Source organism: Aphelocoma coerulescens, chromosome 2 (genome assembly GCF_041296385.1).
Source record: "Aphelocoma coerulescens isolate FSJ_1873_10779 chromosome 2, UR_Acoe_1.0, whole genome shotgun sequence".
In the NCBI taxonomy this organism is placed as follows: domain Eukaryota; kingdom Metazoa; phylum Chordata; class Aves; order Passeriformes; family Corvidae; genus Aphelocoma; species Aphelocoma coerulescens.
This window is the reverse complement of record NC_091015.1, coordinates 24,807,536-24,876,584: the sequence shown is the minus strand read 5'-3', so window position 1 is coordinate 24,876,584 and position 69,049 is coordinate 24,807,536.

Sequence of the window (69,049 nt, the reverse complement as noted above, 5' to 3'; positions counted from 1 at the left end):
AACGAGAAAAAGCGTGCAACGAACGAGTGCAGGGGAAAAGCGGGAAGAAGGGAACGAGAAAAAGCGTGCAACGAACGAGTGCAAAATAAAAGCAGGAAGAAGGGAACGAGAAAAAGTGTGCAACGAACGAGTGCAAAATAAAAGCGGGAAGAAGGGAACGAGAAAAAGCGTGCAACGAACGAGTGCAGGGGAAAAAGCGGGAAGAAGGGAACGAGAAAAAGCGTGCAACGAACTAGTACAGGGGAAAAACGGGAAGAAGGGAACGAGAAAAAGCGTGCAACGAACTAGTGCAGGGGAAAAACGGGAAGAAGGGAACGAGAAAAAGCGTGCAACGAAAGAGTGCAGGGGAAAAACTAGAAGAAGGGAACGAGAAAAAGCGTGCAACGAACGAGTGCAGGGGAAAAGCAGGAAGAAGGGAACGAGAAAAAGCGTGCAACGAACGAGTGCATGGGAAAAACGGGAAGAAGGGAACGAGAAAAAGCGTGCAACGAAAGAGTGCAGGGGAAAAATGGGAAGAAGGGAACGAGAAAAAGCGTGCAACGAACTAGTGCAAAATAAAAGCGGGAAGAAGGGAACGAGAAAAAGCGTTCAACGAACGAGTGCAGGGAAAAAGCGGAAAGAAGGGAACGAGAAAAAGCGTGCAACGAACGAGTGCAGGGGAAAAGCGGGAAGAAGGGAACGAGAAAAAGCGTGCAACGAACGAGTGCAGGGAAAAAGCGGGAAGAAGGGAACGAGAAAAAGCGTGCGCCGAACGAGTGCAGGGGAATATTGAGAAAAAGGGAACGAGAAAAAGCATGCAACGAACGAGTGCAGGGAAAAAGCGGGAAGAAGGGAACGAGAAAAAGCGTGTAACGAACGAGTGCAGGGGAAAAGCAGGAAGAAGGGAACGAGAAAAAGCGTGCAACGAACGAGTGCAGGGGAAAAGCGGGAAGAAGGGAACGAGAAAAAGCGTGCAACGAACGAGTGCAAAATAAAAGTGGGAAGAAGGGAACGAGAAAAAGTGTGCAACGAACGAGTGCAAAATAATAGCGGGAAGAAGGGAACGAGAAAAAGCGTGCAACGAACGAGTGCAGTGAGAAAGCGGGAAGAAGGGAACGAGAAAAAGCGTGCAACGAACGAGTGCAGTGAGAAAGCGGGAAGAAGGGAACGAGAAAAAGCGTGCAACGAACGAGTGCAGGGGAAAAGCGTGAATAAGGGAACGAGAAAAAGCGTGCAACGAACGAGTGCAGGGAAAAAGCGGGAAGAAGGGAACGAGAAAAAGCGTGCAACGAACGAGTGCAAAATAAAAGCGGGAAGAAGGGAACGAGAAAAAGCGTGCAACGAACGAGTGCAGGGGAAAAGCGGGAAGAAGGGAACGAGAAAAAGCGTGCAACGAACGAGTGCAGGGGAAAAGCGGGAAGAAGGGAACGAGAAAAAGCGTGCAACGAACGAGTGCAGGGGAAAAGCTGGAAGATGGGAACGAGAAAAAGCGTGAAACGAACGAGTGCAAAATAAAAGTGGGAAGAAGGGAACGAGAAAAAGTGTGCAACGAACGAGTGCAAAATAATAGCGGGAAGAAGGGAACGAGAAAAAGCGTGCAACGAACAAGTGCAGGGAAAAAGCGGGAAGAAGGGAACGAGAAAAAGCGTGCGACGAACGAGTGCAGGGGAAAATTGAGAAAAAGGGAACGAGAAAAAGCGTGCAACGAACGAGTGCAGGGGAAAAGCGGGAAGAAGGGAACGAGAAAAAGCGTGCAACGAACGAGTGCAGGGAAAAAGCGGGAAGAAGGGAACGAGAAAAAGCGTGCAACGAACGAGTGCAGGGGAAAAGCGGGAAGAAGGGAACGAGAAAAAGCATGCAACGAACGAGTGCAGGGGAAAAGCGGGAAGAAGGGAACAAGAAAAAGCGTGCAACGAACGAGTGCAGGGAAAAAGCGGGAAGAAGGGAACGAGAAAAAGCGTGCAACGAACGAGTGCAGGGGAAAAGCGGGAAGAAGGGAACGAGAAAAAGCGTGCAACGAACTAGTGCAAAATAAAAGCGGGAAGAAGGGAACGAGAAAAAGCGTGCAACGAACTAGTGCAAAATAAAAGCGGGAAGAAGGGAACGAGAAAAAGTGTGCAACAAATGAGTGCAGGGAAAAAGCGGGAAGAAGGGAACGAGAAAAAGCGTGCAACGAACGAGTGCAGGGGAAAAGCGGGAAGAAGGGAAGGAGAAAAAGCGTGCAACGAACGACTGCAGGGAAAAAGCGGGAAGAAGGGAACGAGAAAAAGCGTGCAACGAACGAGTGCAGGGGAAAAGCGGGAAGAAGGGAACGAGAAAAAGCGTGCAACAAACGAGTGCAGTAAAAAAGCGGGAAGAAGGGAATGAGAAAAATTGTGCAACGAACGAGTGCAGGGAAAAAGCGGGAAGAAGGGAACGAGAAAAAGCGTGCAACGAACGAGTGCAGGGGAAAAGTGGGCGGAAGGGAACGAGAAAAAGCGTGCGCCGAACGAGTGCAGGGGAATATTGAGAAAAAGGGAACGAGAAAAAGCATGCAACGAACGAGTGCAGGGAAAAAGCGGGAAGAAGGGAACAAGAAAATGCGTGCAACGAACGAGTGCAAAATAAAAGCGGGAAGAAGGGAACGAGAAAAAGCGTGCAACGAACGAGTGCAAAATAAAAGCGGGAAGAAGGGAACGAGAAAAAGCGTGCAACGAACGAGTGCAGGGGAAAAACGGGAAGAAGGGAACGAGAAAAAGCGTGCAACGAACTAGTGCAGGGGAAAAACGGGAAGAAGGGAACGAGAAAAAGCGTGCAACGAACTAGTGCAGGGAAAAAACGGGAAGAAGGGAACGAGAAAAAGCGTGCAACGAAAGAGTGCAGGGGAAAAACGGGAAGAAGGGAACGAGAAAAAGCGTGCAACGAACGAGTGCAAAATAAAAGCGGGAAGAAGGGAACGAGAAAAAGCGTGCAACGAACGAGTGCAGGGGAAAAGCGGGAAGAAGGGAACGAGAAAAAGCGTGCAACGAACGAGTGCAGGGGAAAAGCGGGAAGAAGGGAACGAGAAAAAGCGTGCAACGAACGAGTGCAGGGAAAAAGCGGGAAGAAGGGAACGAGAAAAAGCGTGCAACGAACGAGTGCAGTGAGAAAGCGGGAAGAAGGGAACGAGAAAAAGCGTGCAACGAACGAGTGCAGTGAGAAAGCGGGAAGAAGGGAACGAGAAAAAGCGTGCAACGAACGAGTGCAGGGGAAAAGCGTGAATAAGGGAACGAGAAAAAGCGTGCAACGAACGAGTGCAGGGAAAAAGCGGGAAGAAGGGAACGAGAAAAAGCGTGCAACGAACGAGTGCAAAATAAAAGCGGGAAGAAGGGAACGAGAAAAAGCGTGCAACGAACGAGTGCAGGGGAAAAGCGGGAAGAAGGGAACGAGAAAAAGCGTGCAACGAACGAGTGCAGGGGAAAAGCGGGAAGAAGGGAACGAGAAAAAGCGTGCAACGAACGAGTGCAGGGAAAAAGCGGGAAGAAGGGAACGAGAAAAAGCGTGCAACGAACGAGTGCAGTGAGAAAGCGGGAAGAAGGGAACGAGAAAAAGCGTGCAACGAACGAGTGCAGTGAGAAAGCGGGAAGAAGGGAACGAGAAAAAGCGTGCAACGAACGAGTGCAGGGGAAAAGCGTGAATAAGGGAACGAGAAAAAGCGTGCAACGAACGAGTGCAAAATAAAAGCGGGAAGAAGGGAACGAGAAAAAGCGTGCAACAAATGAGTGCAGGGAAAAAGCGGGAAGAAGGGAACGAGAAAAAGCGTGCAACGAACGAGTGCAGGGGAAAAGCGGGAAGAAGGGAAGGAGAAAAAGCGTGCAACGAACGACTGCAGGGAAAAAGCGGGAAGAAGGGAACGAGAAAAAGCGTGCAACGAACGAGTGCAGGGGAAAAGCGGGAAGAAGGGAACGAGAAAAAGCGTGCAACAAATGAGTGCAGGAAAAAAGCGGGAAGAAGGGAATGAGAAAAAGCGTGCAACGAACGAGTGCAGGGGAAAAACTAGAAGAAGGGAACGAGAAAAAGCGTGCAACGAACGAGTGCAGGGGAAAAGCAGGAAGAAGGGAACGAGAAAAAGCGTGCAACGAACGAGTGCATGGGAAAAACGGGAAGAAGGGAACGAGAAAAAGCGTGCAACGAAAGAGTGCAGGGGAAAAACGGGAAGAAGGGAACGAGAAAAAGCGTGCAACGAACGAGTGCAGGGAAAAAGCGGGAAGAAGGGAACGAGAAAAAGCGTGCAACGAACGAGTGCAGGGAAAAGCGGGAAGAAGGGAACGAGAAAAAGCGTGCAACAAACGAGTGCAGGGGAATAGCGGGAAGAAGGGAACGAGAAAAAGCGTGCAACGAACGAGTGCAGGGAAAAAGCGGGAAGAAGGGAACGAGAAAAAGCGTGCAACGAACGAGTGCAGTGAGAAAGCGGGAAGAAGGGAACGAGAAAAAGCGTGCAACGAACGAGTGCAGGGGAAAAGCGGGAAGAAGGGAACGAGAAAAAGCGTGCAACGAACGAGTGCAGGGAAAAAGCGGAAAGAAGGGAACGAGAAAAAGCGTGCAACGAACGAGTGCAGGGGAAAAGCGGGAAGAAGGGAACGAGAAAAAGCGTGCAACGAACGAGTGCAGGGGAAAAGCGGGAAGAAGGGAACGAGAAAAAGCGTGCAACGAACGAGTGCAAAATAAAAGCAGGAAGAAGGGAACGAGAAAAAGTGTGCAACGAACGAGTGCAAAATAAAAGTGGGACGAAGGGAACGAGAAAAAGCGTGTAACAAACGAGTGCAAAATAAAAGCGGGAAGAAGGGAACGAGAAAAAGCGTGCAACGAACGAGTGCAGGGGAAAAAGCGGGAAGAAGGGAACGAGAAAAAGCGTGCAACGAACTAGTACAGGGGAAAAACGGGAAGAAGGGAACGAGAAAAAGCGTGCAACGAACTAGTGCAGGGGAAAAACGGGAAGAAGGGAACGAGAAAAAGCGTGCAACGAAAGAGTGCAGGGGAAAAACGGGAAGAAGGGAACGAGAAAAAGCGTGCAACGAACGAGTGCAGGGGAAAAGCAGGAAGAAGGGAACGATAAAAAGCGTGCAACGAACGAGTGCATGGGAAAAACGGGAAGAAGGGAACGAGAAAAATCGTGCAACGAAAGAGTGCAGGGGAAAAACGGGAAGAAGGGAACGAGAAAAAGCGTGCAACGAACGAGTGCAGGGAAAAAGCGGGAAGAAGGGAATGAGAAAAAGAGTGCAACGAACGAGTGCAGGGGAAAAGCGGGAAAAAGGGAATGAGAAAAAGCGTGCAACGAACTAGTGCAAAATAAAAGCGGGAAGAAGGGAACGAGAAAAAGCGTGCAACGAACGAGTGCAGGAAAAAAGCGGAAAGAAGGGAACGAGAAAAAGCGTGCAACGAACGAGTGCAGGGGAAAAGCGGGAAGAAGGGAACGAGAAAAAGCGTGCAACGAACGAGTGCAGGGAAAAAGCGGGAAGAAGGGAACGAGAAAAAGCGTGCGCCGAACGAGTGCAGGGGAATATTGAGAAAAAGGGAACGAGAAAAAGCATGCAACGAACGAGTGCAGGGAAAAAGCGGGAAGAAGGGAACGAGAAAAAGCGTGTAACGAACGAGTGCAGGGGAAAAGCAGGAAGAAGGGAACGAGAAAAAGCGTGCAACGAACGAGTGCAGGGGAAAAGCGGGAAGAAGGGAACGAGAAAAAGCGTGCAACGAACGAGTGCAAAATAAAAGTGGGAAGAAGGGAACGAGAAAAAGTGTGCAACGAACGAGTGCAAAATAATAGCGGGAAGAAGGGAACGAGAAAAAGCGTGCAACGAACGAGTGCAGGGAAAAAGCGGGAAGAAGGGAACGAGCAAAAGCGTGCAACGAACGAGTGCAGGGAAAAAGCGGGAAGAAGGGAACGAGAAAAAGTGTGCAACGAACGAGTGCAGGGGAAAAGCGGGAAGAAGGGATCGAGAAAAAGCGTGCAACGAACGAGTGCAGGGGAAAAGCGGGAAGAAGGGAACGAGAAAAAGCGTGCAACGAACGAGTGCAGGGGAAAAGTGGGAAGAAGGGATCGAGAAAAAGCGTGCAACGAACGAGTGCAGTGGAAAAGGGGGAAGAAGGGAACGAGAAAAAGCGTGCAACGAACGAGTGCAGGGAAAAAGCGGGAAAAAGGGAACGAGAAAAAGCGAGCAACGAACGAGTGCAGGGGAAAAGTGGGAAGAAGGGATCGAGAAAAAGCGTGCAACGAACGAGTGCAGGGGAAAAGGGGGAAGAAGGGAACGAGAAAAAGCGTGCAACGAACGAGTGCAGGGAAAAAGCGGGAAAAAGGGAACGAGAAAAAGCGTGCAACGAACGAGTGCAAAATAAATGCGGGAAGAAGGGAACGAGAAAAAGCGTGCAACGAATGAGTGCAAGGAAAAAGCGGGAAGAAGGGAACGAGAAAAAGCGTGCAACGAACGAGTGCAGGGGAAAAGCGGGAAGAAGGGAACGAGAAAAAGCGTGCAACGAACGAGTGCAGGGAAAAAGCGGGAATAAGGGAACGAGAAAAAGCGTGCAACGAACGAGTGCAGGGGAAAAGCGGGATGAAGGGAACGAGAAAAAGCGTGCAACGAACGGGTGCAAAATAAAAGCAGGAAGAAGGGAACGAGAAAAAGCGTGCAACGAACGAGTGCAAAATAAAAGCGGGAAGAAGGGAACGAGAAAAAGTGTGCAACGAACGAGTGCAGGGAAAAAGCGGGAAGAAGGGAACGAGAAAAAGCGTGCAACAAACGAGTGCAGGGAAAAAGCGGGAAGAAGGGAACGAGAAAAAGCGTGCAACGAACGAGTGCAGGGGAAAAAGCGGGAAGAAGGGAACGAGAAAAAGCGTGCAACGAACTAGTACAGGGGAAAAACGGGAAGAAGGGAACGAGAAAAAGCGTGCAACGAACGAGTGCAGTGGGAAAGCGGGAAGAAGGGAACGAGAAAAAGCGTGCAACGAACGAGTGCAGGGGAAAAGCGTGAATAAGGGAACGAGAAAAAGCGTGCAACGAACGAGTGCAGGGAAAAAGCGGAAAGAAGGGAACAAGAAAAAGCGTGCAACAAATCAGTGCAGGGAAAAAGCGGGAAGAAGGGAACGAGAAAAAGCGTGCAACGAACGAGTGCAGGGGAAAAGCGGGAAGAAGGGAAGGAGAAAAAGCGTGCAACGAACGAGTGCAGGGAAAAAGCGGGAAGAAGGGAACGAGAAAAAGCGTGCAACGAACGAGTGCAGGGGAAAAGCAGGAAGAAGGGAACGAGAAAAAGCGTGCAACGAACAAGTGCAGGGGAAAAGCGGGAAGATGGGAACGAGAAAAACGTGCAACGAACGAGTGCAAAATAAAAGTGGGAAGAAGGGAACGAGAAAAAGTGTGCAACGAACGAGTGCAAAATAATAGCGGGAAGAAGGGAACGAGAAAAAGCGTGCAACGAACGAGTGCAGGGGAAAAGCGTGAATAAGGGAACGAGAAAAAGCGTGCAACGAACGAGTGCAAAATAAATGCGGGAAGAAGGGAACGAGAAAAAGCGTGCAACGAATGAGTGCAAGGAAAAAGCGGGAAGAAGGGAACGAGAAAAAGCGTGCAACGAACGAGTGCAGGGGAAAAGCAGGAAGAAGGGAACGAGAAAAAGCGTGCAACGAACGGGTGCAAAATAAAAGCAGGAAGAAGGGAACGAGAAAAAGCGTGCAACGAACGAGTGCAAAATAAAAGCGGGAAGAAGGGAACGAGAAAAAGTGTGCAACGAACGAGTGCAGGGAAAAAGCGGGAAGAAGGGAACGAGAAAAAGCGTGCAACAAACGAGTGCAGGGAAAAAGCGGGAAGAAGGGAACGAGAAAAAGCGTGCAACGAACGAGTGCAGGGGAAAAAGCGGGAAGAAGGGAACGAGAAAAAGCGTGCAACGAACTAGTACAGGGGAAAAACGGGAAGAAGGGAACGAGAAAAAGCGTGCAACGAACGAGTGCAGTGGGAAAGCGGGAAGAAGGGAACGAGAAAAAGCGTGCAACGAACGAGTGCAGGGAAAAAGCGGGAAGAAGGGAACGAGAAAAAGCGTGCAACGAACGAGTGCAGGGGAAAAGCGTGAATAAGGGAACGAGAAAAAGCGTGCAACGAACGAGTGCAGGGAAAAAGCGGAAAGAAGGGAACAAGAAAAAGCGTGCAACAAATCAGTGCAGGGAAAAAGCGGGAAGAAGGGAACGAGAAAAAGCGTGCAACGAACGAGTGCAGGGGAAAAGCGGGAAGAAGGGAAGGAGAAAAAGCGTGCAACGAACGAGTGCAGGGAAAAAGCGGGAAGAAGGGAACGAGAAAAAGCGTGCAACGAACGAGTGCAGGGGAAAAGCAGGAAGAAGGGAACGAGAAAAAGCGTGCAACGAACAAGTGCAGGGGAAAAGCGGGAAGATGGGAACGAGAAAAACGTGCAACGAACGAGTGCAAAATAAAAGTGGGAAGAAGGGAACGAGAAAAAGTGTGCAACGAACGAGTGCAAAATAATAGCGGGAAGAAGGGAACGAGAAAAAGCGTGCAACGAACGAGTGCAGGGGAAAAGCGTGAATAAGGGAACGAGAAAAAGCGTGCAACGAACGACTGCAGGGAAAAAGCGGAAAGAAGGGAACGAGAAAAAGCGTGCAACGAACGAGTGCAGGAAAAAAGCGGGAAGAAGGGAACGAGAAAAAGCGTGCAACGAACGAGTGCAGGGGAAAAGTGGGCATAAGGGAACGAGAAAAAGCGTGCAACGAACGAGTGCAGGGGAAAAGCGGGAAGATGGGAACGAGAAAAAGTGTGCAACGAACGAGTGCAGGGGAAAAGCAGGAAGAAGGGAACGAGAAAAAGCGTGCAACGAACGAGTGCAGTGGGAAAGCGGGAAGAAGGGAACGAGAAAAAGCGTGCAACGAACGAGTGCAGGGAAAAAGCGGGAAGAAGGGAACGAGAAAAAGCGTGCAACGAACGAGTGCAGGGGAAAAGCGTGAATAAGGGAACGAGAAAAAGCGTGCAACGAACGAGTGCAGGGAAAAAGCGGAAAGAAGGGAACAAGAAAAAGCGTGCAACAAATCAGTGCAGGGAAAAAGCGGGAAGAAGGGAACGAGAAAAAGCGTGCAACGAACGAGTGCAGGGGAAAAGCGGGAAGAAGGGAAGGAGAAAAAGCGTGCAACGAACGAGTGCAGGGAAAAAGCGGGAAGAAGGGAACGAGAAAAAGCGTGCAACGAACGAGTGCAGGGGAAAAGCAGGAAGAAGGGAACGAGAAAAAGCGTGCAACGAACAAGTGCAGGGGAAAAGCGGGAAGATGGGAACGAGAAAAACGTGCAACGAACGAGTGCAAAATAAAAGTGGGAAGAAGGGAACGAGAAAAAGTGTGCAACGAACGAGTGCAAAATAATAGCGGGAAGAAGGGAACGAGAAAAAGCGTGCAACGAACGAGTGCAGGGGAAAAGCGTGAATAAGGGAACGAGAAAAAGCGTGCAACGAACGACTGCAGGGAAAAAGCGGAAAGAAGGGAACGAGAAAAAGCGTGCAACGAACGAGTGCAGGAAAAAAGCGGGAAGAAGGGAACGAGAAAAAGCGTGCAACGAACGAGTGCAGGGGAAAAGTGGGCATAAGGGAACGAGAAAAAGCGTGCAACGAACGAGTGCAGGGGAAAAGCGGGAAGATGGGAACGAGAAAAAGCGTGAAACGAACGAGTGCAAAATAAAAGTGGGAAGAAGGGAACGAGAAAAAGTGTGCAACGAACGAGTGCAAAATAATAGCGGGAAGAAGGGAACGAGAAAAAGCGTGCAACGAACAAGTGCAGGGAAAAAGCGGGAAGAAGGGAACGAGAAAAAGCGTGCGACGAACGAGTGCAGGGGAAAATTGAGAAAAAGGGAACGAGAAAAAGCGTGCAACGAACGAGTGCAGGGGAAAAGCGGGAAGAAGGGAACGAGAAAAAGCGTGCAACGAACGAGTGCAGGGAAAAAGCGGGAAGAAGGGAACGAGAAAAAGCGTGCAACGAACGAGTGCAGGGGAAAAGCGGGAAGAAGGGAACGAGAAAAAGCGTGCAACGAACGAGTGCAGGGAAAAAGCGGGAAGAAGGGAACGAGAAAAAGCGTGCAACGAACGAATGCAGGGGAAAAGCGGGAAGAAGGGAACGAGAAAAAGCGTGCAACGAACTAGTGCAAAATAAAAGCGGGAAGAAGGGAACGAGAAAAAGCGTGCAACGAACTAGTGCAAAATAAAAGCGGGAAGAAGGGAACGAGAAAAAGTGTGCAACAAATGAGTGCAGGGAAAAAGCGGGAAGAAGGGAACGAGAAAAAGCGTGCAACGAACGAGTGCAGGGGAAAAGCGGGAAGAAGGGAAGGAGAAAAAGCGTGCAACGAACGACTGCAGGGAAAAAGCGGGAAGAAGGGAACGAGAAAAAGCGTGCAACGAACGAGTGCAGGGGAAAAGCGGGAAGAAGGGAACGAGAAAAAGCGTGCAACGAACTAGTGCAAAATAAAAGCGGGAAGAAGGGAACGAGAAAAAGCGTGCAACGAACGAGTGCAAAATAAATGCGGGAAGAAGGGAACAAGAAAATGCGTGCAACGAACGAGTGCAAAATAAAAGCGGGAAGAAGGGAACGAGAAAAAGCGTGCAACGAACGAGTGCAAAATAAAAGCGGGAAGAAGGGAACGAGAAAAAGCGTGCAACGAACGAGTGCAGGGGAAAAACGGGAAGAAGGGAACGAGAAAAAGCGTGCAACGAACTAGTGCAGGGGAAAAACGGGAAGAAGGGAACGAGAAAAAGCGTGCAACGAACGAGTGCAGGGAAAAAGCGGGAAGAAGGGAACGAGAAAAAGCGTGCGCCGAACGAGTGCAGGGGAATATTGAGAAAAAGGGAACGAGAAAAAGCATGCAACGAACGAGTGCAGGGAAAAAGCGGGAAGAAGGGAACGAGAAAAAGCGTGTAACGAACGAGTGCAGGGGAAAAGCAGGAAGAAGGGAACGAGAAAAAGCGTGCAACGAACGAGTGCAGGGGAAAAGCGGGAAGAAGGGAACGAGAAAAAGCGTGCAACGAACGAGTGCAAAATAAAAGTGGGAAGAAGGGAACGAGAAAAAGTGTGCAACGAACGAGTGCAAAATAATAGCGGGAAGAAGGGAACGAGAAAAAGCGTGCAACGAACGAGTGCAGGGAAAAAGCGGGAAGAAGGGAACGAGCAAAAGCGTGCAACAAACGAGTGCAGGGAAAAAGCGGGAAGAAGGGAACGAGAAAAAGTGTGCAACGAACGAGTGCAGGGGAAAAGCGGGAAGAAGGGATCGAGAAAAAGCGTGCAACGAACGAGTGCAGGGGAAAAGCGGGAAGAAGGGAACGAGAAAAAGCGTGCAACGAACGAGTGCAGGGGAAAAGTGGGAAGAAGGGATCGAGAAAAAGCGTGCAACGAACGAGTGCAGTGGAAAAGGGGGAAGAAGGGAACGAGAAAAAGCGTGCAACGAACGAGTGCAGGGAAAAAGCGGGAAAAAGGGAACGAGAAAAAGCGAGCAACGAACGAGTGCAGGGGAAAAGTGGGAAGAAGGGATCGAGAAAAAGCGTGCAACGAACGAGTGCAGTGGAAAAGGGGGAAGAAGGGAACGAGAAAAAGCGTGCAACGAACGAGTGCAGGGAAAAAGCGGGAAAAAGGGAACGAGAAAAAGCGTGCAACGAACGAGTGCAAAATAAATGCGGGAAGAAGGGAACGAGAAAAAGCGTGCAACGAATGAGTGCAAGGAAAAAGCGGGAAGAAGGGAACGAGAAAAAGCGTGCAACGAACGAGTGCAGGGGAAAAGCGGGAAGAAGGGAACGAGAAAAAGCGTGCAACGAACGAGTGCAGGGAAAAAGCGGGAATAAGGGAACGAGAAAAAGCGTGCAACGAACGAGTGCAGGGGAAAAGCGGGATGAAGGGAACGAGAAAAAGCGTGCAACGAACGGGTGCAAAATAAAAGCAGGAAGAAGGGAACGAGAAAAAGCGTGCAACGAACGAGTGCAAAATAAAAGCGGGAAGAAGGGAACGAGAAAAAGTGTGCAACGAACGAGTGCAGGGAAAAAGCGGGAAGAAGGGAACGAGAAAAAGCGTGCAACAAACGAGTGCAGGGAAAAAGCGGGAAGAAGGGAACGAGAAAAAGCGTGCAACGAACGAGTGCAGGGGAAAAAGCGGGAAGAAGGGAACGAGAAAAAGCGTGCAATGAACTAGTACAGGGGAAAAACGGGAAGAAGGGAACGAGAAAAAGCGTGCAACGAACGAGTGCAGTGGGAAAGCGGGAAGAAGGGAACGAGAAAAAGCGTGCAACGAACGAGTGCAGGGGAAAAGCGTGAATAAGGGAACGAGTAAAAGCGTGCAACGAACGAGTGCAGGGAAAAAGCGGAAAGAAGGGAACAAGAAAAAGCGTGCAACAAATCAGTGCAGGGAAAAAGCGGGAAGAAGGGAACGAGAAAAAGCGTGCAACGAACGAGTGCAGGGGAAAAGCGGGAAGAAGGGAAGGAGAAAAAGCGTGCAACGAACGAGTGCAGGGAAAAAGCGGGAAGAAGGGAACGAGAAAAAGCGTGCAACGAACGAGTGCAGGGGAAAAGCAGGAAGAAGGGAACGAGAAAAAGCGTGCAACGAACAAGTGCAGGGGAAAAGCGGGAAGATGGGAACGAGAAAAACGTGCAACGAACGAGTGCAAAATAAAAGTGGGAAGAAGGGAACGAGAAAAAGTGTGCAACGAACGAGTGCAAAATAATAGCGGGAAGAAGGGAACGAGAAAAAGCGTGCAACGAACGAGTGCAGGGGAAAAGCGTGAATAAGGGAACGAGAAAAAGCGTGCAACGAACGAGTGCAAAATAAATGCGGGAAGAAGGGAACGAGAAAAAGCGTGCAACGAATGAGTGCAAGGAAAAAGCGGGAAGAAGGGAACGAGAAAAAGCGTGCAACGAACGAGTGCAGGGGAAAAGCAGGAAGAAGGGAACGAGAAAAAGCGTGCAACGAACGGGTGCAAAATAAAAGCAGGAAGAAGGGAACGAGAAAAAGCGTGCAACGAACGAGTGCAAAATAAAAGCGGGAAGAAGGGAACGAGAAAAAGTGTGCAACGAACGAGTGCAGGGAAAAAGCGGGAAGAAGGGAACGAGAAAAAGCGTGCAACAAACGAGTGCAGGGAAAAAGCGGGAAGAAGGGAACGAGAAAAAGCGTGCAACGAACGAGTGCAGGGGAAAAAGCGGGAAGAAGGGAACGAGAAAAAGCGTGCAACGAACTAGTACAGGGGAAAAACGGGAAGAAGGGAACGAGAAAAAGCGTGCAACGAACGAGTGCAGTGGGAAAGCGGGAAGAAGGGAACGAGAAAAAGCGTGCAACGAACGAGTGCAGGGAAAAAGCGGGAAGAAGGGAACGAGAAAAAGCGTGCAACGAACGAGTGCAGGGGAAAAGCGTGAATAAGGGAACGAGAAAAAGCGTGCAACGAACGAGTGCAGGGAAAAAGCGGAAAGAAGGGAACAAGAAAAAGCGTGCAACAAATCAGTGCAGGGAAAAAGCGGGAAGAAGGGAACGAGAAAAAGCGTGCAACGAACGAGTGCAGGGGAAAAGCGGGAAGAAGGGAAGGAGAAAAAGCGTGCAACGAACGAGTGCAGGGAAAAAGCGGGAAGAAGGGAACGAGAAAAAGCGTGCAACGAACGAGTGCAGGGGAAAAGCAGGAAGAAGGGAACGAGAAAAAGCGTGCAACGAACAAGTGCAGGGGAAAAGCGGGAAGATGGGAACGAGAAAAACGTGCAACGAACGAGTGCAAAATAAAAGTGGGAAGAAGGGAACGAGAAAAAGTGTGCAACGAACGAGTGCAAAATAATAGCGGGAAGAAGGGAACGAGAAAAAGCGTGCAACGAACGAGTGCAGGGGAAAAGCGTGAATAAGGGAACGAGAAAAAGCGTGCAACGAACGACTGCAGGGAAAAAGCGGAAAGAAGGGAACGAGAAAAAGCGTGCAACGAACGAGTGCAGGGGAAAAGCGTGAATAAGGGAACGAGAAAAAGCGTGCAACGAACGAGTGCAGGGAAAAAGCGGAAAGAAGGGAACAAGAAAAAGCGTGCAACAAATCAGTGCAGGGAAAAAGCGGGAAGAAGGGAACGAGAAAAAGCGTGCAACGAACGAGTGCAGGGGAAAAGTGGGCATAAGGGAACGAGAAAAAGCGTGCAACGAACGAGTGCAGGGGAAAAGCGGGAAGATGGGAACGAGAAAAAGCGTGAAACGAACGAGTGCAAAATAAAAGTGGGAAGAAGGGAACGAGAAAAAGTGTGCAACGAACGAGTGCAAAATAATAGCGGGAAGAAGGGAACGAGAAAAAGCGTGCAACGAACAAGTGCAGGGAAAAAGCGGGAAGAAGGGAACGAGAAAAAGCGTGCGACGAACGAGTGCAGGGGAAAATTGAGAAAAAGGGAACGAGAAAAAGCGTGCAACGAACGAGTGCAGGGGAAAAGCGGGAAGAAGGGAACGAGAAAAAGCGTGCAACGAACGAGTGCAGGGAAAAAGCGGGAAGAAGGGAACGAGAAAAAGCGTGCAACGAACGAGTGCAGGGGAAAAGCGGGAAGAAGGGAACGAGAAAAAGCGTGCAACGAACGAGTGCAGGGAAAAAGCGGGAAGAAGGGAACGAGAAAAAGTGTGCAACGAACGAGTGCAAAATAATAGCGGGAAGAAGGGAACGAGAAAAAGCGTGCAACGAACGAGTGCAGGGGAAAAGCGTGAATAAGGGAACGAGAAAAAGCGTGCAACGAACGAGTGCAAAATAAATGCGGGAAGAAGGGAACGAGAAAAAGCGTGCAACGAATGAGTGCAAGGAAAAAGCGGGAAGAAGGGAACGAGAAAAAGCGTGCAACGAACGAGTGCAGGGGAAAAGCAGGAAGAAGGGAACGAGAAAAAGCGTGCAACGAACGGGTGCAAAATAAAAGCAGGAAGAAGGGAACGAGAAAAAGCGTGCAACGAACGAGTGCAAAATAAAAGCGGGAAGAAGGGAACGAGAAAAAGTGTGCAACGAACGAGTGCAGGGAAAAAGCGGGAAGAAGGGAACGAGAAAAAGCGTGCAACAAACGAGTGCAGGGAAAAAGCGGGAAGAAGGGAACGAGAAAAAGCGTGCAACGAACGAGTGCAGGGGAAAAAGCGGGAAGAAGGGAACGAGAAAAAGCGTGCAACGAACTAGTACAGGGGAAAAACGGGAAGAAGGGAACGAGAAAAAGCGTGCAACGAACGAGTGCAGTGGGAAAGCGGGAAGAAGGGAACGAGAAAAAGCGTGCAACGAACGAGTGCAGGGAAAAAGCGGGAAGAAGGGAACGAGAAAAAGCGTGCAACGAACGAGTGCAGGGGAAAAGCGTGAATAAGGGAACGAGAAAAAGCGTGCAACGAACGAGTGCAGGGAAAAAGCGGAAAGAAGGGAACAAGAAAAAGCGTGCAACAAATCAGTGCAGGGAAAAAGCGGGAAGAAGGGAACGAGAAAAAGCGTGCAACGAACGAGTGCAGGGGAAAAGCGGGAAGAAGGGAAGGAGAAAAAGCGTGCAACGAACGAGTGCAGGGAAAAAGCGGGAAGAAGGGAACGAGAAAAAGCGTGCAACGAACGAGTGCAGGGGAAAAGCAGGAAGAAGGGAACGAGAAAAAGCGTGCAACGAACAAGTGCAGGGGAAAAGCGGGAAGATGGGAACGAGAAAAACGTGCAACGAACGAGTGCAAAATAAAAGTGGGAAGAAGGGAACGAGAAAAAGTGTGCAACGAACGAGTGCAAAATAATAGCGGGAAGAAGGGAACGAGAAAAAGCGTGCAACGAACGAGTGCAGGGGAAAAGCGTGAATAAGGGAACGAGAAAAAGCGTGCAACGAACGACTGCAGGGAAAAAGCGGAAAGAAGGGAACGAGAAAAAGCGTGCAACGAACGAGTGCAGGAAAAAAGCGGGAAGAAGGGAACGAGAAAAAGCGTGCAACGAACGAGTGCAGGGGAAAAGTGGGCATAAGGGAACGAGAAAAAGCGTGCAACGAACGAGTGCAGGGGAAAAGCGGGAAGATGGGAACGAGAAAAAGTGTGCAACGAACGAGTGCAGGGGAAAAGCAGGAAGAAGGGAACGAGAAAAAGCGTGCAACGAACGAGTGCAGTGGGAAAGCGGGAAGAAGGGAACGAGAAAAAGCGTGCAACGAACGAGTGCAGGGAAAAAGCGGGAAGAAGGGAACGAGAAAAAGCGTGCAACGAACGAGTGCAGGGGAAAAGCGTGAATAAGGGAACGAGAAAAAGCGTGCAACGAACGAGTGCAGGGAAAATGCGGAAAGAAGGGAACAAGAAAAAGCGTGCAACAAATCAGTGCAGGGAAAAAGCGGGAAGAAGGGAACGAGAAAAAGCGTGCAACGAACGAGTGCAGGGGAAAAGCGGGAAGAAGGGAAGGAGAAAAAGCGTGCAACGAACGAGTGCAGGGAAAAAGCGGGAAGAAGGGAACGAGAAAAAGCGTGCAACGAACGAGTGCAGGGGAAAAGCAGGAAGAAGGGAACGAGAAAAAGCGTGCAACGAACAAGTGCAGGGGAAAAGCGGGAAGATGGGAACGAGAAAAACGTGCAACGAACGAGTGCAAAATAAAAGTGGGAAGAAGGGAACGAGAAAAAGTGTGCAACGAACGAGTGCAAAATAATAGCGGGAAGAAGGGAACGAGAAAAAGCGTGCAACGAACGAGTGCAGGGGAAAAGCGTGAATAAGGGAACGAGAAAAAGCGTGCAACGAACGACTGCAGGGAAAAAGCGGAAAGAAGGGAACGAGAAAAAGCGTGCAACGAACGAGTGCAGGAAAAAAGCGGGAAGAAGGGAACGAGAAAAAGCGTGCAACGAACGAGTGCAGGGGAAAAGTGGGCATAAGGGAACGAGAAAAAGCGTGCAACGAACGAGTGCAGGGGAAAAGCGGGAAGATGGGAACGAGAAAAAGCGTGAAACGAACGAGTGCAAAATAAAAGTGGGAAGAAGGGAACGAGAAAAAGTGTGCAACGAACGAGTGCAAAATAATAGCGGGAAGAAGGGAACGAGAAAAAGCGTGCAACGAACAAGTGCAGGGAAAAAGCGGGAAGAAGGGAACGAGAAAAAGCGTGCGACGAACGAGTGCAGGGGAAAATTGAGAAAAAGGGAACGAGAAAAAGCGTGCAACGAACGAGTGCAGGGGAAAAGCGGGAAGAAGGGAACGAGAAAAAGCGTGCAACGAACGAGTGCAGGGAAAAAGCGGGAAGAAGGGAACGAGAAAAAGCGTGCAACGAACGAGTGCAGGGGAAAAGCGGGAAGAAGGGAACGAGAAAAAGCGTGCAACGAACGAGTGCAGGGAAAAAGCGGGAAGAAGGGAACGAGAAAAAGCGTGCAACGAACGAATGCAGGGGAAAAGCGGGAAGAAGGGAACGAGAAAAAGCGTGCAACGAACTAGTGCAAAATAAAAGCGGGAAGAAGGGAACGAGAAAAAGCGTGCAACGAACTAGTGCAAAATAAAAGCGGGAAGAAGGGAACGAGAAAAAGTGTGCAACAAATGAGTGCAGGGAAAAAGCGGGAAGAAGGGAACGAGAAAAAGCGTGCAACGAACGAGTGCAGGGGAAAAGCGGGAAGAAGGGAAGGAGAAAAAGCGTGCAACGAACGACTGCAGGGAAAAAGCGGGAAGAAGGGAACGAGAAAAAGCGTGCAACGAACGAGTGCAGGGGAAAAGCGGGAAGAAGGGAACGAGAAAAAGCGTGCAACGAACTAGTGCAAAATAAAAGCGGGAAGAAGGGAACGAGAAAAAGCGTGCAACGAACGAGTGCAAAATAAATGCGGGAAGAAGGGAACAAGAAAATGCGTGCAACGAACGAGTGCAAAATAAAAGCGGGAAGAAGGGAACGAGAAAAAGCGTGCAACGAACGAGTGCAAAATAAAAGCGGGAAGAAGGGAACGAGAAAAAGCGTTCAACGAACGAGTGCAGGGGAAAAACGGGAAGAAGGGAACGAGAAAAAGCGTGCAACGAACTAGTGCAGGGGAAAAACGGGAAGAAGGGAACGAGAAAAAGCGTGCAACGAACGAGTGCAGGGAAAAAGCGGGAAGAAGGGAACGAGAAAAAGCGTGCGCCGAACGAGTGCAGGGGAATATTGAGAAAAAGGGAACGAGAAAAAGCATGCAACGAACGAGTGCAGGGAAAAAGCGGGAAGAAGGGAACGAGAAAAAGCGTGTAACGAACGAGTGCAGGGGAAAAGCAGGAAGAAGGGAACGAGAAAAAGCGTGCAACGAACGAGTGCAGGGGAAAAGCGGGAAGAAGGGAACGAGAAAAAGCGTGCAACGAACGAGTGCAAAATAAAAGTGGGAAGAAGGGAACGAGAAAAAGTGTGCAACGAACGAGTGCAAAATAATAGCGGGAAGAAGGGAACGAGAAAAAGCGTGCAACGAACGAGTGCAGGGAAAAAGCGGGAAGAAGGGAACGAGCAAAAGCGTGCAACGAACGAGTGCAGGGAAAAAGCGGGAAGAAGGGAACGAGAAAAAGTGTGCAACGAACGAGTGCAGGGGAAAAGCGGGAAGAAGGGATCGAGAAAAAGCGTGCAACGAACGAGTGCAGGGGAAAAGCGGGAAGAAGGGAACGAGAAAAAGCGTGCAACGAACGAGTGCAGGGGAAAAGTGGGAAGAAGGGATCGAGAAAAAGCGTGCAACGAACGAGTGCAGTGGAAAAGGGGGAAGAAGGGAACGAGAAAAAGCGTGCAACGAACGAGTGCAGGGAAAAAGCGGGAAAAAGGGAACGAGAAAAAGCGAGCAACGAACGAGTGCAGGGGAAAAGTGGGAAGAAGGGATCGAGAAAAAGCGTGCAACGAACGAGTGCAGTGGAAAAGGGGGAAGAAGGGAACGAGAAAAAGCGTGCAACGAACGAGTGCAGGGAAAAAGCGGGAAAAAGGGAACGAGAAAAAGCGTGCAACGAACGAGTGCAAAATAAATGCGGGAAGAAGGGAACGAGAAAAAGCGTGCAACGAATGAGTGCAAGGAAAAAGCGGGAAGAAGGGAACGAGAAAAAGCGTGCAACGAACGAGTGCAGGGGAAAAGCGGGAAGAAGGGAACGAGAAAAAGCGTGCAACGAACGAGTGCAGGGAAAAAGCGGGAATAAGGGAACGAGAAAAAGCGTGCAACGAACGAGTGCAGGGGAAAAGCGGGATGAAGGGAACGAGAAAAAGCGTGCAACGAACGGGTGCAAAATAAAAGCAGGAAGAAGGGAACGAGAAAAAGCGTGCAACGAACGAGTGCAAAATAAAAGCGGGAAGAAGGGAACGAGAAAAAGTGTGCAACGAACGAGTGCAGGGAAAAAGCGGGAAGAAGGGAACGAGAAAAAGCGTGCAACAAACGAGTGCAGGGAAAAAGCGGGAAGAAGGGAACGAGAAAAAGCGTGCAACGAACGAGTGCAGGGGAAAAAGCGGGAAGAAGGGAACGAGAAAAAGCGTGCAACGAACTTGTACAGGGGAAAAACGGGAAGAAGGGAACGAGAAAAAGCGTGCAACGAACGAGTGCAGTGGGAAAGCGGGAAGAAGGGAACGAGAAAAAGCGTGCAACGAACGAGTGCAGGGGAAAAGCGTGAATAAGGGAACGAGTAAAAGCGTGCAACGAACGAGTGCAGGGAAAAAGCGGAAAGAAGGGAACAAGAAAAAGCGTGCAACAAATCAGTGCAGGGAAAAAGCGGGAAGAAGGGAACGAGAAAAAGCGTGCAACGAACGAGTGCAGGGGAAAAGCGGGAAGAAGGGAAGGAGAAAAAGCGTGCAACGAACGAGTGCAGGGAAAAAGCGGGAAGAAGGGAACGAGAAAAAGCGTGCAACGAACGAGTGCAGGGGAAAAGCAGGAAGAAGGGAACGAGAAAAAGCGTGCAACGAACAAGTGCAGGGGAAAAGCGGGAAGATGGGAACGAGAAAAACGTGCAACGAACGAGTGCAAAATAAAAGTGGGAAGAAGGGAACGAGAAAAAGTGTGCAACGAACGAGTGCAAAATAATAGCGGGAAGAAGGGAACGAGAAAAAGCGTGCAACGAACGAGTGCAGGGGAAAAGCGTGAATAAGGGAACGAGAAAAAGCGTGCAACGAACGAGTGCAAAATAAATGCGGGAAGAAGGGAACGAGAAAAAGCGTGCAACGAATGAGTGCAAGGAAAAAGCGGGAAGAAGGGAACGAGAAAAAGCGTGCAACGAACGAGTGCAGGGGAAAAGCAGGAAGAAGGGAACGAGAAAAAGCGTGCAACGAACGGGTGCAAAATAAAAGCAGGAAGAAGGGAACGAGAAAAAGCGTGCAACGAACGAGTGCAAAATAAAAGCGGGAAGAAGGGAACGAGAAAAAGTGTGCAACGAACGAGTGCAGGGAAAAAGCGGGAAGAAGGGAACGAGAAAAAGCGTGCAACAAACGAGTGCAGGGAAAAAGCGGGAAGAAGGGAACGAGAAAAAGCGTGCAACGAACGAGTGCAGGGGAAAAAGCGGGAAGAAGGGAACGAGAAAAAGCGTGCAACGAACTAGTACAGGGGAAAAACGGGAAGAAGGGAACGAGAAAAAGCGTGCAACGAACGAGTGCAGTGGGAAAGCGGGAAGAAGGGAACGAGAAAAAGCGTGCAACGAACGAGTGCAGGGAAAAAGCGGGAAGAAGGGAACGAGAAAAAGCGTGCAACGAACGAGTGCAGGGGAAAAGCGTGAATAAGGGAACGAGAAAAAGCGTGCAACGAACGAGTGCAGGGAAAAAGCGGAAAGAAGGGAACAAGAAAAAGCGTGCAACAAATCAGTGCAGGGAAAAAGCGGGAAGAAGGGAACGAGAAAAAGCGTGCAACGAACGAGTGCAGGGGAAAAGCGGGAAGAAGGGAAGGAGAAAAAGCGTGCAACGAACGAGTGCAGGGAAAAAGCGGGAAGAAGGGAACGAGAAAAAGCGTGCAACGAACGAGTGCAGGGGAAAAGCAGGAAGAAGGGAACGAGAAAAAGCGTGCAACGAACAAGTGCAGGGGAAAAGCGGGAAGATGGGAACGAGAAAAACGTGCAACGAACGAGTGCAAAATAAAAGTGGGAAGAAGGGAACGAGAAAAAGTGTGCAACGAACGAGTGCAAAATAATAGCGGGAAGAAGGGAACGAGAAAAAGCGTGCAACGAACGAGTGCAGGGGAAAAGCGTGAATAAGGGAACGAGAAAAAGCGTGCAACGAACGACTGCAGGGAAAAAGCGGAAAGAAGGGAACGAGAAAAAGCGTGCAACGAACGAGTGCAGGAAAAAAGCGGGAAGAAGGGAACGAGAAAAAGCGTGCAACGAACGAGTGCAGGGGAAAAGTGGGCATAAGGGAACGAGAAAAAGCGTGCAACGAACGAGTGCAGGGGAAAAGCGGGAAGATGGGAACGAGAAAAAGTGTGCAACGAACGAGTGCAGGGGAAAAGCAGGAAGAAGGGAACGAGAAAAAGCGTGCAACGAACGAGTGCAGTGGGAAAGCGGGAAGAAGGGAACGAGAAAAAGCGTGCAACGAACGAGTGCAGGGAAAAAGCGGGAAGAAGGGAACGAGAAAAAGCGTGCAACGAACGAGTGCAGGGGAAAAGCGTGAATAAGGGAACGAGAAAAAGCGTGCAACGAACGAGTGCAGGGAAAAAGCGGAAAGAAGGGAACAAGAAAAAGCGTGCAACAAATCAGTGCAGGGAAAAAGCGGGAAGAAGGGAACGAGAAAAAGCGTGCAACGAACGAGTGCAGGGGAAAAGCGGGAAGAAGGGAAGGAGAAAAAGCGTGCAACGAACGAGTGCAGGGAAAAAGCGGGAAGAAGGGAACGAGAAAAAGCGTGCAACGAACGAGTGCAGGGGAAAAGCAGGAAGAAGGGAACGAGAAAAAGCGTGCAACGAACAAGTGCAGGGGAAAAGCGGGAAGATGGGAACGAGAAAAACGTGCAACGAACGAGTGCAAAATAAAAGTGGGAAGAAGGGAACGAGAAAAAGTGTGCAACGAACGAGTGCAAAATAATAGCGGGAAGAAGGGAACGAGAAAAAGCGTGCAACGAACGAGTGCAGGGGAAAAGCGTGAATAAGGGAACGAGAAAAAGCGTGCAACGAACGACTGCAGGGAAAAAGCGGAAAGAAGGGAACGAGAAAAAGCGTGCAACGAACGAGTGCAGGAAAAAAGCGGGAAGAAGGGAACGAGAAAAAGCGTGCAACGAACGAGTGCAGGGGAAAAGTGGGCATAAGGGAACGAGAAAAAGCGTGCAACGAACGAGTGCAGGGGAAAAGCGGGAAGATGGGAACGAGAAAAAGCGTGAAACGAACGAGTGCAAAATAAAAGTGGGAAGAAGGGAACGAGAAAAAGTGTGCAACGAACGAGTGCAAAATAATAGCGGGAAGAAGGGAACGAGAAAAAGCGTGCAACGAACAAGTGCAGGGAAAAAGCGGGAAGAAGGGAACGAGAAAAAGCGTGCGACGAACGAGTGCAGGGGAAAATTGAGAAAAAGGGAACGAGAAAAAGCGTGCAACGAACGAGTGCAGGGGAAAAGCGGGAAGAAGGGAACGAGAAAAAGCGTGCAACGAACGAGTGCAGGGAAAAAGCGGGAAGAAGGGAACGAGAAAAAGCGTGCAACGAACGAGTGCAGGGGAAAAGCGGGAAGAAGGGAACGAGAAAAAGCGTGCAACGAACGAGTGCAGGGAAAAAGCGGGAAGAAGGGAACGAGAAAAAGCGTGCAACGAACGAATGCAGGGGAAAAGCGGGAAGAAGGGAACGAGAAAAAGCGTGCAACGAACTAGTGCAAAATAAAAGCGGGAAGAAGGGAACGAGAAAAAGCGTGCAACGAACTAGTGCAAAATAAAAGCGGGAAGAAGGGAACGAGAAAAAGTGTGCAACAAATGAGTGCAGGGAAAAAGCGGGAAGAAGGGAACGAGAAAAAGCGTGCAACGAACGAGTGCAGGGGAAAAGCGGGAAGAAGGGAAGGAGAAAAAGCGTGCAACGAACGACTGCAGGGAAAAAGCGGGAAGAAGGGAACGAGAAAAAGCGTGCAACGAACGAGTGCAGGGGAAAAGCGGGAAGAAGGGAACGAGAAAAAGCGTGCAACGAACTAGTGCAAAATAAAAGCGGGAAGAAGGGAACGAGAAAAAGCGTGCAACGAACGAGTGCAAAATAAATGCGGGAAGAAGGGAACAAGAAAATGCGTGCAACGAACGAGTGCAAAATAAAAGCGGGAAGAAGGGAACGAGAAAAAGCGTGCAACGAACGAGTGCAAAATAAAAGCGGGAAGAAGGGAACGAGAAAAAGCGTGCAACGAACGAGTGCAGGGGAAAAACGGGAAGAAGGGAACGAGAAAAAGCGTGCAACGAACTAGTGCAGGGGAAAAACGGGAAGAAGGGAACGAGAAAAAGCGTGCAACGAACTAGTGCAGGGAAAAAACGGGAAGAAGGGAACGAGAAAAAGCATGCAACGAAAGAGTGCAGGGGAAAAACGGGAAGAAGGGAACGAGAAAAAGCGTGCAACGAACGAGTGCAAAATAAAAGCGGGAAGAAGGGAACGAGAAAAAGCGTGCAACGAACGAGTGCAGGGAAAAAGCGGGAAGAAGGGAACGAGAAAAAGCGTGCAACGAACGAGTGCAGGGAAAAAGCGGGAAGAAGGGAACGAGAAAAAGCGTGCAACGAACGAGTGCAGTGAGAAAGCGGGAAGAAGGGAACGAGAAAAAGCGTGCAACGAACGAGTGCAGTGAGAAAGCGGGAAGAAGGGAACGAGAAAAAGCGTGCAACGAACGAGTGCAGGGGAAAAGCGTGAATAAGGGAACGAGAAAAAGCGTGCAACGAACGAGTGCAGGGGAAAAGCGGGAAGAAGGGAACGAGAAAAAGCGTGCAACGAACGAGTGCAGGGAAAAAGCGGGAAGAAGGGAACGAGAAAAAGCGTGCAACGAACGAGTGCAGGGGAAAAGCGGGAAGAAGGGAAGGAGAAAAAGCGTGCAACGAACGACTGCAGGGAAAAAGCGGAAAGAAGGGAACGAGAAAAAGCGTGCAACGAACGAGTGCAGGGGAAAAGCGGGAAGAAGGGAACGAGAAAAAGCGTGCAACGAACGAGTGCAGGGGAAAAGCGGGAAGAAGGGAACGAGAAAAAGCGTGCAACGAACGAGTGCAGGGAAAAAGCGGGAAGAAGGGAACGAGAAAAAGCGTGCAACGAACGAGTGCAGTGAGAAAGCGGGAAGAAGGGAACGAGAAAAAGCGTGCAACGAACGAGTGCAGTGAGAAAGCGGGAAGAAGGGAACGAGAAAAAGCGTGCAACGAACGAGTGCAGGGGAAAAGCGTGAATAAGGGAACGAGAAAAAGCGTGCAACGAACGAGTGCAAAATAAAAGCGGGAAGAAGGGAACGAGAAAAAGCGTGCAACAAATGAGTGCAGGGAAAAAGCGGGAAGAAGGGAACGAGAAAAAGCGTGCAACGAACGAGTGCAGGGGAAAAGCGGGAAGAAGGGAAGGAGAAAAAGCGTGCAACGAACGAGTGCAGGGAAAAAGCGGGAAGAAGGGAACGAGAAAAAGCGTGCAACGAACGAGTGCAGGGGAAAAGCGGGAAGAAGGGAACGAGAAAAAGCGTGCAACAAATGAGTGCAGGAAAAAAGCGGGAAGAAGGGAATGAGAAAAAGCGTGCAACGAACGAGTGCAGGGGAAAAACTAGAAGAAGGGAACGAGAAAAAGCGTGCAACGAACGAGTGCAGGGGAAAAGCAGGAAGAAGGGAACGAGAAAAAGCGTGCAACGAACGAGTGCATGGGAAAAACGGGAAGAAGGGAACGAGAAAAAGCGTGCAACGAAAGAGTGCAGGGGAAAAACGGGAAGAAGGGAACGAGAAAAAGCGTGCAACGAACGAGTGCAGGGAAAAAGCGGGAAGAAGGGAACGAGAAAAAGCGTGCAACGAACGAGTGCAGGGAAAAGCGGGAAGAAGGGAACGAGAAAAAGCGTGCAACAAACGAGTGCAGGGGAATAGCGGGAAGAAGGGAACGAGAAAAAGCGTGCAACGAACGAGTGCAGGGAAAAAGCGGGAAGAAGGGAACGAGAAAAAGCGTGCAACGAACGAGTGCAGTGAGAAAGCGGGAAGAAGGGAACGAGAAAAAGCGTGCAACGAACGAGTGCAGGGGAAAAGCGGGAAGAAGGGAACGAGAAAAAGCGTGCAACGAACGAGTGCAGGGAAAAAGCGGAAAGAAGGGAACGAGAAAAAGCGTGCAACGAACGAGTGCAGGGGAAAAGCGGGAAGAAGGGAACGAGAAAAAGCGTGCAACGAACGAGTGCAGGGGAAAAGCGGGAAGAAGGGAACGAGAAAAAGCGTGCAACGAACGAGTGCAAAATAAAAGCAGGAAGAAGGGAACGAGAAAAAGTGTGCAACGAACGAGTGCAAAATAAAAGTGGGACGAAGGGAACGAGAAAAAGCGTGTAACAAACGAGTGCAAAATAAAAGCGGGAAGAAGGGAACGAGAAAAAGCGTGCAACGAACGAGTGCAGGGGAAAAAGCGGGAAGAAGGGAACGAGAAAAAGCGTGCAACGAACTAGTACAGGGGAAAAACGGGAAGAAGGGAACGAGAAAAAGCGTGCAACGAACTAGTGCAGGGGAAAAACGGGAAGAAGGGAACGAGAAAAAGCGTGCAACGAACTAGTGCAGGGAAAAAACGGGAAGAAGGGAACGAGAAAAAGCGTGCAACGAACGAGTGCAGGGGAAAAACGGGAAGAAGGGAACGAGAAAAAGCGTGCAACGAACGAGTGCAAAATAAAAGCGGGAAGAAGGGAACGAGAAAAAGCGTGCAACGAACGAGTGCAGGGGAAAAGCGGGAAGAAGGGAACGAGAAAAAGCGTGCAACGAACGAGTGCAGGGGAAAAGCGGGAAGAAGGGAACGAGAAAAAGCGTGCAACGAACGAGTGCAGGGAAAAAGCGGGAAGAAGGGAACGAGAAAAAGCGTGCAACGAACGAGTGCAGTGAGAAAGCGGGAAGAAGGGAACGAGAAAAAGCGTGCAACGAACGAGTGCAGGGGAAAAGCGTGAATAAGGGAAGGAGAAAAAGCGTGCAACGAACGAGTGCAGGGAAAAAGCGGGAAGAAGGGAACGAGAAAAAGCGTGCAACGAACGAGTGCAAAATAAAAGCGGGAAGAAGGGAACGAGAAAAAGCGTGCAACGAACGAGTGCAGGGGAAAAGCGGGAAGAAGGGAACGAGAAAAAGCGTGCAACGAACGAGTGCAGGGGAAAAGCGGGAAGAAGGGAACGAGAAAAAGCGTGCAACGAACGAGTGCAGGGGAAAAGCTGGAAGATGGGAACGAGAAAAAGCGTGAAACGAACGAGTGCAAAATAAAAGTGGGAAGAAGGGAACGAGAAAAAGTGTGCAACGAACGAGTGCAAAATAATAGCGGGAAGAAGGGAACGAGAAAAAGCGTGCAACGAACAAGTGCAGGGAAAAAGCGGGAAGAAGGGAACGAGAAAAAGCGTGCGACGAACGAGTGCAGGGGAAAATTGAGAAAAAGGGAACGAGAAAAAGTGGGCAACGAACGAGTGCAGGGGAAAAGCGGGAAGAGGGGAACGAGAAAAAGCGTGCAACGAACGAGTGCAGGGAAAAAGCGGGAAGAAGGGAACGAGAAAAAGCGTGCAACGAACGAGTGCAGGGGAAAAGCGGGAAGAAGGGAACGAGAAAAAGCATGCAACGAACGAGTGCAGGGGAAAAGCGGGAAGAAGGGAACGAGAAAAAGCGTGCAACGAACTAGTGCAAAATAAAAGCGGGAAGAAGGGAACGAGAAAAAGCGTGCAACGAACTAGTGCAAAATAAAAGCGGGAAGAAGGGAACGAGAAAAAGTGTGCAACAAATGAGTGCAGGGAAAAAGCGGGAAGAAGGGAACGAGAAAAAGCGTGCAACGAACGAGTGCAGGGGAAAAGCGGGAAGAAGGGAAGGAGAAAAAGCGTGCAACGAACGAGTGCAGGGAAAAAGCGGGAAGAAGGGAACGAGAAAAAGCGTGCAACGAACGAGTGCAGGGGAAAAGCGGGAAGAAGGGAACAAGAAAAAGCGTGCAACAAACGAGTGCAGTAAAAAAGCGGGAAGAAGGGAATGAGAAAAATTGTGCAACGAACGAGTGCAGGGAAAAAGCGGGAAGAAGGGAACGAGAAAAAGCGTGCAACGAACGAGTGCAGGGGAAAAGTGGGCGGAAGGGAACGAGAAAAAGCGTGCGCCGAACGAGTGCAGGGGAATATTGAGAAAAAGGGAACGAGAAAAAGCATGCAACGAACGAGTGCAGGGAAAAAGCGGGAAGAAGGGAACAAGAAAATGCGTGCAACGAACGAGTGCAAAATAAAAGCGGGAAGAAGGGAACGAGAAAAAGCGTGCAACGAACGAGTGCAAAATAAAAGCGGGAAGAAGGGAACGAGAAAAAGCGTGCAACGAACGAGTGCAGGGGAAAAACGGGAAGAAGGGAACGAGAAAAAGCGTGCAACGAACTAGTGCAGGGAAAAAACGGGAAGAAGGGAACGAGAAAAAGCGTGCAACGAAAGAGTGCAGGGGAAAAACGGGAAGAAGGGAACGAGAAAAAGCGTGCAACGAACGAGTGCAAAATAAAAGCGGGAAGAAGGGAACGAGAAAAAGCGTGCAACGAACGAGTGCAGGGGAAAAGCGGGAAGAAGGGAACGAGAAAAAGCGTGCAACGAACGAGTGCAGGGGAAAAGCGGGAAGAAGGGAACGAGAAAAAGCGTGCAACGAACGAGTGCAGGGAAAAAGCGGGAAGAAGGGAACGAGAAAAAGCGTGCAACGAACGAGTGCAGTGAGAAAGCGGGAAGAAGGGAACGAGAAAAAGCGTGCAACGAACGAGTGCAGTGAGAAAGCGGGAAGAAGGGAACGAGAAAAAGCGTGCAACGAACGAGTGCAGGGGAAAAGCGTGAATAAGGGAACGAGAAAAAGCGTGCAACGAACGAGTGCAGGGAAAAAGCGGGAAGAAGGGAACGAGAAAAAGCGTGCAACGAACGAGTGCAAAATAAAAGCGGGAAGAAGGGAACGAGAAAAAGCGTGCAACGAACGAGTGCAGGGGAAAAGCGGGAAGAAGGGAACGAGAAAAAGCGTGCAACGAACGAGTGCAGGGGAAAAGCGGGAAGAAGGGAACGAGAAAAAGCGTGCAACGAACGAGTGCAGGGAAAAAGCGGGAAGAAGGGAACGAGAAAAAGCGTGCAACGAACGAGTGCAGTGAGAAAGCGGGAAGAAGGGAACGAGAAAAAGCGTGCAACGAACGAGTGCAGTGAGAAAGCGGGAAGAAGGGAACGAGAAAAAGCGTGCAACGAACGAGTGCAGGGGAAAAGCGTGAATAAGGGAACGAGAAAAAGCGTGCAACGAACGAGTGCAAAATAAAAGCGGGAAGAAGGGAACGAGAAAAAGCGTGCAACAAATGAGTGCAGGGAAAAAGCGGGCATAAGGGAACGAGAAAAAGCGTGCAACGAACGAGTGCAGGGGAAAAGCGGGAAGAAGGGAAGGAGAAAAAGCGTGCAACGAACGACTGCAGGGAAAAAGCGGAAAGAAGGGAACGAGAAAAAGCGTGCAACGAACGAGTGCAGGGGAAAAGCGGGAAGAAGGGAACGAGAAAAAGCGTGCAACGAACGAGTGCAGGAAAAAAGCGGGAAGAAGGGAATGAGAAAAAGCGTGCAACGAACGAGTGCAGGGGAAAAACTAGAAGAAGGGAACGAGAAAAAGCGTGCAACGAACGAGTGCAGGGGAAAAGCAGGAAGAAGGGAACGAGAAAAAGCGTGCAACGAACGAGTGCAAAATAAAAGCGGGAAGAAGGGAACGAGAAAAAGCGTGCAACGAACGAGTGCAGGGGAAAAGCGGGAAGAAGGGAACGAGAAAAAGCGTGCAACGAACGAGTGCAGGGGAAAAGCGGGAAGAAGGGAACGAGAAAAAGCGTGCAACGAACGAGTGCAGGGAAAAAGCGGGAAGAAGGGAACGAGAAAAAGCGTGCAACGAACGAGTGCAGTGAGAAAGCGGGAAGAAGGGAACGAGAAAAAGCGTGCAACGAACGAGTGCAGTGAGAAAGCGGGAAGAAGGGAACGAGAAAAAGCGTGCAACGAACGAGTGCAGGGGAAAAGCGTGAATAAGGGAACGAGAAAAAGCGTGCAACGAACGAGTGCAGGGAAAAAGCGGGAAGAAGGGAACGAGAAAAAGCGTGCAACGAACGAGTGCAAAATAAAAGCGGGAAGAAGGGAACGAGAAAAAGCGTGCAACGAACGAGTGCAGGGGAAAAGCGGGAAGAAGGGAACGAGAAAAAGCGTGCAACGAACGAGTGCAGGGGAAAAGCGGGAAGAAGGGAACGAGAAAAAGCGTGCAACGAACGAGTGCAGGGAAAAAGCGGGAAGAAGGGAACGAGAAAAAGCGTGCAACGAACGAGTGCAGTGAGAAAGCGGGAAGAAGGGAACGAGAAAAAGCGTGCAACGAACGAGTGCAGTGAGAAAGCGGGAAGAAGGGAACGAGAAAAAGCGTGCAACGAACGAGTGCAGGGGAAAAGCGTGAATAAGGGAACGAGAAAAAGCGTGCAACGAACGAGTGCAAAATAAAAGCGGGAAGAAGGGAACGAGAAAAAGCGTGCAACAAATGAGTGCAGGGAAAAAGCGGGCATAAGGGAACGAGAAAAAGCGTGCAACGAACGAGTGCAGGGGAAAAGCGGGAAGAAGGGAAGGAGAAAAAGCGTGCAACGAACGACTGCAGGGAAAAAGCGGAAAGAAGGGAACGAGAAAAAGCGTGCAACGAACGAGTGCAGGGGAAAAGCGGGAAGAAGGGAACGAGAAAAAGCGTGCAACGAACGAGTGCAGGAAAAAAGCGGGAAGAAGGGAATGAGAAAAAGCGTGCAACGAACGAGTGCAGGGGAAAAACTAGAAGAAGGGAACGAGAAAAAGCGTGCAACGAACGAGTGCAGGGGAAAAGCAGGAAGAAGGGAACGAGAAAAAGCGTGCAACGAACGAGTGCATGGGAAAAACGGGAAGAAGGGAACGAGAAAAAGCGTGCAACGAACGAGTGCAGGGAAAAAGCGGGAAGAAGGGAACGAGAAAAAGCGTGCAACGAACGAGTGCAGGGAAAAAGCGGGAAGAAGGGAACGAGAAAAAGCGTGCAACGAACGAGTGCAGGGAAAAGCGGGAAGAAGGGAACGAGAAAAAGCGTGCAACAAACGAGTGCAGGGGAATAGCGGGAAGAAGGGAACGAGAAAAAGCGTGCAACGAACGAGTGCAGGGAAAAAGCGGGAAGAAGGGAACGAGAAAAAGCGTGCAACGAACGAGTGCAGTGAGAAAGCGGGAAGAAGGGAACGAGAAAAAGCGTGCAACGAACGAGTGCAGGGGAAAAGCGGGAAGAAGGGAACGAGAAAAAGCGTGCAACGAACGAGTGCAAGGGAAAAGCGGGAAGAAGGGAACGAGAAAAAGCGTGCAACGAACGAGTGCAGGGGAAAAGCGGGAAGAAGGGAACGAGAAAAAGCGTGCAACGAACGAGTGCAAAATAAAAGCAGGAAGAAGGGAACGAGAAAAAGTGTGCAACGAACGAGTGCAAAATAAAAGCGGGAAGAAGGGAACGAGAAAAAGCGTGCAACGAACGAGTGCAGGGGAAAAAGCGGGAAGAAGGGAACGAGAAAAAGCGTGCAACGAACTAGTACAGGGCAAAAACGGGAAGAAGGGAACGAGAAAAAGCGTGCAACGAACTAGTGCAGGGGAAAAACGGGAAGAAGGGAACGAGAAAAAGCGTGCAACGAACTAGTGCAGGGAAAAAACGGGAAGAAGGGAACGAGAAAAAGCATGCAACGAAAGAGTGCAGGGGAAAAACGGGAAGAAGGGAACGAGAAAAAGCGTGCAACGAACGAGTGCAAAATAAAAGCGGGAAGAAGGGAACGAGAAAAAGCGTGCAACGAACGAGTGCAGGGAAAAAGCGGGAAGAAGGGAACGAGAAAAAGCGTGCAACGAACGAGTGCAGGGAAAAAGCGGGAAGAAGGGAACGAGAAAAAGCGTGCAACGAACGAGTGCAGTGAGAAAGCGGGAAGAAGGGAACGAGAAAAAGCGTGCAACGAACGAGTGCAGTGAGAAAGCGGGAAGAAGGGAACGAGAAAAAGCGTGCAACGAACGAGTGCAGGGGAAAAGCGTGAATAAGGGAACGAGAAAAAGCGTGCAACGAACGAGTGCAGGGGAAAAGCGGGAAGAAGGGAACGAGAAAAAGCGTGCAACGAACGAGTGCAGGGAAAAAGCGGGAAGAAGGGAACGAGAAAAAGCGTGCAACGAACGAGTGCAGGGGAAAAGCGGGAAGAAGGGAAGGAGAAAAAGCGTGCAACGAACGACTGCAGGGAAAAAGCGGAAAGAAGGGAACGAGAAAAAGCGTGCAACGAACGAGTGCAGGGGAAAAGCGGGAAGAAGGGAACGAGAAAAAGCGTGCAACGAACGAGTGCAGGGGAAAAGCGGGAAGAAGGGAACGAGAAAAAGCGTGCAACGAACGAGTGCAGGGAAAAAGCGGGAAGAAGGGAACGAGAAAAAGCGTGCAACGAACGAGTGCAGTGAGAAAGCGGGAAGAAGGGAACGAGAAAAAGCGTGCAACGAACGAGTGCAGTGAGAAAGCGGGAAGAAGGGAACGAGAAAAAGTGTGCAACGAACGAGTGCAGGGGAAAAGCGTGAATAAGGGAACGAGAAAAAGCGTGCAACGAACGAGTGCAAAATAAAAGCGGGAAGAAGGGAACGAGAAAAAGCGTGCAACAAATGAGTGCAGGGAAAAAGCGGGAAGAAGGGAACGAGAAAAAGCGTGCAACGAACGAGTGCAGGGGAAAAGCGGGAAGAAGGGAAGGAGAAAAAGCGTGCAACGAACGAGTGCAGGGAAAAAGCGGGAAGAAGGGAACGAGAAAAAGCGTGCAACGAACGAGTGCAGGGGAAAAGCGGGAAGAAGGGAACGAGAAAAAGCGTGCAACAAATGAGTGCAGGAAAAAAGCGGGAAGAAGGGAATGAGAAAAAGCGTGCAACGAACGAGTGCAGGGGAAAAACTAGAAGAAGGGAACGAGAAAAAGCGTGCAACGAACGAGTGCAGGGGAAAAGCAGGAAGAAGGGAACGAGAAAAAGCGTGCAACGAACGAGTGCATGGGAAAAACGGGAAGAAGGGAACGAGAAAAAGCGTGCAACGAAAGAGTGCAGGGGAAAAACGGGAAGAAGGGAACGAGAAAAAGCGTGCAACGAACGAGTGCAGGGAAAAAGCGGGAAGAAGGGAACGAGAAAAAGCGTGCAACGAACGAGTGCAGGGAAAAGCGGGAAGAAGGGAACGAGAAAAAGCGTGCAACAAACGAGTGCAGGGGAATAGCGGGAAGAAGGGAACGAGAAAAAGCGTGCAACGAACGAGTGCAGGGAAAAAGCGGGAAGAAGGGAACGAGAAAAAGCGTGCAACGAACGAGTGCAGTGAGAAAGCGGGAAGAAGGGAACGAGAAAAAGCGTGCAACGAACGAGTGCAGGGGAAAAGCGGGAAGAAGGGAACGAGAAAAAGCGTGCAACGAACGAGTGCAGGGAAAAAGCGGAAAGAAGGGAACGAGAAAAAGCGTGCAACGAACGAGTGCAGGGGAAAAGCGGGAAGAAGGGAACGAGAAAAAGCGTGCAACGAACGAGTGCAGGGGAAAAGCGGGAAGAAGGGAACGAGAAAAAGCGTGCAACGAACGAGTGCAAAATAAAAGCAGGAAGAAGGGAACGAGAAAAAGTGTGCAACGAACGAGTGCAAAATAAAAGTGGGACGAAGGGAACGAGAAAAAGCGTGTAACAAACGAGTGCAAAATAAAAGCGGGAAGAAGGGAACGAGAAAAAGCGTGCAACGAACGAGTGCAGGGGAAAAAGCGGGAAGAAGGGAACGAGAAAAAGCGTGCAACGAACTAGTACAGGGGAAAAACGGGAAGAAGGGAACGAGAAAAAGCGTGCAACGAACTAGTGCAGGGGAAAAACGGGAAGAAGGGAACGAGAAAAAGCGTGCAACGAACTAGTGCAGGGAAAAAACGGGAAGAAGGGAACGAGAAAAAGCGTGCAACGAACGAGTGCAGGGGAAAAACGGGAAGAAGGGAACGAGAAAAAGCGTGCAACGAACGAGTGCAAAATAAAAGCGGGAAGAAGGGAACGAGAAAAAGCGTGCAACGAACGAGTGCAGGGGAAAAGCGGGAAGAAGGGAACGAGAAAAAGCGTGCAACGAACGAGTGCAGGGGAAAAGCGGGAAGAAGGGAACGAGAAAAAGCGTGCAACGAACGAGTGCAGGGAAAAAGCGGGAAGAAGGGAACGAGAAAAAGCGTGCAACGAACGAGTGCAGTGAGAAAGCGGGAAGAAGGGAACGAGAAAAAGCGTGCAACGAACGAGTGCAGGGGAAAAGCGTGAATAAGGGAAGGAGAAAAAGCGTGCAACGAACGAGTGCAGGGAAAAAGCGGGAAGAAGGGAACGAGAAAAAGCGTGCAACGAACGAGTGCAAAATAAAAGCGGGAAGAAGGGAACGAGAAAAAGCGTGCAACGAACGAGTGCAGGGGAAAAGCGGGAAGAAGGGAACGAGAAAAAGCGTGCAACGAACGAGTGCAGGGGAAAAGCGGGAAGAAGGGAACGAGAAAAAGCGTGCAACGAACGAGTGCAGGGGAAAAGCTGGAAGATGGGAACGAGAAAAAGCGTGAAACGAACGAGTGCAAAATAAAAGTGGGAAGAAGGGAACGAGAAAAAGTGTGCAACGAACGAGTGCAAAATAATAGCGGGAAGAAGGGAACGAGAAAAAGCGTGCAACGAACAAGTGCAGGGAAAAAGCGGGAAGAAGGGAACGAGAAAAAGCGTGCGACGAACGAGTGCAGGGGAAAATTGAGAAAAAGGGAACGAGAAAAAGTGGGCAACGAACGAGTGCAGGGGAAAAGCGGGAAGAGGGGAACGAGAAAAAGCGTGCAACGAACGAGTGCAGGGAAAAAGCGGGAAGAAGGGAACGAGAAAAAGCGTGCAACGAACGAGTGCAGGGGAAAAGCGGGAAGAAGGGAACGAGAAAAAGCATGCAACGAACGAGTGCAGGGGAAAAGCGGGAAGAAGGGAACGAGAAAAAGCGTGCAACGAACTAGTGCAAAATAAAAGCGGGAAGAAGGGAACGAGAAAAAGCGTGCAACGAACTAGTGCAAAATAAAAGCGGGAAGAAGGGAACGAGAAAAAGTGTGCAACAAATGAGTGCAGGGAAAAAGCGGGAAGAAGGGAACGAGAAAAAGCGTGCAACGAACGAGTGCAGGGGAAAAGCGGGAAGAAGGGAAGGAGAAAAAGCGTGCAACGAACTACTGCAGGGAAAAAGCGGGAAGAAGGGAACGAGAAAAAGCGTGCAACGAACGAGTGCAGGGGAAAAGCGGGAAGAAGGGAACAAGAAAAAGCGTGCAACAAACGAGTGCAGTAAAAAAGCGGGAAGAAGGGAATGAGAAAAATTGTGCAACGAACGAGTGCAGGGAAAAAGCGGGAAGAAGGGAACGAGAAAAAGCGTGCAACGAACGAGTGCAGGGGAAAAGTGGGCGGAAGGGAACGAGAAAAAGCGTGCGCCGAACGAGTGCAGGGGAATATTGAGAAAAAGGGAACGAGAAAAAGCATGCAACGAACGAGTGCAGGGAAAAAGCGGGAAGAAGGGAACAAGAAAATGCGTGCAACGAACGAGTGCAAAATAAAAGCGGGAAGAAGGGAACGAGAAAAAGCGTGCAACGAACGAGTGCAAAATAAAAGCGGGAAGAAGGGAACGAGAAAAAGCGTGCAACGAACGAGTGCAGGGGAAAAACGGGAAGAAGGGAACGAGAAAAAGCGTGCAACGAACTAGTGCAGGGAAAAAACGGGAAGAAGGGAACGAGAAAAAGCGTGCAACGAAAGAGTGCAGGGGAAAAACGGGAAGAAGGGAACGAGAAAAAGCGTGCAACGAACGAGTGCAAAATAAAAGCGGGAAGAAGGGAACGAGAAAAAGCGTGCAACGAACGAGTGCAGGGGAAAAGCGGGAAGAAGGGAACGAGAAAAAGCGTGCAACGAACGAGTGCAGGGGAAAAGCGGGAAGAAGGGAACGAGAAAAAGCGTGCAACGAACGAGTGCAGGGAAAAAGCGGGAAGAAGGGAACGAGAAAAAGCGTGCAACGAACGAGTGCAGTGAGAAAGCGGGAAGAAGGGAACGAGAAAAAGCGTGCAACGAACGAGTGCAGTGAGAAAGCGGGAAGAAGGGAACGAGAAAAAGCGTGCAACGAACGAGTGCAGGGGAAAAGCGTGAATAAGGGAACGAGAAAAAGCGTGCAACGAACGAGTGCAGGGAAAAAGCGGGAAGAAGGGAACGAGAAAAAGCGTGCAACGAACGAGTGCAAAATAAAAGCGGGAAGAAGGGAACGAGAAAAAGCGTGCAACGAACGAGTGCAGGGGAAAAGCGGGAAGAAGGGAACGAGAAAAAGCGTGCAACGAACGAGTGCAGGGGAAAAGCGGGAAGAAGGGAACGAGAAAAAGCGTGCAACGAACGAGTGCAGGGAAAAAGCGGGAAGAAGGGAACGAGAAAAAGCGTGCAACGAACGAGTGCAGTGAGAAAGCGGGAAGAAGGGAACGAGAAAAAGCGTGCAACGAACGAGTGCAGTGAGAAAGCGGGAAGAAGGGAACGAGAAAAAGCGTGCAACGAACGAGTGCAGGGGAAAAGCGTGAATAAGGGAACGAGAAAAAGCGTGCAACGAACGAGTGCAAAATAAAAGCGGGAAGAAGGGAACGAGAAAAAGCGTGCAACAAATGAGTGCAGGGAAAAAGCGGGCATAAGGGAACGAGAAAAAGCGTGCAACGAACGAGTGCAGGGGAAAAGCGGGAAGAAGGGAAGGAGAAAAAGCGTGCAACGAACGACTGCAGGGAAAAAGCGGAAAGAAGGGAACGAGAAAAAGCGTGCAACGAACGAGTGCAGGGGAAAAGCGGGAAGAAGGGAACGAGAAAAAGCGTGCAACGAACGAGTGCAGGAAAAAAGCGGGAAGAAGGGAATGAGAAAAAGCGTGCAACGAACGAGTGCAGGGGAAAAACTAGAAGAAGGGAACGAGAAAAAGCGTGCAACGAACGAGTGCAGGGGAAAAGCAGGAAGAAGGGAACGAGAAAAAGCGTGCAACGAACGAGTGCATGGGAAAAACGGGAAGAAGGGAACGAGAAAAAGCGTGCAACGAACGAGTGCAGGGAAAAAGCGGGAAGAAGGGAACGAGAAAAAGCGTGCAACGAACGAGTGCAGGGAAAAAGCGGGAAGAAGGGAACGAGAAAAAGCGTGCAACGAACGAGTGCAGGGAAAAGCGGGAAGAAGGGAACGAGAAAAAGCGTGCAACAAACGAGTGCAGGGGAATAGCGGGAAGAAGGGAACGAGAAAAAGCGTGCAACGAACGAGTGCAGGGAAAAAGCGGGAAGAAGGGAACGAGAAAAAGCGTGCAACGAACGAGTGCAGTGAGAAAGCGGGAAGAAGGGAACGAGAAAAAGCGTGCAACGAACGAGTGCAGGGGAAAAGCGGGAAGAAGGGAACGAGAAAAAGCGTGCAACGAACGAGTGCAAGGGAAAAGCGGGAAGAAGGGAACGAGAAAAAGCGTGCAACGAACGAGTGCAGGGGAAAAGCGGGAAGAAGGGAACGAGAAAAAGCGTGCAACGAACGAGTGCAAAATAAAAGCAGGAAGAAGGGAACGAGAAAAAGTGTGCAACGAACGAGTGCAAAATAAAAGCGGGAAGAAGGGAACGAGAAAAAGCGTGCAACGAACGAGTGCAGGGGAAAAAGCGGGAAGAAGGGAACGAGAAAAAGCGTGCAACGAACTAGTACAGGGCAAAAACGGGAAGAAGGGAACGAGAAAAAGCGTGCAACGAACTAGTGCAGGGGAAAAACGGGAAGAAGGGAACGAGAAAAAGCGTGCAACGAAAGAGTGCAGGGGAAAAACGGGAAGAAGGGAACGAGAAAAAGCGTGCAACGAACGAGTGCAGGGGAAAAGCAGGAAGAAGGGAACGAGAAAAAGCGTGCAACGAACGAGTGCATGGGAAAAACGGGAAGAAGGGAACGAGAAAAAGCGTGCAACGAAAGAGTGCAGGGGAAAAATGGGAAGAAGGGAACGAGAAAAAGCGTGCAACGAACTAGTGCAAAATAAAAGCGGGAAGAAGGGAACGAGAAAAAGCGTTCAACGAACGAGTGCAGGGAAAAAGCGGAAAGAAGGGAACGAGAAAAAGCGTGCAACGAACGAGTGCAGGGGAAAAGCGGGAAGAAGGGAACGAGAAAAAGCGTGCAACGAACGAGTGCAGGGAAAAAGCGGGAAGAAGGGAACGAGAAAAAGCGTGCGCCGAACGAGTGCAGGGGAATATTGAGAAAAAGGGAACGAGAAAAAGCATGCAACGAACGAGTGCAGGGAAAAAGCGGGAAGAAGGGAACGAGAAAAAGCGTGTAACGAACGAGTGCAGGGGAAAAGCAGGAAGAAGGGAACGAGAAAAAGCGTGCAACGAACGAGTGCAGGGGAAAAGCGGGAAGAAGGGAACGAGAAAAAGCGTGCAACGAACGAGTGCAAAATAAAAGTGGGAAGAAGGGAACGAGAAAAAGTGTGCAACGAACGAGTGCAAAATAATAGCGGGAAGAAGGGAACGAGAAAAAGCGTGCAACGAACGAGTGCAGTGAGAAAGCGGGAAGAAGGGAACGAGAAAAAGCGTGCAACGAACGAGTGCAGTGAGAAAGCGGGAAGAAGGGAACGAGAAAAAGCGTGCAACGAACGAGTGCAGGGGAAAAGCGTGAATAAGGGAACGAGAAAAAGCGTGCAACGAACGAGTGCAGGGAAAAAGCGGGAAGAAGGGAACGAGAAAAAGCGTGCAACGAACGAGTGCAAAATAAAAGCGGGAAGAAGGGAACGAGAAAAAGTGTGCAACGAACGAGTGCAGGGGAAAAGCGGGAAGAAGGGAACGAGAAAAAGCGTGCAACGAACGAGTGCAGGGGAAAAGCGGGAAGAAGGGAACGAGAAAAAGCGTGCAACGAACGAGTGCAGGGGAAAAGCTGGAAGATGGGAACGAGAAAAAGCGTGAAACGAACGAGTGCAAAATAAAAGTGGGAAGAAGGGAACGAGAAAAAGTGTGCAACGAACGAGTGCAAAATAATAGCGGGAAGAAGGGAACGAGAAAAAGCGTGCAACGAACAAGTGCAGGGAAAAAGCGGGAAGAAGGGAACGAGAAAAAGCGTGCGACGAACGAGTGCAGGGGAAAATTGAGAAAAAGGGAACGAGAAAAAGCGTGCAACGAACGAGTGCAGGGGAAAAGCGGGAAGAAGGGAACGAGAAAAAGCGTGCAACGAACGAGTGCAGGGAAAAAGCGGGAAGAAGGGAACGAGAAAAAGCGTGCAACGAACGAGTGCAGGGGAAAAGCGGGAAGAAGGGAACGAGAAAAAGCATGCAACGAACGAGTGCAGGGGAAAAGCGGGAAGAAGGGAACGAGAAAAAGCGTGCAACGAACGAGTGCAGGGAAAAAGCGGGAAGAAGGGAACGAGAAAAAGCGTGCAACGAACGAGTGCAGGGGAAAAGCGGGAAGAAGGGAACGAGAAAAAGCGTGCAACGAACTAGTGCAAAATAAAAGCGGGAAGAAGGGAACGAGAAAAAGCGTGCAACGAACTAGTGCAAAATAAAAGCGGGAAGAAGGGAACGAGAAAAAGTGTGCAACAAATGAGTGCAGGGAAAAAGCGGGAAGAAGGGAACGAGAAAAAGCGTGCAACGAACGAGTGCAGGGGAAAAGCGGGAAGAAGGGAAGGAGAAAAAGCGTGCAACGAACGACTGCAGGGAAAAAGCGGGAAGAAGGGAACGAGAAAAAGCGTGCAACGAACGAGTGCAGGGGAAAAGCGGGAAGAAGGGAACGAGAAAAAGCGTGCAACAAACGAGTGCAGTAAAAAAGCGGGAAGAAGGGAATGAGAAAAATTGTGCAACGAACGAGTGCAGGGAAAAAGCGGGAAGAAGGGAACGAGAAAAAGCGTGCAACGAACGAGTGCAGGGGAAAAGTGGGCGGAAGGGAACGAGAAAAAGCGTGCGCCGAACGAGTGCAGGGGAATATTGAGAAAAAGGGAACGAGAAAAAGCATGCAACGAACGAGTGCAGGGAAAAAGCGGGAAGAAGGGAACAAGAAAATGCGTGCAACGAACGAGTGCAAAATAAAAGCGGGAAGAAGGGAACGAGAAAAAGCGTGCAACGAACGAGTGCAAAATAAAAGCGGGAAGAAGGGAACGAGAAAAAGCGTGCAACGAACGAGTGCAGGGGAAAAACGGGAAGAAGGGAACGAGAAAAAGCGTGCAACGAACTAGTGCAGGGGAAAAACGGGAAGAAGGGAACGAGAAAAAGCGTGCAACAAATGAGTGCAAGTAAAAAACGGGAAGAAGGGAACGAGAAAAAGCGTGCAACGAACGAGTGCAGGGGAAAAACGGGAAGAAGGGAACGAGAAAAAGCGTGCAACGAACGAGTGCAAAATAAAAGCGGGAAGAAGGGAACGAGAAAAAGCGTGCAACGAACGAGTGCAGGGGAAAAGCGGGAAGAAGGGAACGAGAAAAAGCGTGCAACGAACGAGTGCAGGGGAAAAGCGGGAAGAAGGGAACGAGAAAAAGCGTGCAACGAACGAGTGCAGGGAAAAAGCGGGAAGAAGGGAACGAGAAAAAGCGTGCAACGAACGAGTGCAGTGAGAAAGCGGGAAGAAGGGAACGAGAAAAAGCGTGCAACGAACGAGTGCAGTGAGAAAGCGGGAAGAAGGGAACGAGAAAAAGCGTGCAACGAACGAGTGCAGGGGAAAAGCGTGAATAAGGGAACGAGAAAAAGCGTGCAACGAACGAGTGCAGGGAAAAAGCGGGAAGAAGGGAACGAGAAAAACGTGCAACGAACGAGTGCAAAATAAAAGCGGGAAGAAGGGAACGAGAAAAAGCGTGCAACGAACGAGTGCAGGGGAAAAGCGGGAAGAAGGGAACGAGAAAAAGCGTGCAACGAACGAGTGCAGGGGAAAAGCGGGAAGAAGGGAACGAGAAAAAGCGTGCAACGAACGAGTGCAGGGAAAAAGCGGGAAGAAGGGAACGAGAAAAAGCGTGCAACGAACGAGTGCAGTGAGAAAGCGGGAAGAAGGGAACGAGAAAAAGCGTGCAACGAACGAGTGCAGTGAGAAAGCGGGAAGAAGGGAACGAGAAAAAGCGTGCAACGAACGAGTGCAGGGGAAAAGCGTGAATAAGGGAACGAGAAAAAGCGTGCAACGAACGAGTGCAAAATAAAAGCGGGAAGAAGGGAACGAGAAAAAGCGTGCAACAAATGAGTGCAGGGAAAAAGCGGGAAGAAGGGAACGAGAAAAAGCGTGCAACGAACGAGTGCAGGGGAAAAGCGGGAAGAAGGGAAGGAGAAAAAGCGTGCAACGAACGACTGCAGGGAAAAAGCGGGAAGAAGGGAACGAGAAAAAGCGTGCAACGAACGAGTGCAGGGGAAAAGCGGGAAGAAGGGAACGAGAAAAAGCGTGCAACAAATGAGTGCAGGAAAAAAGCGGGAAGAAGGGAATGAGAAAAAGCGTGCAACGAACGAGTGCAGGGGAAAAACTAGAAGAAGGGAACGAGAAAAAGCGTGCAACGAACGAGTGCAGGGGAAAAGCAGGAAGAAGGGAACGAGAAAAAGCGTGCAACGAACGAGTGCATGGGAAAAACGGGAAGAAGGGAACGAGAAAAAGCGTGCAACGAAAGAGTGCAGGGGAAAAACGGGAAGAAGGGAACGAGAAAAAGCGTGCAACGAACGAGTGCAGGGAAAAAGCGGGAAGAAGGGAACGAGAAAAAGCGTGCAACGAACGAGTGCAGGGAAAAGCGGGAAGAAGGGAACGAGAAAAAGCGTGCAACAAACGAGTGCAGGGGAATAGCGGGAAGAAGGGAACGAGAAAAAGCGTGCAACGAACGAGTGCAGGGAAAAAGCGGGAAGAAGGGAACGAGAAAAAGCGTGCAACGAACGAGTGCAGTGAGAAAGCGGGAAGAAGGGAACGAGAAAAAGCGTGCAACGAACGAGTGCAGGGGAAAAGCGGGAAGAAGGGAACGAGAAAAAGCGTGCAACGAACGAGTGCAGGGAAAAAGCGGAAAGAAGGGAACGAGAAAAAGCGTGCAACGAACGAGTGCAGGGGAAAAGCGGGAAGAAGGGAACGAGAAAAAGCGTGCAACGAACGAGTGCAGGGGAAAAGCGGGAAGAAGGGAACGAGAAAAAGCGTGCAACGAACGAGTGCAAAATAAAAGCAGGAAGAAGGGAACGAGAAAAAGTGTGCAACGAACGAGTGCAAAATAAAAGTGGGACGAAGGGAACGAGAAAAAGCGTGTAACAAACGAGTGCAAAATAAAAGCGTGAATAAGGGAACGAGAAAAAGCGTGCAACGAACGAGTGCAGGGGAAAAAGCGGGAAGAAGGGAACGAGAAAAAGCGTGCAACGAACTAGTACAGGGGAAAAACGGGAAGAAGGGAACGAGAAAAAGCGTGCAACGAACTAGTGCAGGGGAAAAACGGGAAGAAGGGAACGAGAAAAAGCGTGCAACGAAAGAGTGCAGGGGAAAAACGGGAAGAAGGGAACGAGAAAAAGCGTGCAACGAACGAGTGCAGGGGAAAAGCAGGAAGAAGGGAACGATAAAAAGCGTGCAACGAACGAGTGCATGGGAAAAACGGGAAGAAGGGAACGAGAAAAATCGTGCAACGAAAGAGTGCAGGGGAAAAACGGGAAGAAGGGAACGAGAAAAAGCGTGCAACGAACGAGTGCAGGGAAAAAGCGGGAAGAAGGGAATGAGAAAAAGAGTGCAACGAACGAGTGCAGGGGAAAAGCGGGAAAAAGGGAATGAGAAAAAGCGTGCAACGAACTAGTGCAAAATAAAAGCGGGAAGAAGGGAACGAGAAAAAGCGTTCAACGAACGAGTGCAGGGAAAAAGCGGAAAGAAGGGAACGAGAAAAAGCGTGCAACGAACGAGTGCAGGGGAAAAGCGGGAAGAAGGGAACGAGAAAAAGCGTGCAACGAACGAGTGCAGGGAAAAAGCGGGAAGAAGGGAACGAGAAAAAGCGTGCGCCGAACGAGTGCAGGGGAATATTGAGAAAAAGGGAACGAGAAAAAGCATGCAACGAACGAGTGCAGGGAAAAAGCGGGAAGAAGGGAACGAGAAAAAGCGTGTAACGAACGAGTGCAGGGGAAAAGCAGGAAGAAGGGAACGAGAAAAAGCGTGCAACGAACGAGTGCAGGGGAAAAGCGGGAAGAAGGGAACGAGAAAAAGCGTGCAACGAACGAGTGCAAAATAAAAGTGGGAAGAAGGGAACGAGAAAAAGTGTGCAACGAACGAGTGCAAAATAATAGCGGGAAGAAGGGAACGAGAAAAAGCGTGCAACGAACGAGTGCAGGGAAAAAGCGGGAAGAAGGGAACGAGCAAAAGCGTGCAACGAACGAGTGCAGGGAAAAAGCGGGAAGAAGGGAACGAGAAAAAGTGTGCAACGAACGAGTGCAGGGGAAAAGCGGGAAGAAGGGATCGAGAAAAAGCGTGCAACGAACGAGTGCAGGGGAAAAGCGGGAAGAAGGGAACGAGAAAAAGCGTGCAACGAACGAGTGCAGGGGAAAAGTGGGAAGAAGGGATCGAGAAAAAGCGTGCAACGAACGAGTGCAGTGGAAAAGGGGGAAGAAGGGAACGAGAAAAAGCGTGCAACGAACGAGTGCAGGGAAAAAGCGGGAAAAAGGGAACGAGAAAAAGCGAGCAACGAACGAGTGCAGGGGAAAAGTGGGAAGAAGGGATCGAGAAAAAGCGTGCAACGAACGAGTGCAGGGGAAAAGGGGGAAGAAGGGAACGAGAAAAAGCGTGCAACGAACGAGTGCAGGGAAAAAGCGGGAAAAAGGGAACGAGAAAAAGCGTGCAACGAACGAGTGCAAAATAAATGCGGGAAGAAGGGAACGAGAAAAAGCGTGCAACGAATGAGTGCAAGGAAAAAGCGGGAAGAAGGGAACGAGAAAAAGCGTGCAACGAACGAGTGCAGGGGAAAAGCGGGAAGAAGGGAACGAGAAAAAGCGTGCAACGAACGAGTGCAGGGAAAAAGCGGGAATAAGGGAACGAGAAAAAGCGTGCAACGAACGAGTGCAGGGGAAAAGCGGGATGAAGGGAACGAGAAAAAGCGTGCAACGAACGGGTGCAAAATAAAAGCAGGAAGAAGGGAACGAGAAAAAGCGTGCAACGAACGAGTGCAAAATAAAAGCGGGAAGAAGGGAACGAGAAAAAGTGTGCAACGAACGAGTGCAGGGAAAAAGCGGGAAGAAGGGAACGAGAAAAAGCGTGCAACAAACGAGTGCAGGGAAAAAGCGGGAAGAAGGGAACGAGAAAAAGCGTGCAACGAACGAGTGCAGGGGAAAAAGCGGGAAGAAGGGAACGAGAAAAAGCGTGCAACGAACGAGTGCAGGGGAAAAACTAGAAGAAGGGAACGAGAAAAAGCGTGCAACGAACGAGTGCAGGGGAAAAGCAGGAAGAAGGGAACGAGAAAAAGCGTGCAACGAACGAGTGCATGGGAAAAACGGGAAGAAGGGAACGAGAAAAAGCGTGCAACGAAAGAGTGCAGGGGAAAAACGGGAAGAAGGGAACGAGAAAAAGCGTGCAACGAACGAGTGCAGGGAAAAAGCGGGAAGAAGGGAACGAGAAAAAGCGTGCAACGAACGAGTGCAGGGAAAAGCGGGAAGAAGGGAACGAGAAAAAGCGTGCAACAAACGAGTGCAGGGGAATAGCGGGAAGAAGGGAACGAGAAAAAGCGTGCAACGAACGAGTGCAGGGAAAAAGCGGGAAGAAGGGAACGAGAAAAAGCGTGCAACGAACGAGTGCAGTGAGAAAGCGGGAAGAAGGGAACGAGAAAAAGCGTGCAACGAACGAGTGCAGGGGAAAAGCGGGAAGAAGGGAACGAGAAAAAGCGTGCAACGAACGAGTGCAGGGAAAAAGCGGAAAGAAGGGAACGAGAAAAAGCGTGCAACGAACGAGTGCAGGGGAAAAGCGGGAAGAAGGGAACGAGAAAAAGCGTGCAACGAACGAGTGCAGGGGAAAAGCGGGAAGAAGGGAACGAGAAAAAGCGTGCAACGAACGAGTGCAAAATAAAAGCAGGAAGAAGGGAACGAGAAAAAGTGTGCAACGAACGAGTGCAAAATAAAAGTGGGACGAAGGGAACGAGAAAAAGCGTGTAACAAACGAGTGCAAAATAAAAGCGGGAAGAAGGGAACGAGAAAAAGCGTGCAACGAACGAGTGCAGGGGAAAAAGCGGGAAGAAGGGAACGAGAAAAAGCGTGCAACGAACTAGTACAGGGGAAAAACGGGAAGAAGGGAACGAGAAAAAGCGTGCAACGAACTAGTGCAGGGGAAAAACGGGAAGAAGGGAACGAGAAAAAGCGTGCAACGAACTAGTGCAGGGAAAAAACGGGAAGAAGGGAACGAGAAAAAGCGTGCAACGAACGAGTGCAGGGGAAAAACGGGAAGAAGGGAACGAGAAAAAGCGTGCAACGAACGAGTGCAAAATAAAAGCGGGAAGAAGGGAACGAGAAAAAGCGTGCAACGAACGAGTGCAGGGGAAAAGCGGGAAGAAGGGAACGAGAAAAAGCGTGCAACGAACGAGTGCAGGGGAAAAGCGGGAAGAAGGGAACGAGAAAAAGCGTGCAACGAACGAGTGCAGGGAAAAAGCGGGAAGAAGGGAACGAGAAAAAGCGTGCAACGAACGAGTGCAGTGAGAAAGCGGGAAGAAGGGAACGAGAAAAAGCGTGCAACGAACGAGTGCAGGGGAAAAGCGTGAATAAGGGAAGGAGAAAAAGCGTGCAACGAACGAGTGCAGGGAAAAAGCGGGAAGAAGGGAACGAGAAAAAGCGTGCAACGAACGAGTGCAAAATAAAAGCGGGAAGAAGGGAACGAGAAAAAGCGTGCAACGAACGAGTGCAGGGGAAAAGCGGGAAGAAGGGAACGAGAAAAAGCGTGCAACGAACGAGTGCAGGGGAAAAGCGGGAAGAAGGGAACGAGAAAAAGCGTGCAACGAACGAGTGCAGGGGAAAAGCTGGAAGATGGGAACGAGAAAAAGCGTGAAACGAACGAGTGCAAAATAAAAGTGGGAAGAAGGGAACGAGAAAAAGTGTGCAACGAACGAGTGCAAAATAATAGCGGGAAGAAGGGAACGAGAAAAAGCGTGCAACGAACAAGTGCAGGGAAAAAGCGGGAAGAAGGGAACGAGAAAAAGCGTGCGACGAACGAGTGCAGGGGAAAATTGAGAAAAAGGGAACGAGAAAAAGCGTGCAACGAACGAGTGCAGGGGAAAAGCGGGAAGAGGGGAACGAGAAAAAGCGTGCAACGAACGAGTGCAGGGAAAAAGCGGGAAGAAGGGAACGAGAAAAAGCGTGCAACGAACGAGTGCAGGGGAAAAGCGGGAAGAAGGGAACGAGAAAAAGCATGCAACGAACGAGTGCAGGGGAAAAGCGGGAAGAAGGGAACGAGAAAAAGCGTGCAACGAACTAGTGCAAAATAAAAGCGGGAAGAAGGGAACGAGAAAAAGCGTGCAACGAACTAGTGCAAAATAAAAGCGGGAAGAAGGGAACGAGAAAAAGTGTGCAACAAATGAGTGCAGGGAAAAAGCGGGAAGAAGGGAACGAGAAAAAGCGTGCAACGAACGAGTGCAGGGGAAAAGCGGGAAGAAGGGAAGGAGAAAAAGCGTGCAACGAACTACTGCAGGGAAAAAGCGGGAAGAAGGGAACGAGAAAAAGCGTGCAACGAACGAGTGCAGGGGAAAAGCGGGAAGAAGGGAACAAGAAAAAGCGTGCAACAAACGAGTGCAGTAAAAAAGCGGGAAGAAGGGAATGAGAAAAATTGTGCAACGAACGAGTGCAGGGAAAAAGCGGGAAGAAGGGAACGAGAAAAAGCGTGCAACGAACGAGTGCAGGGGAAAAGTGGGCGGAAGGGAACGAGAAAAAGCGTGCGCCGAACGAGTGCAGGGGAATATTGAGAAAAAGGGAACGAGAAAAAGCATGCAACGAACGAGTGCAGGGAAAAAGCGGGAAGAAGGGAACAAGAAAATGCGTGCAACGAACGAGTGCAAAATAAAAGCGGGAAGAAGGGAACGAGAAAAAGCGTGCAACGAACGAGTGCAAAATAAAAGCGGGAAGAAGGGAACGAGAAAAAGCGTGCAACGAACGAGTGCAGGGGAAAAACGGGAAGAAGGGAACGAGAAAAAGCGTGCAACGAACTAGTGCAGGGAAAAAACGGGAAGAAGGGAACGAGAAAAAGCGTGCAACGAAAGAGTGCAGGGGAAAAACGGGAAGAAGGGAACGAGAAAAAGCGTGCAACAAACGAGTGCAAAATAAAAGCGGGAAGAAGGGAACGAGAAAAAGCGTGCAACGAACGAGTGCAGGGGAAAAGCGGGAAGAAGGGAACGAGAAAAAGCGTGCAACGAACGAGTGCAGGGGAAAAGCGGGAAGAAGGGAACGAGAAAAAGCGTGCAACGAACGAGTGCAGGGAAAAAGCGGGAAGAAGGGAACGAGAAAAAGCGTGCAACGAACGAGTGCAGTGAGAAAGCGGGAAGAAGGGAACGAGAAAAAGCGTGCAACGAACGAGTGCAGTGAGAAAGCGGGAAGAAGGGAACGAGAAAAAGCGTGCAACGAACGAGTGCAGGGGAAAAGCGTGAATAAGGGAACGAGAAAAAGCGTGCAACGAACGAGTGCAGGGAAAAAGCGGGAAGAAGGGAACGAGAAAAAGCGTGCAACGAACGAGTGCAAAATAAAAGCGGGAAGAAGGGAACGAGAAAAAGCGTGCAACGAACGAGTGCAGGGGAAAAGCGGGAAGAAGGGAACGAGAAAAAGCGTGCAACGAACGAGTGCAGGGGAAAAGCGGGAAGAAGGGAACGAGAAAAAGCGTGCAACGAACGAGTGCAGGGAAAAAGCGGGAAGAAGGGAACGAGAAAAAGCGTGCAACGAACGAGTGCAGTGAGAAAGCGGGAAGAAGGGAACGAGAAAAAGCGTGCAACGAACGAGTGCAGTGAGAAAGCGGGAAGAAGGGAACGAGAAAAAGCGTGCAACGAACGAGTGCAGGGGAAAAGCGTGAATAAGGGAACGAGAAAAAGCGTGCAACGAACGAGTGCAAAATAAAAGCGGGAAGAAGGGAACGAGAAAAAGCGTGCAACAAATGAGTGCAGGGAAAAAGCGGGCATAAGGGAACGAGAAAAAGCGTGCAACGAACGAGTGCAGGGGAAAAGCGGGAAGAAGGGAAGGAGAAAAAGCGTGCAACGAACGACTGCAGGGAAAAAGCGGAAAGAAGGGAACGAGAAAAAGCGTGCAACGAACGAGTGCAGGGGAAAAGCGGGAAGAAGGGAACGAGAAAAAGCGTGCAACGAACGAGTGCAGGAAAAAAGCGGGAAGAAGGGAATGAGAAAAAGCGTGCAACGAACGAGTGCAGGGGAAAAACTAGAAGAAGGGAACGAGAAAAAGCGTGCAACGAACGAGTGCAGGGGAAAAGCAGGAAGAAGGGAACGAGAAAAAGCGTGCAACGAACGAGTGCATGGGAAAAACGGGAAGAAGGGAACGAGAAAAAGCGTGCAACGAACGAGTGCAGGGAAAAAGCGGGAAGAAGGGAACGAGAAAAAGCGTGCAACGAACGAGTGCAGGGAAAAAGCGGGAAGAAGGGAACGAGAAAAAGCGTGCAACGAACGAGTGCAGGGAAAAGCGGGAAGAAGGGAACGAGAAAAAGCGTGCAACAAACGAGTGCAGGGGAATAGCGGGAAGAAGGGAACGAGAAAAAGCGTGCAACGAACGAGTGCAGGGAAAAAGCGGGAAGAAGGGAACGAGAAAAAGCGTGCAACGAACGAGTGCAGTGAGAAAGCGGGAAGAAGGGAACGAGAAAAAGCGTGCAACGAACGAGTGCAGGGGAAAAGCGGGAAGAAGGGAACGAGAAAAAGCGTGCAACGAACGAGTGCAAGGGAAAAGCGGGAAGAAGGGAACGAGAAAAAGCGTGCAACGAACGAGTGCAGGGGAAAAGCGGGAAGAAGGGAACGAGAAAAAGCGTGCAACGAACGAGTGCAAAATAAAAGCAGGAAGAAGGGAACGAGAAAAAGTGTGCAACGAACGAGTGCAAAATAAAAGCGGGAAGAAGGGAACGAGAAAAAGCGTGCAACGAACGAGTGCAGGGGAAAAAGCGGGAAGAAGGGAACGAGAAAAAGCGTGCAACGAACTAGTACAGGGCAAAAACGGGAAGAAGGGAACGAGAAAAAGCGTGCAACGAACTAGTGCAGGGGAAAAACGGGAAGAAGGGAACGAGAAAAAGCGTGCAACGAAAGAGTGCAGGGGAAAAACGGGAAGAAGGGAACGAGAAAAAGCGTGCAACGAACGAGTGCAGGGGAAAAGCAGGAAGAAGGGAACGAGAAAAAGCGTGCAACGAACGAGTGCATGGGAAAAACGGGAAGAAGGGAACGAGAAAAAGCGTGCAACGAAAGAGTGCAGGGGAAAAATGGGAAGAAGGGAACGAGAAAAAGCGTGCAACGAACTAGTGCAAAATAAAAGCGGGAAGAAGGGAACGAGAAAAAGCGTTCAACGAACGAGTGCAGGGAAAAAGCGGAAAGAAGGGAACGAGAAAAAGCGTGCAACGAACGAGTGCAGGGGAAAAGCGGGAAGAAGGGAACGAGAAAAAGCGTGCAACGAACGAGTGCAGGGAAAAAGCGGGAAGAAGGGAACGAGAAAAAGCGTGCGCCGAACGAGTGCAGGGGAATATTGAGAAAAAGGGAACGAGAAAAAGCATGCAACGAACGAGTGCAGGGAAAAAGAGGGAAGAAGGGAACGAGAAAAAGCGTGTAACGAACGAGTGCAGGGGAAAAGCAGGAAGAAGGGAACGAGAAAAAGCGTGCAACGAACGAGTGCAGGGGAAAAGCGGGAAGAAGGGAACGAGAAAAAGCGTGCAACGAACGAGTGCAAAATAAAAGTGGGAAGAAGGGAACGAGAAAAAGTGTGCAACGAACGAGTGCAAAATAATAGCGGGAAGAAGGGAACGAGAAAAAGCGTGCAACGAACGAGTGCAGTGAGAAAGCGGGAAGAAGGGAACGAGAAAAAGCGTGCAACGAACGAGTGCAGTGAGAAAGCGGGAAGAAGGGAACGAGAAAAAGCGTGCAACGAACGAGTGCAGGGGAAAAGCGTGAATAAGGGAACGAGAAAAAGCGTGCAACGAACGAGTGCAGGGAAAAAGCGGGAAGAAGGGAACGAGAAAAAGCGTGCAACGAACGAGTGCAAAATAAAAGCGGGAAGAAGGGAACGAGAAAAAGCGTGCAACGAACGAGTGCAGGGGAAAAGCGGGAAGAAGGGAACGAGAAAAAGCGTGCAACGAACGAGTGCAGGGGAAAAGCGGGAAGAAGGGAACGAGAAAAAGCGTGCAACGAACGAGTGCAGGGGAAAAGCTGGAAGATGGGAACGAGAAAAAGCGTGAAACGAACGAGTGCAAAATAAAAGTGGGAAGAAGGGAACGAGAAAAAGTGTGCAACGAACGAGTGCAAAATAATAGCGGGAAGAAGGGAACGAGAAAAAGCGTGCAACGAACAAGTGCAGGGAAAAAGCGGGAAGAAGGGAACGAGAAAAAGCGTGCGACGAACGAGTGCAGGGGAAAATTGAGAAAAAGGGAACGAGAAAAAGCGTGCAACGAACGAGTGCAGGGGAAAAGCGGGAAGAAGGGAACGAGAAAAAGCGTGCAACGAACGAGTGCAGGGAAAAAGCGGGAAGAAGGGAACGAGAAAAAGCGTGCAACGAACTAGTGCAGGGGAAAAGCGGGAAGAAGGGAACGAGAAAAAGCATGCAACGAACGAGTGCAGGGGAAAAGCGGGAAGAAGGGAACGAGAAAAAGCGTGCAACGAACGAGTGCAGGGAAAAAGCGGGAAGAAGGGAACGAGAAAAAGCGTGCAACGAACGAGTGCAGGGGAAAAGCGGGAAGAAGGGAACGAGAAAAAGCGTGCAACGAACTAGTGCAAAATAAAAGCGGGAAGAAGGGAACGAGAAAAAGCGTGCAACGAACTAGTGCAAAATAAAAGCGGGAAGAAGGGAACGAGAAAAAGTGTGCAACAAATGAGTGCAGGGAAAAAGCGGGAAGAAGGGAACGAGAAAAAGCGTGCAACGAACGAGTGCAGGGGAAAAGCGGGAAGAAGGGAAGGAGAAAAAGCGTGCAACGAACGACTGCAGGGAAAAAGCGGGAAGAAGGGAACGAGAAAAAGCGTGCAACGAACGAGTGCAGGGGAAAAGCGGGAAGAAGGGAACGAGAAAAAGCGTGCAACAAACGAGTGCAGTAAAAAAGCGGGAAGAAGGGAATGAGAAAAATTGTGCAACGAACGAGTGCAGGGAAAAAGCGGGAAGAAGGGAACGAGAAAAAGCGTGCAACGAACGAGTGCAGGGGAAAAGTGGGCGGAAGGGAACGAGAAAAAGCGTGCGCCGAACGAGTGCAGGGGAATATTGAGAAAAAGGGAACGAGAAAAAGCATGCAACGAACGAGTGCAGGGAAAAAGCGGGAAGAAGGGAACAAGAAAATGCGTGCAACGAACGAGTGCAAAATAAAAGCGGGAAGAAGGGAACGAGAAAAAGCGTGCAACGAACGAGTGCAAAATAAAAGCGGGAAGAAGGGAACGAGAAAAAGCGTGCAACGAACGAGTGCAGGGGAAAAACGGGAAGAAGGGAACGAGAAAAAGCGTGCAACGAACTAGTGCAGGGGAAAAACGGGAAGAAGGGAACGAGAAAAAGCGTGCAACAAATGAGTGCAAGTAAAAAACGGGAAGAAGGGAACGAGAAAAAGCGTGCAACGAACGAGTGCAGGGGAAAAACGGGAAGAAGGGAACGAGAAAAAGCGTGCAACGAACGAGTGCAAAATAAAAGCGGGAAGAAGGGAACGAGAAAAAGCGTGCAACGAACGAGTGCAGGGGAAAAGCGGGAAGAAGGGAACGAGAAAAAGCGTGCAACGAACGAGTGCAGGGGAAAAGCGGGAAGAAGGGAACGAGAAAAAGCGTGCAACGAACGAGTGCAGGGAAAAAGCGGGAAGAAGGGAACGAGAAAAAGCGTGCAACGAACGAGTGCAGTGAGAAAGCGGGAAGAAGGGAACGAGAAAAAGCGTGCAACGAACGAGTGCAGTGAGAAAGCGGGAAGAAGGGAACGAGAAAAAGCGTGCAACGAACGAGTGCAGGGGAAAAGCGTGAATAAGGGAACGAGAAAAAGCGTGCAACGAACGAGTGCAGGGAAAAAGCGGGAAGAAGGGAACGAGAAAAAGCGTGCAACGAACGAGTGCAAAATAAAAGCGGGAAGAAGGGAACGAGAAAAAGCGTGCAACGAACGAGTGCAGGGGAAAAGCGGGAAGAAGGGAACGAGAAAAAGCGTGCAACGAACGAGTGCAGGGGAAAAGCGGGAAGAAGGGAACGAGAAAAAGCGTGCAACGAACGAGTGCAGGGAAAAAGCGGGAAGAAGGGAACGAGAAAAAGCGTGCAACGAACGAGTGCAGTGAGAAAGCGGGAAGAAGGGAACGAGAAAAAGCGTGCAACGAACGAGTGCAGTGAGAAAGCGGGAAGAAGGGAACGAGAAAAAGCGTGCAACGAACGAGTGCAGGGGAAAAGCGTGAATAAGGGAACGAGAAAAAGCGTGCAACGAACGAGTGCAAAATAAAAGCGGGAAGAAGGGAACGAGAAAAAGCGTGCAACAAATGAGTGCAGGGAAAAAGCGGGAAGAAGGGAACGAGAAAAAGCGTGCAACGAACGAGTGCAGGGGAAAAGCGGGAAGAAGGGAAGGAGAAAAAGCGTGCAACGAACGACTGCAGGGAAAAAGCGGGAAGAAGGGAACGAGAAAAAGCGTGCAACGAACGAGTGCAGGGGAAAAGCGGGAAGAAGGGAACGAGAAAAAGCGTGCAACAAATGAGTGCAGGAAAAAAGCGGGAAGAAGGGAATGAGAAAAAGCGTGCAACGAACGAGTGCAGGGGAAAAACTAGAAGAAGGGAACGAGAAAAAGCGTGCAACGAACGAGTGCAGGGGAAAAGCAGGAAGAAGGGAACGAGAAAAAGCGTGCAACGAACGAGTGCATGGGAAAAACGGGAAGAAGGGAACGAGAAAAAGCGTGCAACGAAAGAGTGCAGGGGAAAAACGGGAAGAAGGGAACGAGAAAAAGCGTGCAACGAACGAGTGCAGGGAAAAAGCGGGAAGAAGGGAACGAGAAAAAGCGTGCAACGAACGAGTGCAGGGAAAAGCGGGAAGAAGGGAACGAGAAAAAGCGTGCAACAAACGAGTGCAGGGGAATAGCGGGAAGAAGGGAACGAGAAAAAGCGTGCAACGAACGAGTGCAGGGAAAAAGCGGGAAGAAGGGAACGAGAAAAAGCGTGCAACGAACGAGTGCAGTGAGAAAGCGGGAAGAAGGGAACGAGAAAAAGCGTGCAACGAACGAGTGCAGGGGAAAAGCGGGAAGAAGGGAACGAGAAAAAGCGTGCAACGAACGAGTGCAGGGAAAAAGCGGAAAGAAGGGAACGAGAAAAAGCGTGCAACGAACGAGTGCAGGGGAAAAGCGGGAAGAAGGGAACGAGAAAAAGCGTGCAACGAACGAGTGCAGGGGAAAAGCGGGAAGAAGGGAACGAGAAAAAGCGTGCAACGAACGAGTGCAAAATAAAAGCAGGAAGAAGGGAACGAGAAAAAGTGTGCAACGAACGAGTGCAAAATAAAAGTGGGACGAAGGGAACGAGAAAAAGCGTGTAACAAACGAGTGCAAAATAAAAGCGTGAATAAGGGAACGAGAAAAAGCGTGCAACGAACGAGTGCAGGGGAAAAAGCGGGAAGAAGGGAACGAGAAAAAGCGTGCAACGAACTAGTACAGGGGAAAAACGGGAAGAAGGGAACGAGAAAAAGCGTGCAACGAACTAGTGCAGGGGAAAAACGGGAAGAAGGGAACGAGAAAAAGCGTGCAACGAAAGAGTGCAGGGGAAAAACGGGAAGAAGGGAACGAGAAAAAGCGTGCAACGAACGAGTGCAGGGGAAAAGCAGGAAGAAGGGAACGATAAAAAGCGTGCAACGAACGAGTGCATGGGAAAAACGGGAAGAAGGGAACGAGAAAAATCGTGCAACGAAAGAGTGCAGGGGAAAAACGGGAAGAAGGGAACGAGAAAAAGCGTGCAACGAACGAGTGCAGGGAAAAAGCGGGAAGAAGGGAATGAGAAAAAGAGTGCAACGAACGAGTGCAGGGGAAAAGCGGGAAAAAGGGAATGAGAAAAAGCGTGCAACGAACTAGTGCAAAATAAAAGCGGGAAGAAGGGAACGAGAAAAAGCGTTCAACGAACGAGTGCAGGGAAAAAGCGGAAAGAAGGGAACGAGAAAAAGCGTGCAACGAACGAGTGCAGGGGAAAAGCGGGAAGAAGGGAACGAGAAAAAGCGTGCAACGAACGAGTGCAGGGAAAAAGCGGGAAGAAGGGAACGAGAAAAAGCGTGCGCCGAACGAGTGCAGGGGAATATTGAGAAAAAGGGAACGAGAAAAAGCATGCAACGAACGAGTGCAGGGAAAAAGCGGGAAGAAGGGAACGAGAAAAAGCGTGTAACGAACGAGTGCAGGGGAAAAGCAGGAAGAAGGGAACGAGAAAAAGCGTGCAACGAACGAGTGCAGGGGAAAAGCGGGAAGAAGGGAACGAGAAAAAGCGTGCAACGAACGAGTGCAAAATAAAAGTGGGAAGAAGGGAACGAGAAAAAGTGTGCAACGAACGAGTGCAAAATAATAGCGGGAAGAAGGGAACGAGAAAAAGCGTGCAACGAACGAGTGCAGGGAAAAAGCGGGAAGAAGGGAACGAGCAAAAGCGTGCAACGAACGAGTGCAGGGAAAAAGCGGGAAGAAGGGAACGAGAAAAAGTGTGCAACGAACGAGTGCAGGGGAAAAGCGGGAAGAAGGGATCGAGAAAAAGCGTGCAACGAACGAGTGCAGGGGAAAAGCGGGAAGAAGGGAACGAGAAAAAGCGTGCAACGAACGAGTGCAGGGGAAAAGTGGGAAGAAGGGATCGAGAAAAAGCGTGCAACGAACGAGTGCAGTGGAAAAGGGGGAAGAAGGGAACGAGAAAAAGCGTGCAACGAACGAGTGCAGGGAAAAAGCGGGAAAAAGGGAACGAGAAAAAGCGAGCAACGAACGAGTGCAGGGGAAAAGTGGGAAGAAGGGATCGAGAAAAAGCGTGCAACGAACGAGTGCAGGGGAAAAGGGGGAAGAAGGGAACGAGAAAAAGCGTGCAACGAACGAGTGCAGGGAAAAAGCGGGAAAAAGGGAACGAGAAAAAGCGTGCAACGAACGAGTGCAAAATAAATGCGGGAAGAAGGGAACGAGAAAAAGCGTGCAACGAATGAGTGCAAGGAAAAAGCGGGAAGAAGGGAACGAGAAAAAGCGTGCAACGAACGAGTGCAGGGGAAAAGCGGGAAGAAGGGAACGAGAAAAAGCGTGCAACGAACGAGTGCAGGGAAAAAGCGGGAATAAGGGAACGAGAAAAAGCGTGCAACGAACGAGTGCAGGGGAAAAGCGGGATGAAGGGAACGAGAAAAAGCGTGCAACGAACGGGTGCAAAATAAAAGCAGGAAGAAGGGAACGAGAAAAAGCGTGCAACGAACGAGTGCAAAATAAAAGCGGGAAGAAGGGAACGAGAAAAAGTGTGCAACGAACGAGTGCAGGGAAAAAGCGGGAAGAAGGGAACGAGAAAAAGCGTGCAACAAACGAGTGCAGGGAAAAAGCGGGAAGAAGGGAACGAGAAAAAGCGTGCAACGAACGAGTGCAGGGGAAAAAGCGGGAAGAAGGGAACGAGAAAAAGCGTGCAACGAACTAGTACAGGGGAAAAACGGGAAGAAGGGAACGAGAAAAAGCGTGCAACGAACGAGTGCAGTGGGAAAGCGGGAAGAAGGGAACGAGAAAAAGCGTGCAACGAACGAGTGCAGGGGAAAAGCGTGAATAAGGGAACGAGAAAAAGCGTGCAACGAACGAGTGCAGGGAAAAAGCGGAAAGAAGGGAACAAGAAAAAGCGTGCAACAAATCAGTGCAGGGAAAAAGCGGGAAGAAGGGAACGAGAAAAAGCGTGCAACGAACGAGTGCAGGGGAAAAGCGGGAAGAAGGGAAGGAGAAAAAGCGTGCAACGAACGAGTGCAGGGAAAAAGCGGGAAGAAGGGAACGAGAAAAAGCGTGCAACGAACGAGTGCAGGGGAAAAGCAGGAAGAAGGGAACGAGAAAAAGCGTGCAACGAACAAGTGCAGGGGAAAAGCGGGAAGATGGGAACGAGAAAAACGTGCAACGAACGAGTGCAAAATAAAAGTGGGAAGAAGGGAACGAGAAAAAGTGTGCAACGAACGAGTGCAAAATAATAGCGGGAAGAAGGGAACGAGAAAAAGCGTGCAACGAACGAGTGCAGGGGAAAAGCGTGAATAAGGGAACGAGAAAAAGCGTGCAACGAACGAGTGCAAAATAAATGCGGGAAGAAGGGAACGAGAAAAAGCGTGCAACGAATGAGTGCAAGGAAAAAGCGGGAAGAAGGGAACGAGAAAAAGCGTGCAACGAACGAGTGCAGGGGAAAAGCAGGAAGAAGGGAACGAGAAAAAGCGTGCAACGAACGGGTGCAAAATAAAAGCAGGAAGAAGGGAACGAGAAAAAGCGTGCAACGAACGAGTGCAAAATAAAAGCGGGAAGAAGGGAACGAGAAAAAGTGTGCAACGAACGAGTGCAGGGAAAAAGCGGGAAGAAGGGAACGAGAAAAAGCGTGCAACAAACGAGTGCAGGGAAAAAGCGGGAAGAAGGGAACGAGAAAAAGCGTGCAACGAACGAGTGCAGGGGAAAAAGCGGGAAGAAGGGAACGAGAAAAAGCGTGCAACGAACTAGTACAGGGGAAAAACGGGAAGAAGGGAACGAGAAAAAGCGTGCAACGAACGAGTGCAGTGGGAAAGCGGGAAGAAGGGAACGAGAAAAAGCGTGCAACGAACGAGTGCAGGGAAAAAGCGGGAAGAAGGGAACGAGAAAAAGCGTGCAACGAACGAGTGCAGGGGAAAAGCGTGAATAAGGGAACGAGAAAAAGCGTGCAACGAACGAGTGCAGGGAAAAAGCGGAAAGAAGGGAACAAGAAAAAGCGTGCAACAAATCAGTGCAGGGAAAAAGCGGGAAGAAGGGAACGAGAAAAAGCGTGCAACGAACGAGTGCAGGGGAAAAGCGGGAAGAAGGGAAGGAGAAAAAGCGTGCAACGAACGAGTGCAGGGAAAAAGCGGGAAGAAGGGAACGAGAAAAAGCGTGCAACGAACGAGTGCAGGGGAAAAGCAGGAAGAAGGGAACGAGAAAAAGCGTGCAACGAACAAGTGCAGGGGAAAAGCGGGAAGATGGGAACGAGAAAAACGTGCAACGAACGAGTGCAAAATAAAAGTGGGAAGAAGGGAACGAGAAAAAGTGTGCAACGAACGAGTGCAAAATAATAGCGGGAAGAAGGGAACGAGAAAAAGCGTGCAACGAACGAGTGCAGGGGAAAAGCGTGAATAAGGGAACGAGAAAAAGCGTGCAACGAACGACTGCAGGGAAAAAGCGGAAAGAAGGGAACGAGAAAAAGCGTGCAACGAACGACTGCAGGGAAAAAGCGGAAAGAAGGGAACGAGAAAAAGCGTGCAACGAACGAGTGCAGGGGAAAAGTGGGCATAAGGGAACGAGAAAAAGCGTGCAACGAACGAGTGCAGGGGAAAAGCGGGAAGATGGGAACGAGAAAAAGTGTGCAACGAACGAGTGCAGGGGAAAAGCAGGAAGAAGGGAACGAGAAAAAGCGTGCAACGAACGAGTGCAGTGGGAAAGCGGGAAGAAGGGAACGAGAAAAAGCGTGCAACGAACGAGTGCAGGGAAAAAGCGGGAAGAAGGGAACGAGAAAAAGCGTGCAACGAACGAGTGCAGGGGAAAAGCGTGAATAAGGGAACGAGAAAAAGCGTGCAACGAACGAGTGCAGGGAAAAAGCGGAAAGAAGGGAACAAGAAAAAGCGTGCAACAAATCAGTGCAGGGAAAAAGCGGGAAGAAGGGAACGAGAAAAAGCGTGCAACGAACGAGTGCAGGGGAAAAGCGGGAAGAAGGGAAGGAGAAAAAGCGTGCAACGAACGAGTGCAGGGAAAAAGCGGGAAGAAGGGAACGAGAAAAAGCGTGCAACGAACGAGTGCAGGGGAAAAGCAGGAAGAAGGGAACGAGAAAAAGCGTGCAACGAACAAGTGCAGGGGAAAAGCGGGAAGATGGGAACGAGAAAAACGTGCAACGAACGAGTGCAAAATAAAAGTGGGAAGAAGGGAACGAGAAAAAGTGTGCAACGAACGAGTGCAAAATAATAGCGGGAAGAAGGGAACGAGAAAAAGCGTGCAACGAACGAGTGCAGGGGAAAAGCGTGAATAAGGGAACGAGAAAAAGCGTGCAACGAACGACTGCAGGGAAAAAGCGGAAAGAAGGGAACGAGAAAAAGCGTGCAACGAACGAGTGCAGGAAAAAAGCGGGAAGAAGGGAACGAGAAAAAGCGTGCAACGAACGAGTGCAGGGGAAAAGTGGGCATAAGGGAACGAGAAAAAGCGTGCAACGAACGAGTGCAGGGGAAAAGCGGGAAGATGGGAACGAGAAAAAGCGTGAAACGAACGAGTGCAAAATAAAAGTGGGAAGAAGGGAACGAGAAAAAGTGTGCAACGAACGAGTGCAAAATAATAGCGGGAAGAAGGGAACGAGAAAAAGCGTGCAACGAACAAGTGCAGGGAAAAAGCGGGAAGAAGGGAACGAGAAAAAGCGTGCGACGAACGAGTGCAGGGGAAAATTGAGAAAAAGGGAACGAGAAAAAGCGTGCAACGAACGAGTGCAGGGGAAAAGCGGGAAGAAGGGAACGAGAAAAAGCGTGCAACGAACGAGTGCAGGGAAAAAGCGGGAAGAAGGGAACGAGAAAAAGCGTGCAACGAACGAGTGCAGGGGAAAAGCGGGAAGAAGGGAACGAGAAAAAGCGTGCAACGAACGAGTGCAGGGAAAAAGCGGGAAGAAGGGAACGAGAAAAAGCGTGCAACGAACGAATGCAGGGGAAAAGCGGGAAGAAGGGAACGAGAAAAAGCGTGCAACGAACTAGTGCAAAATAAAAGCGGGAAGAAGGGAACGAGAAAAAGCGTGCAACGAACTAGTGCAAAATAAAAGCGGGAAGAAGGGAACGAGAAAAAGTGTGCAACAAATGAGTGCAGGGAAAAAGCGGGAAGAAGGGAACGAGAAAAAGCGTGCAACGAACGAGTGCAGGGGAAAAGCGGGAAGAAGGGAAGGAGAAAAAGCGTGCAACGAACGACTGCAGGGAAAAAGCGGGAAGAAGGGAACGAGAAAAAGCGTGCAACGAACGAGTGCAGGGGAAAAGCGGGAAGAAGGGAACGAGAAAAAGCGTGCAACGAACTAGTGCAAAATAAAAGCGGGAAGAAGGGAACGAGAAAAAGCGTGCAACGAACGAGTGCAAAATAAATGCGGGAAGAAGGGAACAAGAAAATGCGTGCAACGAACGAGTGCAAAATAAAAGCGGGAAGAAGGGAACGAGAAAAAGCGTGCAACGAACGAGTGCAAAATAAAAGCGGGAAGAAGGGAACGAGAAAAAGCGTGCAACGAACGAGTGCAGGGGAAAAACGGGAAGAAGGGAACGAGAAAAAGCGTGCAACGAACTAGTGCAGGGGAAAAACGGGAAGAAGGGAACGAGAAAAAGCGTGCAACGAACGAGTGCAGGGAAAAAGCGGGAAGAAGGGAACGAGAAAAAGCGTGCGCCGAACGAGTGCAGGGGAATATTGAGAAAAAGGGAACGAGAAAAAGCATGCAACGAACGAGTGCAGGGAAAAAGCGGGAAGAAGGGAACGAGAAAAAGCGTGTAACGAACGAGTGCAGGGGAAAAGCAGGAAGAAGGGAACGAGAAAAAGCGTGCAACGAACGAGTGCAGGGGAAAAGCGGGAAGAAGGGAACGAGAAAAAGTGTGCAACGAACGAGTGCAAAATAAAAGTGGGAAGAAGGGAACGAGAAAAAGCGTGCAACGAACGAGTGCAGGGAAAAAGCGGGAAGAAGGGAACGAGCAAAAGCGTGCAACGAACGAGTGCAGGGAAAAAGCGGGAAGAAGGGAACGAGAAAAAGTGTGCAACGAACGAGTGCAGGGGAAAAGCGGGAAGAAGGGATCGAGAAAAAGCGTGCAACGAACGAGTGCAGGGGAAAAGCGGGAAGAAGGGAACGAGAAAAAGCGTGCAACGAACGAGTGCAGGGGAAAAGTGGGAAGAAGGGATCGAGAAAAAGCGTGCAACGAACGAGTGCAGTGGAAAAGGGGGAAGAAGGGAACGAGAAAAAGCGTGCAACGAACGAGTGCAGGGAAAAAGCGGGAAAAAGGGAACGAGAAAAAGCGAGCAACGAACGAGTGCAGGGGAAAAGTGGGAAGAAGGGATCGAGAAAAAGCGTGCAACGAACGAGTGCAGTGGAAAAGGGGGAAGAAGGGAACGAGAAAAAGCGTGCAACGAACGAGTGCAGGGAAAAAGCGGGAAAAAGGGAACGAGAAAAAGCGTGCAACGAACGAGTGCAAAATAAATGCGGGAAGAAGGGAACGAGAAAAAGCGTGCAACGAATGAGTGCAAGGAAAAAGCGGGAAGAAGGGAACGAGAAAAAGCGTGCAACGAACGAGTGCAGGGGAAAAGCGGGAAGAAGGGAACGAGAAAAAGCGTGCAACGAACGAGTGCAGGGAAAAAGCGGGAATAAGGGAACGAGAAAAAGCGTGCAACGAACGAGTGCAGGGGAAAAGCGGGATGAAGGGAACGAGAAAAAGCGTGCAACGAACGGGTGCAAAATAAAAGCAGGAAGAAGGGAACGAGAAAAAGCGTGCAACGAACGAGTGCAAAATAAAAGCGGGAAGAAGGGAACGAGAAAAAGTGTGCAACGAACGAGTGCAGGGAAAAAGCGGGAAGAAGGGAACGAGAAAAAGCGTGCAACAAACGAGTGCAGGGAAAAAGCGGGAAGAAGGGAACGAGAAAAAGCGTGCAACGAACGAGTGCAGGGGAAAAAGCGGGAAGAAGGGAACGAGAAAAAGCGTGCAACGAACTAGTACAGGGGAAAAACGGGAAGAAGGGAACGAGAAAAAGCGTGCAACGAACGAGTGCAGTGGGAAAGCGGGAAGAAGGGAACGAGAAAAAGCGTGCAACGAACGAGTGCAGGGGAAAAGCGTGAATAAGGGAACGAGTAAAAGCGTGCAACGAACGAGTGCAGGGAAAAAGCGGAAAGAAGGGAACAAGAAAAAGCGTGCAACAAATCAGTGCAGGGAAAAAGCGGGAAGAAGGGAACGAGAAAAAGCGTGCAACGAACGAGTGCAGGGGAAAAGCGGGAAGAAGGGAAGGAGAAAAAGCGTGCAACGAACGAGTGCAGGGAAAAAGCGGGAAGAAGGGAACGAGAAAAAGCGTGCAACGAACGAGTGCAGGGGAAAAGCAGGAAGAAGGGAACGAGAAAAAGCGTGCAACGAACAAGTGCAGGGGAAAAGCGGGAAGATGGGAACGAGAAAAACGTGCAACGAACGAGTGCAAAATAAAAGTGGGAAGAAGGGAACGAGAAAAAGTGTGCAACGAACGAGTGCAAAATAATAGCGGGAAGAAGGGAACGAGAAAAAGCGTGCAACGAACGAGTGCAGGGGAAAAGCGTGAATAAGGGAACGAGAAAAAGCGTGCAACGAACGAGTGCAAAATAAATGCGGGAAGAAGGGAACGAGAAAAAGCGTGCAACGAATGAGTGCAAGGAAAAAGCGGGAAGAAGGGAACGAGAAAAAGCGTGCAACGAACGAGTGCAGGGGAAAAGCAGGAAGAAGGGAACGAGAAAAAGCGTGCAACGAACGGGTGCAAAATAAAAGCAGGAAGAAGGGAACGAGAAAAAGCGTGCAACGAACGAGTGCAAAATAAAAGCGGGAAGAAGGGAACGAGAAAAAGTGTGCAACGAACGAGTGCAGGGAAAAAGCGGGAAGAAGGGAACGAGAAAAAGCGTGCAACAAACGAGTGCAGGGAAAAAGCGGGAAGAAGGGAACGAGAAAAAGCGTGCAACGAACGAGTGCAGGGGAAAAAGCGGGAAGAAGGGAACGAGAAAAAGCGTGCAACGAACTAGTACAGGGGAAAAACGGGAAGAAGGGAACGAGAAAAAGCGTGCAACGAACGAGTGCAGTGGGAAAGCGGGAAGAAGGGAACGAGAAAAAGCGTGCAACGAACGAGTGCAGGGAAAAAGCGGGAAGAAGGGAACGAGAAAAAGTGTGCAACGAACGAGTGCAGGGGAAAAGCGTGAATAAGGGAACGAGAAAAAGCGTGCAACGAACGAGTGCAGGGAAAAAGCGGAAAGAAGGGAACAAGAAAAAGCGTGCAACAAATCAGTGCAGGGAAAAAGCGGGAAGAAGGGAACGAGAAAAAGCGTGCAACGAACGAGTGCAGGGGAAAAGCGGGAAGAAGGGAAGGAGAAAAAGCGTGCAACGAACGAGTGCAGGGAAAAAGCGGGAAGAAGGGAACGAGAAAAAGCGTGCAACGAACGAGTGCAGGGGAAAAGCAGGAAGAAGGGAACGAGAAAAAGCGTGCAACGAACAAGTGCAGGGGAAAAGCGGGAAGATGGGAACGAGAAAAACGTGCAACGAACGAGTGCAAAATAAAAGTGGGAAGAAGGGAACGAGAAAAAGTGTGCAACGAACGAGTGCAAAATAATAGCGGGAAGAAGGGAACGAGAAAAAGCGTGCAACGAACGAGTGCAGGGGAAAAGCGTGAATAAGGGAACGAGAAAAAGCGTGCAACGAACGACTGCAGGGAAAAAGCGGAAAGAAGGGAACGAGAAAAAGCGTGCAACGAACGAGTGCAGGAAAAAAGCGGGAAGAAGGGAACGAGAAAAAGCGTGCAACGAACGAGTGCAGGGGAAAAGTGGGCATAAGGGAACGAGAAAAAGCGTGCAACGAACGAGTGCAGGGGAAAAGCGGGAAGATGGGAACGAGAAAAAGTGTGCAACGAACGAGTGCAGGGGAAAAGCAGGAAGAAGGGAACGAGAAAAAGCGTGCAACGAACGAGTGCAGTGGGAAAGCGGGAAGAAGGGAACGAGAAAAAGCGTGCAACGAACGAGTGCAGGGAAAAAGCGGGAAGAAGGGAACGAGAAAAAGCGTGCAACGAACGAGTGCAGGGGAAAAGCGTGAATAAGGGAACGAGAAAAAGCGTGCAACGAACGAGTGCAGGGAAAAAGCGGAAAGAAGGGAACAAGAAAAAGCGTGCAACAAATCAGTGCAGGGAAAAAGCGGGAAGAAGGGAACGAGAAAAAGCGTGCAACGAACGAGTGCAGGGGAAAAGCGGGAAGAAGGGAAGGAGAAAAAGCGTGCAACGAACGAGTGCAGGGAAAAAGCGGGAAGAAGGGAACGAGAAAAAGCGTGCAACGAACGAGTGCAGGGGAAAAGCAGGAAGAAGGGAACGAGAAAAAGCGTGCAACGAACAAGTGCAGGGGAAAAGCGGGAAGATGGGAACGAGAAAAACGTGCAACGAACGAGTGCAAAATAAAAGTGGGAAGAAGGGAACGAGAAAAAGTGTGCAACGAACGAGTGCAAAATAATAGCGGGAAGAAGGGAACGAGAAAAAGCGTGCAACGAACGAGTGCAGGGGAAAAGCGTGAATAAGGGAACGAGAAAAAGCGTGCAACGAACGACTGCAGGGAAAAAGCGGAAAGAAGGGAACGAGAAAAAGCGTGCAACGAACGAGTGCAGGAAAAAAGCGGGAAGAAGGGAACGAGAAAAAGCGTGCAACGAACGAGTGCAGGGGAAAAGTGGGCATAAGGGAACGAGAAAAAGCGTGCAACGAACGAGTGCAGGGGAAAAGCGGGAAGATGGGAACGAGAAAAAGCGTGAAACGAACGAGTGCAAAATAAAAGTGGGAAGAAGGGAACGAGAAAAAGTGTGCAACGAACGAGTGCAAAATAATAGCGGGAAGAAGGGAACGAGAAAAAGCGTGCAACGAACAAGTGCAGGGAAAAAGCGGGAAGAAGGGAACGAGAAAAAGCGTGCGACGAACGAGTGCAGGGGAAAATTGAGAAAAAGGGAACGAGAAAAAGCGTGCAACGAACGAGTGCAGGGGAAAAGCGGGAAGAAGGGAACGAGAAAAAGCGTGCAACGAACGAGTGCAGGGAAAAAGCGGGAAGAAGGGAACGAGAAAAAGCGTGCAACGAACGAGTGCAGGGGAAAAGCGGGAAGAAGGGAACGAGAAAAAGCGTGCAACGAACGAGTGCAGGGAAAAAGCGGGAAGAAGGGAACGAGAAAAAGCGTGCAACGAACGAATGCAGGGGAAAAGCGGGAAGAAGGGAACGAGAAAAAGCGTGCAACGAACTAGTGCAAAATAAAAGCGGGAAGAAGGGAACGAGAAAAAGCGTGCAACGAACTAGTGCAAAATAAAAGCGGGAAGAAGGGAACGAGAAAAAGTGTGCAACAAATGAGTGCAGGGAAAAAGCGGGAAGAAGGGAACGAGAAAAAGCGTGCAACGAACGAGTGCAGGGGAAAAGCGGGAAGAAGGGAAGGAGAAAAAGCGTGCAACGAACGACTGCAGGGAAAAAGCGGGAAGAAGGGAACGAGAAAAAGCGTGCAACGAACGAGTGCAGGGGAAAAGCGGGAAGAAGGGAACGAGAAAAAGCGTGCAACGAACTAGTGCAAAATAAAAGCGGGAAGAAGGGAACGAGAAAAAGCGTGCAACGAACGAGTGCAAAATAAATGCGGGAAGAAGGGAACAAGAAAATGCGTGCAACGAACGAGTGCAAAATAAAAGCGGGAAGAAGGGAACGAGAAAAAGCGTGCAACGAACGAGTGCAAAATAAAAGCGGGAAGAAGGGAACGAGAAAAAGCGTGCAACGAACGAGTGCAGGGGAAAAACGGGAAGAAGGGAACGAGAAAAAGCGTGCAACGAACTAGTGCAGGGGAAAAACGGGAAGAAGGGAACGAGAAAAAGCGTGCAACGAACGAGTGCAGGGAAAAAGCGGGAAGAAGGGAACGAGAAAAAGCGTGCGCCGAACGAGTGCAGGGGAATATTGAGAAAAAGGGAACGAGAAAAAGCATGCAACGAACGAGTGCAGGGAAAAAGCGGGAAGAAGGGAACGAGAAAAAGCGTGTAACGAACGAGTGCAGGGGAAAAGCAGGAAGAAGGGAACGAGAAAAAGCGTGCAACGAACGAGTGCAGGGGAAAAGCGGGAAGAAGGGAACGAGAAAAAGCGTGCAACGAACGAGTGCAAAATAAAAGTGGGAAGAAGGGAACGAGAAAAAGTGTGCAACGAACGAGTGCAAAATAATAGCGGGAAGAAGGGAACGAGAAAAAGCGTGCAACGAACGAGTGCAGGGAAAAAGCGGGAAGAAGGGAACGAGCAAAAGCGTGCAACGAACGAGTGCAGGGAAAAAGCGGGAAGAAGGGAACGAGAAAAAGTGTGCAACGAACGAGTGCAGGGGAAAAGCGGGAAGAAGGGATCGAGAAAAAGCGTGCAACGAACGAGTGCAGGGGAAAAGCGGGAAGAAGGGAACGAGAAAAAGCGTGCAACGAACGAGTGCAGGGGAAAAGTGGGAAGAAGGGATCGAGAAAAAGCGTGCAACGAACGAGTGCAGTGGAAAAGGGGGAAGAAGGGAACGAGAAAAAGCGTGCAACGAACGAGTGCAGGGAAAAAGCGGGAAAAAGGGAACGAGAAAAAGCGAGCAACGAACGAGTGCAGGGGAAAAGTGGGAAGAAGGGATCGAGAAAAAGCGTGCAACGAACGAGTGCAGTGGAAAAGGGGGAAGAAGGGAACGAGAAAAAGCGTGCAACGAACGAGTGCAGGGAAAAAGCGGGAAAAAGGGAACGAGAAAAAGCGTGCAACGAACGAGTGCAAAATAAATGCGGGAAGAAGGGAACGAGAAAAAGCGTGCAACGAATGAGTGCAAGGAAAAAGCGGGAAGAAGGGAACGAGAAAAAGCGTGCAACGAACGAGTGCAGGGGAAAAGCGGGAAGAAGGGAACGAGAAAAAGCGTGCAACGAACGAGTGCAGGGAAAAAGCGGGAATAAGGGAACGAGAAAAAGCGTGCAACGAACGAGTGCAGGGGAAAAGCGGGATGAAGGGAACGAGAAAAAGCGTGCAACGAACGGGTGCAAAATAAAAGCAGGAAGAAGGGAACGAGAAAAAGCGTGCAACGAACGAGTGCAAAATAAAAGCGGGAAGAAGGGAACGAGAAAAAGTGTGCAACGAACGAGTGCAGGGAAAAAGCGGGAAGAAGGGAACGAGAAAAAGCGTGCAACAAACGAGTGCAGGGAAAAAGCGGGAAGAAGGGAACGAGAAAAAGCGTGCAACGAACGAGTGCAGGGGAAAAAGCGGGAAGAAGGGAACGAGAAAAAGCGTGCAACGAACTAGTACAGGGGAAAAACGGGAAGAAGGGAACGAGAAAAAGCGTGCAACGAACGAGTGCAGTGGGAAAGCGGGAAGAAGGGAACGAGAAAAAGCGTGCAACGAACGAGTGCAGGGGAAAAGCGTGAATAAGGGAACGAGTAAAAGCGTGCAACGAACGAGTGCAGGGAAAAAGCGGAAAGAAGGGAACAAGAAAAAGCGTGCAACAAATCAGTGCAGGGAAAAAGCGGGAAGAAGGGAACGAGAAAAAGCGTGCAACGAACGAGTGCAGGGGAAAAGCGGGAAGAAGGGAAGGAGAAAAAGCGTGCAACGAACGAGTGCAGGGAAAAAGCGGGAAGAAGGGAACGAGAAAAAGCGTGCAACGAACGAGTGCAGGGGAAAAGCAGGAAGAAGGGAACGAGAAAAAGCGTGCAACGAACAAGTGCAGGGGAAAAGCGGGAAGATGGGAACGAGAAAAACGTGCAACGAACGAGTGCAAAATAAAAGTGGGAAGAAGGGAACGAGAAAAAGTGTGCAACGAACGAGTGCAAAATAATAGCGGGAAGAAGGGAACGAGAAAAAGCGTGCAACGAACGAGTGCAGGGGAAAAGCGTGAATAAGGGAACGAGAAAAAGCGTGCAACGAACGACTGCAGGGAAAAAGCGGAAAGAAGGGAACGAGAAAAAGCGTGCAACGAACGAGTGCAGGAAAAAAGCGGGAAGAAGGGAACGAGAAAAAGCGTGCAACGAACGAGTGCAGGGGAAAAGTGGGCATAAGGGAACGAGAAAAAGCGTGCAACGAACGAGTGCAGGGGAAAAGCGGGAAGATGGGAACGAGAAAAAGTGTGCAACGAACGAGTGCAGGGGAAAAGCAGGAAGAAGGGAACGAGAAAAAGCGTGCAACGAACGAGTGCAGTGGGAAAGCGGGAAGAAGGGAACGAGAAAAAGCGTGCAACGAACGAGTGCAGGGAAAAAGCGGGAAGAAGGGAACGAGAAAAAGCGTGCAACGAACGAGTGCAGGGGAAAAGCGTGAATAAGGGAACGAGAAAAAGCGTGCAACGAACGAGTGCAGGGAAAAAGCGGAAAGAAGGGAACAAGAAAAAGCGTGCAACAAATCAGTGCAGGGAAAAAGCGGGAAGAAGGGAACGAGAAAAAGCGTGCAACGAACGAGTGCAGGGGAAAAGCGGGAAGAAGGGAAGGAGAAAAAGCGTGCAACGAACGAGTGCAGGGAAAAAGCGGGAAGAAGGGAACGAGAAAAAGCGTGCAACGAACGAGTGCAGGGGAAAAGCAGGAAGAAGGGAACGAGAAAAAGCGTGCAACGAACAAGTGCAGGGGAAAAGCGGGAAGATGGGAACGAGAAAAACGTGCAACGAACGAGTGCAAAATAAAAGTGGGAAGAAGGGAACGAGAAAAAGTGTGCAACGAACGAGTGCAAAATAATAGCGGGAAGAAGGGAACGAGAAAAAGCGTGCAACGAACGAGTGCAGGGGAAAAGCGTGAATAAGGGAACGAGAAAAAGCGTGCAACGAACGACTGCAGGGAAAAAGCGGAAAGAAGGGAACGAGAAAAAGCGTGCAACGAACGAGTGCAGGAAAAAAGCGGGAAGAAGGGAACGAGAAAAAGCGTGCAACGAACGAGTGCAGGGGAAAAGTGGGCATAAGGGAACGAGAAAAAGCGTGCAACGAACGAGTGCAGGGGAAAAGCGGGAAGATGGGAACGAGAAAAAGCGTGAAACGAACGAGTGCAAAATAAAAGTGGGAAGAAGGGAACGAGAAAAAGTGTGCAACGAACGAGTGCAAAATAATAGCGGGAAGAAGGGAACGAGAAAAAGCGTGCAACGAACAAGTGCAGGGAAAAAGCGGGAAGAAGGGAACGAGAAAAAGCGTGCGACGAACGAGTGCAGGGGAAAATTGAGAAAAAGGGAACGAGAAAAAGCGTGCAACGAACGAGTGCAGGGGAAAAGCGGGAAGAAGGGAACGAGAAAAAGCGTGCAACGAACGAGTGCAGGGAAAAAGCGGGAAGAAGGGAACGAGAAAAAGCGTGCAACGAACGAGTGCAGGGGAAAAGCGGGAAGAAGGGAACGAGAAAAAGCGTGCAACGATCGAGTGCAGGGAAAAAGCGGGAAGAAGGGAACGAGAAAAAGCGTGCAACGAACGAATGCAGGGGAAAAGCGGGAAGAAGGGAACGAGAAAAAGCGTGCAACGAACTAGTGCAAAATAAAAGCGGGAAGAAGGGAACGAGAAAAAGCGTGCAACGAACTAGTGCAAAATAAAAGCGGGAAGAAGGGAACGAGAAAAAGTGTGCAACAAATGAGTGCAGGGAAAAAGCGGGAAGAAGGGAACGAGAAAAAGCGTGCAACGAACGAGTGCAGGGGAAAAGCGGGAAGAAGGGAACGAGAAAAAGCGTGCAACGAACGACTGCAGGGAAAAAGCGGGAAGAAGGGAACGAGAAAAAGCGTGCAACGAACGAGTGCAGGGGAAAAGCGGGAAGAAGGGAACGAGAAAAAGCGTGCAACGAACTAGTGCAAAATAAAAGCGGGAAGAAGGGAACGAGAAAAAGCGTGCAACGAACGAGTGCAAAATAAATGCGGGAAGAAGGGAACAAGAAAATGCGTGCAACGAACGAGTGCAAAATAAAAGCGGGAAGAAGGGAACGAGAAAAAGCGTGCAACGAACGAGTGCAAAATAAAAGCGGGAAGAAGGGAACGAGAAAAAGCGTGCAACGAACGAGTGCAGGGGAAAAACGGGAAGAAGGGAACGAGAAAAAGCGTGCAACGAACTAGTGCAGGGGAAAAACGGGAAGAAGGGAACGAGAAAAAGCGTGCAACGAACTAGTGCAGGGAAAAAACGGGAAGAAGGGAACGAGAAAAAGCATGCAACGAAAGAGTGCAGGGGAAAAACGGGAAGAAGGGAACGAGAAAAAGCGTGCAACGAACGAGTGCAAAATAAAAGCGGGAAGAAGGGAACGAGAAAAAGCGTGCAACGAACGAGTGCAGGGAAAAAGCGGGAAGAAGGGAACGAGAAAAAGCGTGCAACGAACGAGTGCAGGGAAAAAGCGGAAAGAAGGGAACGAGAAAAAGCGTGCAACGAACGAGTGCAGTGAGAAAGCGGGAAGAAGGGAACGAGAAAAAGCGTGCAACGAACGAGTGCAGTGAGAAAGCGGGAAGAAGGGAACGAGAAAAAGCGTGCAACGAACGAGTGCAGGGGAAAAGCGTGAATAAGGGAACGAGAAAAAGCGTGCAACGAACGAGTGCAAAATAAAAGCGGGAAGAAGGGAACGAGAAAAAGCGTGCAACAAATGAGTGCAGGGAAAAAGCGGGAAGAAGGGAACGAGAAAAAGCGTGCAACGAACGAGTGCAGGGGAAAAGCGGGAAGAAGGGAAGGAGAAAAAGCGTGCAACGAACGACTGCAGGGAAAAAGCGGAAAGAAGGGAACGAGAAAAAGCGTGCAACGAACGAGTGCAGGGGAAAAGCGGGAAGAAGGGAACGAGAAAAAGCGTGCAACGAACGAGTGCAGGAAAAAAGCAGGAAGAAGGGAATGAGAAAAAGCGTGCAACGAACGAGTGCAGGGGAAAAACTAGAAGAAGGGAACGAGAAAAAGCGTGCAACGAACGAGTGCAGGGGAAAAGCAGGAAGAAGGGAACGAGAAAAAGCGTGCAACGAACGAGTGCATGGGAAAAACGGGAAGAAGGGAACGAGAAAAAGCGTGCAACGAAAGAGTGCAGGGGAAAAACGGGAAGAAGGGAACGAGAAAAAGCGTGCAACGAACGAGTGCAGGGAAAAAGCGGGAAGAAGGGAACGAGAAAAAGCGTGCAACGAACGAGTGCAGGGAAAAGCGGGACGAAGGGAACGAGAAAAAGCGTGCAACGAACGAGTGCAGGGAAAAAGCGGGAAGAAGG